Source organism: Saccostrea cucullata, unplaced genomic scaffold (genome assembly GCF_032062105.1).
Source record: "Saccostrea cucullata isolate Sc308-1 unplaced genomic scaffold, CSIRO_AGI_Scuc_v1 ctg6420, whole genome shotgun sequence".
NCBI lineage: Eukaryota > Metazoa > Mollusca > Bivalvia > Ostreida > Ostreidae > Saccostrea > Saccostrea cuccullata.
In genome coordinates this window covers 5,532-77,620 of record NW_026938467.1, presented here as the reverse complement: position 1 = coordinate 77,620, position 72,089 = coordinate 5,532, and the positions used below count along the sequence as shown (strand labels likewise).

The following is a 72,089-nucleotide window of genomic DNA, read 5'->3' as shown; positions in this document are numbered from 1 at the left end:
TAATCATGTTTTAATTGCGAAATATATGTTGTCATGAACCGCTGCTGTTCATGGGATGTTACAAATATATTTACACTTGATTTAATTTCTTTCTTAGATATTTGCATGTTTGTGCAACAGTGATCCATGAATAAAAGAACAGGAAATATATGTGTGAATTTTCTGCTTCTTTCTTGAAAAGCAACCAATGTTTTTTTTTTAGCCAATAACATAACCTACTGACAATCTAAATGCAGATGCCATATAGTTACAAAACAGAAGAATTGCTTTTCACAATCATTGTAATTTTTACATCATGTATACCAGTATATGTGCATTGTATCTTCAATATTAGTATTTCTAGCTATTATATGTATTTATGAGGTAATGCCAATGTTTTTGATAAAATGTTGTATACATGTATTTCCTTATACGTATAATTAAGTGCTGCGTATCATTTGTCCTGCTGAAAAATGTTATTTGATTTCAAGAGGAGATAACTTGTTACAGTTTTCTTGTTTTGTAATTATTAAGATATTTTAATAAATCACAATAGAAATTTGACAGGTGTTTATATAACAGGAATTTATAACAAGTACATGTTATCATCTTGAATACAAGAGTTTAAGTATGCTATCCTCTTTACTACTCAAATGGAATTTTCCCTTGTCAATTTACTTCTCAAAATTATGGAGCAAGCAAGAAGTACAAACAAGTCATACATGTATGTGTACAGTGAACAGGTGGCTTTGAATGATAAACGCTCCGTATCAGACGACATTAAGCACAACTGTTATGTGTACAGTCTTTTAGCTCACCTGAGCAGAAAGCTCAAGTTAGCTTTTCTGATCGAAATTTGTCCATTGTCTGTCGTTGTCGTTGGCGTTGCTGTAAACTTTTCACGATTTCATCTTCTTCTCAAGAACCACTGGGCCAATTTTAACCAAATATCCTCAGGTGAAGGGGATTCAAATTTGTACAAATGAAGGACCACACTCTTCCAAGTGGAGATAATTATGAATGGGTGAAAAATTAATGGCATATTTTAAAATTCTTCTCCAGAATGACTGGGCCAGGAAAGATGAAACTCCTGTTGAAGCATCCTCAGGTAGTGTAGATTCAAGTTTGTTCAAATAATGACCCTGGGGATAGGGTGGGGTCACAATGGGGGATCAAAGTTTAACAGGAATACATATGGATTTTTTTTTCAAATCTTCCTCTGAAAACAGCAAAGCCATGATTGGTCATAGTTATATGAAAGCATCCTCAGGTAGCATAGGTTCAAAGTTGTACAAATCATGACCCCTCTGTGTAGGGTGGGAAATCAGAGTTTAAAAATATTCTCAAAAACAGCAAAGCCAAGGTTGGTCATAGATATATGAAAGCATCTTCAGGTAGCATAGATTCAACTCAACTGTGGCCTTCAACTCGACCTTCAGATATATCGACGACGCATTGTCAATTAACAATGGTAATTTCCATTCCTTCGTCGATTCGATATATCCAGGAGAGCTTGAGATCGAAGATACCACAGAGTCTGACACATCTATTTCATACTTGGATATTTCATTTGAAAAAGACGTTGATGGTAACCTAACAACCAAGGTAAATTATAAACGTGACGACTTAATCTTTTCTGTCGTCAAATTCCCTTACTTAATCTTATGCAGCAATATACCTTCATCACCTGCATACGGAGTGTATATATCTCAGTTGATTCGATACGCAAGAGCATGCTCTACGTATGAGCGATTTCTTAAACGAGGTAAATTAAAGCAAGTTGATGAAACAAAAATATCAGCAGTCTCGTTTTAAGTCATCATTTCGTAAGTTCTATGGTCGATACAATGACCTTGTCAGAAAATACAATTTATCATTGAGTGAAATGCTGACTGACGTTTTTCATACCAATTGTTAGTCCATTATTTATTCCCTGAATTGACGACGGATTTTTCCGTTATTTCACGATCATGACAATGAGCACACGTCGGGTGTGACCGGTCAGCTGGGGATGCTTGCTCCTCCATGGCACCTGATCCCACATCTGATGTTTCGGAGGTCCGTGTTTGCTCGATCTGTTCTATTTTGTACTGTTTTATGGACTTTGATATTGAATACTGTTCGTTATCCCCATATCCTTCGTTCATCTGCTCATCCATATTTACTTTCAAATCACCCAAGAAATCAATACATATGATCCATACAAAGATGTGCACCCTATGGTAAAAACGATCTTGAATTAAATTCTAATATCTATTGAATTCTATAGATGACAGAAAGATCCAGATAATTACATATTAAATTTATTGTTAACTTTATTGATGAATCAACGTCAATGTTCAGAGATCCACATTAGTTAGACGTTTCAAATCGTAAAACATGTCGTGGAGAAAAAATCTACGTGAACGCTCACCAACACTCTCAATGCATTGTCAAAACCTTTATCATTCTTTCTTTGAAAAAAACCCCACCCTTTTGTCATGAACGCAATCGTAATAAGCTCCTTATTCCAAAAAAATGGGTACAGTAAACATTCTTTTTCTAAACACCAAATGAGTCGATCACGTGACGCCTTGCAATCACATTCTTCACAATCAAACAAACACTAGTTAAAATATTCAAACTTGCTTTGTTCGTCCGTCTGTCTGTCTGTTAATCTCTTTGTCTTTTTATCCGCAAAAACTCTAATTTAACTTTTCCAATAATTTTTGAATGGTTGAGGCTATGGTTTTTATATTTCACACGCGTATTCTTTGTCACAGGACCTTTCTTTTCGTTTGCCACCAAATTGCCTTTTGACGTTGGAGTCTGTTCCAGTTTTCCAAAATTTTAATTAACTTTAACCTTGACCATAACTTTTGAACAGTTGGGGCGTTATTCTTGTGACAATTAAGTTTAACATTTGCTATACATGTAAGTTGCCAAACGCAGGCATCAGTATCACAAACACATCTTGTTGGTACTTTAGATATTTTTATGCGTCCAGATCGATAGATCCGGGGAATATATTTTTTTTGTCCTGTCTGTCTTTCTGTCTGTTTGTCTGCAAACTTTAACCTTAGCCATAACTTTTGAACCATAAGAGACAGGGACTTAATATTTGGTATGCATACTCCACTAATAAAGCTCTTTCAAATGACACCAAAGTCAATGACCTTGTGACCTTTACTGTGAACTTTATGCTAAAAATAGCTTTTTTCTGCAAACTTTAACCTTCGCCGTCACTTTTGAACCATGAAAGATAGAGACTTTATGTTTAGTTTGAATACTCCACTAATAAAACTCTTTCCAATGATACCAACCTCATTGACCTTGTGACCTCAACTGTGACCTATATGCTAGAATAGCTTTTTTGTCTTCAAACTTTAACCTTCACCATACCTTTTGAACCATGATAGATAGAGACTTTATATTTGGTATGCTTACTTCACTCATAAGATTCTTTTAAATGACAACATGGTCGTGACATTGACTGTGACCTTTATGCTAAAAATAGCTTTTTTGAACGTTAACCATAACTTTTGAACCATGAGAGATAGAGACTTCATATTTGGTTTGCATACTCCACTAATCAGATTCTTTCAAATGACACCAATGTCAATGACCTTATGACCTTGACCTTTACGCTAAAAATAGCTTTTTCCGAACTTTGTGCCGCCGGGCGCATAGTGTTTCACAAACATATCTTGTTTGTATTGTGTTTTAGGAATTTCATCGGGCTAACCCGTTCATGAGTACTTGAATTCAGCCTTTCATTCCAATGGCTTCTTGGTCATGACTTGAAGGAAAACAAGTTATTAAAATTTATGAAATCAATTTATTCTGAAGAAACTGCAACTTTAAACAAGTAGCAATAAAAAAATAACAATACAGCCTGAAAAGCAAAGTTACTATCTATAGCATATAACTTTTTGATATTTTCTAATATTATGGTTCAGTTGCGTTAACTTTGAATATGAAATAAAATAATCTTCCAATATAATTAATATAACATAATTATACATACTGTATGCACAGGGTTATTTTCACCCCCTTTTGCACTTGCAAACAATATCCCCCGTTTTAAATTTGCCCAAACAAACTTCATAGTTGAGTCATTATCAAAAACCGCAGAAAAAAATATTGGAAAAATCAACAAATTTCTTGCATTTAGAATTAATTTTTTTTTATCGTTACTACAAAACACATATCTGAAGAACACAAAAACACTAAACTCCCACCTGGAAATTATTTGATTTCAGAGTAAGAAGAAATCAAAATACTGGTTCACCTAAAATTTTGTCCTTCCTGTTACAGACACAATAATGCAAGTTTTACTATTAAGAGGTGGAAAAATAATTATAAATTTAGTTAAGCCTAGTTTGTGAAAGCATGGCAAATAAAAAATCAGTTATATTTTTTCAATGAAACAGGAGCAAAATAATTTTTTCAATTATTTTAGAGACAATTTTCAAATCTGAACATCATTTTGGTCAATATTTTCACAATTTTACAGTCGTAAAAGTTAGTATAAAAAACCACATTCACACATTTGATAAGAAATGGCATTTTATGCATGCATGTAGATCCAATCTTGTTACAATTACATATAAACCACATATTTTCATAATTATAGTTCATGTAACAGGAAAGACAGGCCCGTAACAGTAAGACAGTACTTTGCAATAGACATGTCTCTCCTCTAACAGAATCCTAAATTCTAGTTTAGAAATGATTGGAAAGTAAATATTGAATCAGTTTCAGTCTGAAATCTGTTAATATATTATAAAAATATAGAGTAACTAAAGCAATTCCAGAAAAATATGACTTTGAAAGGTTTTTGGGGTTCTCAGTTAAAAAGTGTAACAGGAAAGAACAGAACATGCAACAGGAGAGAAATTTCTGTGTATCTACATCAAATTCCTTATTTTGTTAAACACATAATTTAATTAATCCTGAAAATTTATGCTGGTGTTCCCAAATAATGATTAAACTTTACGTTAAAGTTAAGATAGGAACAAATACAGTATGAAAATAATGAATATGTATGACTGTTACAGGAGAGACTTTTCCAAAATACACAGTATTGTAATAGTACAAAACAATGTTACATGTTAATTAGATAATAACATAGAATAATTGCTGAATTACAAGTAAAATGTAAAACAAAATAGGATTTACATTAAGAAAATTGCTTCCCTATGCAAATATTGGCGTGTACAACATAAAGGAAGGACACTGAAAGACACTAGAGTCTGAAAAAAAATATTTAACCTCCATTTAAAAGAAAAACAAGGATTTAGAGAGCCATCCTCCTTTTGCCTGTATATTTTCTTTTACCTTTCTTTAGAAGAAAACTTTCTTTTTTCACTGTTTTTCTAAATATAGAAACATAAATTATTACCTGGTAGTTCAAAAGAGTATATTTTTCTGGCAAGTTGTTTGATTAACTTGAGAATTTTCCACTGCAATTTGGAAATGGGTCCTAGCTAGGTCATCAAAATTGGGAGTTTAATTTCATTTTATCACTGATTGGGAAATTAAATCACATGGCAATTTTCAACAAAACAAAAACAAACAAACAAACAAACGAAAAGAAAAAAAAACCAGAAACACTCATGATGTTTAGTATAGCTTACCGTATTTGAGCCAAATGCTCAGATGAGCTTTTCTGATTGAGATTTGTGTTTTGTTTGTTGGTGTTAACTTAATTGTTACTGTTTTCTTAAACTTCTCACATTTTTTTATCTTGGTCATTTTAACTATATTTAGCACAGAATATCTTATGACTTCCAATAGATAATTAAGAAAGAATAAAATTCTTTGCCAGGTCATTTAAAAAAGACCAGAAAAGATAAAATTTAAATATAAAGCTTCATGACAGTGTAGATTAAAGTTTGTTCGAATCATGAACCCCTAAGGTAGGGTATGGCATTATGAATGATCAAAATATTACTGGCGTAAGTTGAGACACATATCAAGAAATCTCTTTTCAGGAACAGCAAACCCTTGATAAGGACGTTAAACAGTAATATAATCAATCAATCAATCGATCGGTCAAATATAAATAAAGGCATTTATACTTAGTGCACATTCTAATTTGTTCAAATCATGATCACTTGTGTAGGGTTTGGCATCTATTGATTAATTTAGAGTTATATTGGGGGTACAAATAATTATGAAAAATCTTTAAAAATCTTCTCATTACATGTAGCAAAGCCATGGTCAGTAATAATAGATAAACCATACAATTTTGACTGTTTTGTGGTGTATTGTAAATTATACCATGGTTTGGGTTTCATGACCCTGGGTTTAACCTCACGAGACGAATGACCCTCAGGAATTGGGCCTAAATTCCAACCTAAACAGGGCAGTAACAAATCCCTTAACCTGAGTGAAACTTTTTTTTAGAGATGGAAAAATATATACTGCCTATAGCTAAGAACCATAATTTATTGTGTTCTTCCTGTTAAACTGAATTAATAAATAAAAAATCATATATTGAATTTATATTATACTGTGCTAATAAGAAAAAAGTTCTCAAAAATTGTTTATTTTATAGCAATGCCTGGCTTTCCTGTTACAGAATCATATTTAGAAGTCCTTTAATATCAAAAATTATCTTTTCATAGTTGAAAAAAAATAAAAAATAAAATAATTACTACAAAGTAATAAAATGAAAATAATATTAAATCTGACAAATTAATAAAAGCCCATTTTTTGTCCTGATTTAGCAAAATTTGTCCGTACTGTTACAATATGCTATGTCTTTCCTGTTACAAAATCACATTTTATGTTTCAATTAACAATTAGAAACAATGAATCCTTACTCAAGGTGTATTTGTGTTACTTACTTCAATTTTAATAAAAATCATGCAATAAATTTCTTGGTTAATGATGAGATTTTATTTAATGTTAGTCTTTCCTGTTACAAAAATTGTCTTTACTGTTACAAATTAACATGTAACAGGATGGATATATAACAGGGTAGACAATTGCTCTATATTTGGTCATTTTTTTCCTTATTGCTTACCATACAAGCTGATGATGCAGTAAGTTTGAAGCAAAATGTTTACGTTATTTTGTAAAAGAAGTTAAAATTGTTTCACTCCATTGTTTAAGCTTTATTTCAATGTAACAGTACGGACGTCATTTTTTTCTACTGTATAAATCGTAGTTATATTTTGGACATTTTATTCAAACTTATCAAATTTTAAAAAAATTACATTAACAACCTAGTAACATGGAAATGTAACCAAGGCTAATGGTAAGTATGAAACCCAGAAAAGTTAATTCTAAATATTTCTATTTTCTTGATTTTCATTGGCGTAACAGGAGAGACAAAAACTTGTGGGACAAACCTTTTAGTCTTCATATTTACAAGATGAGCTTATTTAAGACAATTTTAGTGTTTTTATGACATTTATTATGAATAGTTTAAGGCATGCAAGAAAAAAAATGAAAAGAAAATGAACAACACATGCCATAAAACACTTGTTAATTCCATGGAAAGGAGTGTGTGACATCACAAAATGTGCTAATTTGAGCTATTATCAATGCATTTTTTCTTTAAATATATCACACAGCTATAAAATTAATATTCTGCCAACTACAGAATAATGTATTCTAAATAGTGATATGAAAATTTATATAACTTTTACTTCATATACTTTTTTATCGGCTTGTGACCAAAATTTTGGCGATTTTTGATAATGACTCAGTTAAGAAATAATGCTGTTTTATTTGCATTTCGGGGCGAAAATTTCCCTGTATACAATATACATATATAATGATTAAGCATGCGTACTTCAAAGGGAGTCAAGTTAAAAGTTTATAAAAATATATTGAAGAAACAACTACTGAGGTTATCAGAGCATGCAGTGCCATCATATTCCCCATAATCGTTTTCCTTTATTCGTTAAATCGTTTTCCTTTATTCGTTAAATCGTTTTCCTTTATTCTTCAAAAAGAAAACTAAAACTTGTCGACCTTCTTGGAACCATGTGACATTACCACATGTGATCAGCGTGTGATCAGTGTCTCATAACTCTAACAAAATTAACTTTTGCTGAATTCAGAATTCCACACTTTATACATTAGATTTTTCTTACAATCTCAAATGTGTTACAAAGTCAAATTTATCAAATTTATCATATTGTTATCTTTGAGCAACACTAACCACATTATGAAATATTAGATCAGTTGATACTGAATTTTTTTTTTGCTCAAAAGTGATCGAATACATAATTATTGCTGAATTCAAAGTTATGAACATCTGACCTTGCACTGAACAGAAAAGTCACACAATTAAAACTAATACTAAATAGAATGAAAGTATTACAAAAAACTGAAAAAAAAACAACAAAAATTCTATGTTAAATTCTATTTACAAAAATAAAACCAAGCGATGGAACAAGAAGTGCATGGGTCACAACGCTCACCCGAATATCTATATTGATCGCCAATTATAAACCTACCCTATCCCTAGGGGTCATGATTTTAACATACTTGAATCTACACTACCTAAAGATGATTTTATATAAAAAGGAGTTGAGAAGATTTTTAAGGCTTTGGTCATCCATTGTGATCCCATTCTACCCCCGGGGATCATGATTGATCTATTCTATATAATGGAGAGTTTCATTAAATCTGATTCAGTGAGGTTATTAAGAAGAATATTTTTAAAAGATTGATTTGGAATTTTCACTTATTCTTGATTATCTCCCTTTATAAGAGGACGTAGCCTTTCATTTGAAAAAAATCGGCTAAGATCAAGAATGCTTTTATGAAATTTATTTAAAATTGGCCCTTTGGTTCTTGAGAAAGAGTTGCAAAGTCAAAAATGTGAAAAGTTTATAGACAGGTAGACGACAAACAAAATTTGATCAGAAAAGCTAATTTGAGCTTTAGCTCGGGTGTGCTAAAACGTCGAATTTTTGTTGCACTAAATCGTGGTCGTTCACCAGTACTCAGCGTCACATTTTAACTGAAATATTTTTTGTTTTATTGAATTTTGGTTTACCCCAATCAGCTCTCTTAAGAGATAATAATTTTCCCCATAGTGTAATATTATATTATACCCTAATTAACAAATATCATGTCGCCAAGGACATGGTGAATTACAAACCACATTACTTCTACAAAAACACGATAAGAACGACGTGTGCTTTGAGGTGAATTGGCAAGGAAGTATGACAAGATAACAATATAGGTTGTGGATATATTTTAAGAATAATGGTAAGTTGCGCTGATAATATTTCCAGTAAAATATGCATAAATGTACCGTTGTATATACAATGTAGTAATAAACTTGATTAAATATTAAAAGAAGATGTCTTTTAATGAATATGGAATTTTTAATTTAAATTAAATAAAAGTGATGCACTCTAACTTTAAACATAGACTATACCTATAAAAAAATTTGTGATTTAATCAATACATTTAATTGATTCTCAAGTTCTGAATACAGTCTTTTGTATAAAATGCTAGGCCCATACATAAGGTGTGGAAATATTATGTTTACACAAAATGTCCTGGCAACTTAACTAATAAATTTTGCATTTTTCTATTGAAATTGAAAAAGAACATATAATTGAATACAGTATGAGCTATAACAGAGTACAAGCTAGTATTAAGTTTCAAAAACCCACTGCTCACTGATTTTCCTAAAGAAATGTATTTTATCATGTTTATAAGTAAAATACAAACAATTATTGCATAGCTTGTGGGTAAAAATTGAACAAAAAAGAAACTCCAACTTGACAAATCTATAAAGGAATAATAGACATTTACATGTATTTCATTTAAAGTTATCTCTCTTATCAGAGTATCAATGAACCTTAAAAGGAAGTAGCTAATGTCTTGAAATTGAATGTACATTTTCGGTTTACGAAAACACGGAGCAAAGACCCTTTATACCTAAAAAGTACACTTTGATGGTATACAATTCGCATCTTTCCGAGAAATACTTGAAGTCCATTACGTCAAGGTTCATGTCACAAACATGGTTTAACTAAGTGCACTAATTCATTGTAAGCCATGTAGCATATTGGTTAGTGCGTTAGTCTCAAAGCAGTATAATACTACGAATTTTTATTGCCAGAGCTCAAATCCAACGAATACCATCTTATATTTTTATAAAAAGATATATTTTTTCATGAAATATTTTCTCAAAAAAAAAAAAAAAAAAAAAAAAAAGTTTTGTTTCTAATACATTTAATAAATTTAAATAATGAGAACTTAATCGAAATACTCAATTTACAAATTGAATATGATTTCTTTATATCTGAGGCTACCTACACGCTGCACGCCCTGTTCCCCCATCCTCTTGATATTTTACAGGGTTTAAAAAAATAAGGGGGCAGGGTAATCCCATGATATCTAATTCTAGTCTCAAATTAACTGCAGGATTTTGAACAACGAATTAAATTTCCTTACTTCCTGTTATCAGCCTGCAAATAACTTAGTAATCTATAAGATGACTTTTTTTCTACATGAGTGTAATTGTCAACTCTTCTTCGACTTTTGTTGTATTATATTCCTTACAAAATTCTGTGAGCAAAGGCTACATTGTATTTATTTATGGCATCAGTCCACGAACATTTTGAAAATTCCTCGTACATGGGAATTGAAACCATTCTTTTAATACAACATAAAAATTCTAAATACAGAACCTGATACTTGCATGTTTGACATTTTCATTAATTTACATAAGGCACAGAAATATTTCCTTACTGTCCCTTAGACACATTTACATGTAAAAAACATTAAAAATCCAACCATTTCAAAATTGATACATTCAGAAAAAATATTGATTAACAGACAAGTAGTCTGGAAGAGAGTGGTGAAAATACATTTTTCAAATTATAAAATTTACTGTTAAGTTAGAATAGAAATTTTCATTGAAACGTATGTTGCCCCTGCTTCTACCTACTTTTAGTTGCAGTATGGTCAATATTTTGAAACCCTTCCGTTATAGAGTATTCAAATAATATTCTGTTGTACAAAAAATTCGGAATTCTTGACTTTCACCCTCACAAAATATTTTCTTTGACTTTGAATTTGAGTTTTTTTTTTGGCATGTCAAAATTTCTCATTCAAGTTTTTTTCTTATACCTTGTCAATTATCCCCCTCTCCTCCACTTAAAATAAAAAAGTTAAATGATGCTTGAACATATATCTACATTTTTTGTCACATTGGCAAGAATATAGATTTTACACAATCGTCATCTTTGGTAAACTTAAACATATATATACTTATAAAACTGAACGAGTATCCTCTTGTATTCAAATCAAGATTTGATTAACTTGTATTACCACTATATAAAGACGCTTTCGTGTAACCTTATTCAATGCAAAACTCATTCAAATTCTTTTTAACGACTTGATCGTCTTGCTTTTATGAGTAAACTCTTGACAAATACATTCTATCTACTAGTAGACCTGATATAAATGAGATCAAATTTTATTCTTTCTAGACAATCTAAAATTAAAAAGCAAATTAAAATAAACTGAAACGAAATGAATTTGAAGTTGAAAAAATTTTCCTACTGTGACTGTCCCTAGAAGACAATTTTCCCTTTTCAAAAAATTATTATAATAATTGTCATATTTGAATGTTCGATTTAAAAGTTCATTAAAATGAAGTCGGAATGCTTTTCAATAAATCTTTTTGTTCATTTTATTTTGAATTAAAAATCTTTGAGTGTCACACTCAGTGCTTCAAGGACAGACGCAATTGGAGTGGCAATTGATACATTCCCATCCCCACCAACAATCATACCTATACACTTTAAATCACTGGGATCCTTAAACTGGAACACCAGAGCCCCGGAGTCTCCATTTGTTGAGAAAGGTGTCGTCATTATTTTTTGTATTTCAAGTTGCGACTTATACATGGTAGAAAATCGTTCACCTGTGGGAGATATACTTCTTAATTTGACATGGGCTTCACCTCCATGCAATTCTCCAAGAGTTAATCCAGACATCATGCCGCATTTCAAAGTTCTTTGACTCAATCGATCTTGTGCTTCTTTCATAGAGCGTATTCCACCACAAGAAACCTGTGGAAGTCTTCCTCTTGAGAATCCTATAATTAAATGCAAATTTATGAGATAAAAGGTTTGAAAAGAAGTAAGATGTAAAAGAAGCTCTATTTGAAAACAATATTACAAATTATTTACACAAAATTGTTATCTTTAAAACACGTATTAACAGTATAGTATGTTTTTTTTTACCCCAGAAGAAAGTTTAAAAATATTATCCCATGTGCTGTTGTAGAATCCTGGACAGCTTTAACAATTTAAAAGACTTTTTAGTTACAACTTTGAAAGATAATCATTTTTAAATTGCAATGTAATCTCACTACTTGTGGGGTCTTTTATTTACTATGAACGTGCTTTTTAAAATTTAATTTGCCGTATATGTATATTCCGCTGAAATTTGTAATGTAAAGCGGATTTGAAATTTGTTTAATTAAGTCCCCAAAATAATAATCCATTACATCGGTGTTTTTTTTTAAACCAGATGATTTTCAAGAAAATGTTAATAATGATTCCATGATATTACAACCCAGTGATGAAAATTACATTTACAATATCTATCTAAAGAAACAAATATTCTGAGAGTATTGCAAAAGCAGTATATGTCCCCTACCGAATTTCCCTTTTCTCTTTAGGATACAAACTCGTTTTGAACATTAATTTAGTGCATCACGTACCCTATAATAATCCCGTTTATACAAAAGTAAAATGCAATAATTCAGTCAAAAATCAGTGAAGCAGATTGACATTCAAACTTTCTCTGTAACTTATCAAGACACAGTGACATTTTGAGAATCAGCTGGATATCGGCAAGCGTGTAGAAAATAAGTGCGGAAAACAAAGTCGAACAGACTGACAGAGAGACGGAGGGACAGCTAGACGGACAGACGAACAGACAGACGAACTGACAGACTCAGAGGAAACCTATAATCTCCTCCGGTTTAACCGGCAGGGGACTAATAAATACACAGATATTAGATATGTACTGAAATGCAAAAGAAATGCAACACCCTAATTTAGGGAGAAATGATTATGTAATGTAAAGAATTTTGTATCTTAAAATGGCTGCATTTCATTTCCAAAATTTTTTAGTAATTACCGGTATCAACTTTTCATTTCCGACATTTTCTTTTTTTTGTTTTCATTTCAGACATTTTTCAGATAGTAGGTTAAGTAACAGATTTGAAAACTTTACCTATGAAAATGTTAAAGGAAGACAAATAAAAAATAACCCATTGAAATCCAGTTTCCGAGTTTTTGTAATTTTATCAAATGAATGAAACAACTGTGAAAATGGAAAATGCAGGAAACTACCTAAAATAAAGTTCTAGTGATTGACTCAGTGTTTACTCTGCGCTGATGTAAAACAGAAAAAATAAAGTTCTGTACATGTGTAGAGCAGTATATAATAAATGCGGAGTAAAAACTCGATTAGAGTACATCAATTGTCTGGGATGGTGTGGTCACTCACATTTACTTTAGTGCACATTAAATGAGGTGAAAAAGTTAATTGTGCGAGGGCCGTTCAAAAATTACGCGGACTGTGCTATTATTTACTCTTACAGACGTCATATAGTTATTAAATTTCATAGAAATACGTATCTTATAGATTCGAATAGATTTTGGTCAAAATTTCCGTAGTTTAAAAAAATTCTACAAAAATTATCGGTATGTTGATATCGCTGATGGAGAGGTACGGAGCACGACAAAAAAATTGAAGCAAAAGCATGCTGAATCCAAAATTTAACACATTAATTTTCTATAATTAGCGATATTTTTCGACAATTTTCTCAAATGTATCTTTAAACTGTTATTCTATTATGTATTTAGATTTCTTGCATGATATTTGAAGTACTACCAGAAATAAAGTGATTTTTTCCGATGCGATTCCCGTGAAAACGACTGTGAAAATGACGGAAAACTTGACCAAGTATAGACAAGCCATAGTTTCCAAAATCATACAAGCAAAACATTCAGAAATCGTCCACAGTTTCTGGACCTACGACGGGAGAATTTTCATTAACTTTCAAAAGAAGGGGCAACGTTACAAAGTATGCTCATTCGAGGATATTGAAAATCTCCTTAATGGGTAAATGAATTATGAATAACTAAAACATGCGAGACATTCATCAAGACTGCCACTTACAATCCCAAGGGCACAAAATATCAATTTACGTATATATGCCTCTCATATTATATTATATGTAGCTATTAATATCAATTCTCTGTAATTATCAAACAACATCAAAACTGCTTGGCCACGCTACATTTTCAATTTCTTTGAAACTTTTTGTGTGTACTCACATTGTCATATCATTAATGGTTTGATAGTTTTTTATTTCAAAAAATGTTTCGTTGCCATGGTAACGGCACCTATTGTTTCCCCTGTAAATTCTTCCTAAAATTTGACTAAAAAACGTGATTTTGTAGGTTTTACTGAATAAAAATGAGCTTAAAAGAAACAAGAGAATGGGAAAATCTACTTTTGTTTCAAAACTACCATTATTCCTCTCTAGTATAACAACATAATTTTTTAAAAACTCCAATTCTACATAATTGCTTAACAACGCTTAGCTTTGGGGATTTTGGCATTTTTCCAAATAGAGAAAATTGCCATTTTAGACCCTTTTTCAAAGCGATTTTTTAATGCTTTGCACACTGATTTGAAATTCAGGAAACAGTGCATTGTATAGATGGTACATAAGTTAGTTTAAACACATTAAAATATTTATGGGACACCTAAAATTTTTTTTTTAAAAAGCTGATGAAAAATTACCAAAAATCTGCAAAATTTCCGTATTTCAAGGAACATATGCACATTTCATTAAGTTCATATAGAAAAGAAATGTTCCTTTCTACCTGTTTTGATGTCATTTACAGTAAATTTAGTCCATATCTAGGAGAAGTGTCATGTAAAAATATTCACATCCCATTTCCAAGAGCCTTAATACATGTAAATATGTTCTTAGATAGGAGAACTGTGAACACCTGCACAAAATGTCCCCCCCCCCTTTCCGTAAAATTGACAATTTTGAAGTACATGTAGACTAACCAGGGCATGTTTCAAGTTTCCTGAAACTATCTCCTTAGATTGAAACTAATATGAAATAAAATTTTCCCTATCCATTCTCTATTACTATGGAAACAGGAATGCAAGATTTGTTACCATGGAGACAGGAATACCAGATTTTCAACCAAAATGGCTGCGTTTAACATAACAATATTCCCAAAACTACACTTATTTACTCTTTTATAAAACGTGTAATGAGTTAAATGTGAATTTGAACTAAATTTTTTGGTATCTTAAATTTGCATCTTTATGATGTTGCAAAAATATAATACATTTTGTGATGCTATGTCAAATAATTGCAAAACCTTGTGGCTTTTACTTTTTCAAGATTTGGTCAAACTTGAAAAATTCTGAAATGAAACTAAAACAAGCAGGACATTCAAAATATTTTACTCATTTCAACTTGTTACTTTGTATAATTATTTATTAAATTCATGGGCAACTGCAAACCACAGATCTTTGAATATAGTCAAAAATTTACCCCCCCCCCCTTCTGATTTTTTCATTAAAACTTATGAAACACTGCTTTAAACTTGAGAAAAATTACATTGGTTTAAAAAAAAATCACATCCTCTTGGGTAAGTTATCTTGGATTTAAACATAAATATCCAACAATGGAAAACTTTAAACATAGTGTTTGGCATATAATTAATAATTAGGTTTGCAATGGATCTTTTGTATTCTGTAAATGCCCCCCCCCTCCCCCCATGAGACACTGTTCCCCACAAGTATCATTTTAAGGAAGTTCTTCCTTTCATTTTACTAGGTTCCTGTCAACATCTCATCACACCAACTATATCAACCTCCTTTTCTTTTTTTTCACATGTAAATATAAATTCTGAAAACAAGAGAACTTTTTGCTTTTTTATTTTTTATATATGCAACATTTAGAGTACATTTATTCTCAACTACGGTAAATATCATTAGATTTACATGACAAATTCTACTGTTTCTGCTGCTCTGAAAATCTTGACTCTGATTTTTCAATTTTAGAGTTTTAGTTGGTCAGGCATGTACCAGTAATTTAAAATTACTACATTTATGTAAATATAGCACTATTCACCCACTTGTTCTCCTTTGATTATGTCATTTGGTTTCTTTTTGTTCATGGTGATGAGTCGCTCTTTTGTACATATGTCACTTATGACTGAATCACGTAGATTTCCATTTTGTTTTATACTTTATTTTTTGTCTTTTTACCCCAATTTCCTTTTGTTTTTGTTTGTTTTTTCTCCATTTTTATGTGTTCACAGTCTTGTATGTATGCTCCACCCAATCTGCGATATTGGTCTCACAAATTATACTTTGCGGCTCTACAATCTATTTTTAAAGAAAAATGTATCAATATTTTTAACCAATGATAGGTAATTCTATCGAGCAATATCGAGCCGCTATTGGCAACTATTACTGCAATAGCAGATGTACGATCCAAAAGTGTTCTTTCCTTGTTTAGATGTTAAAAAACTATATTTATATTTGATAAATTCTAGCAAGAAATGGTTTAAACTACAATAAATGTGTGGTATTTTTCAAAATTTTCTGCATCTGCAATTTTGGTTTCAAATTATTTTTTTCTTGCATCTTTTGTCAGGGGACATTGAAATAAATAAGGGACCTACAGATGATCAAATACACACATTGGACTTCTTTCATTTAAACATCAGAAGTTTACGACATAAGATTGAATATGTAACAACCTTAATCACGGATTTTGATATTCTATGTTTCACGGAAACACACTTGGACTCAAATATTTGTAATAGTGACATTCTGATTGAAGGTTACGATACAATTTTTCGCAAAGATAGAAACTCTAATGGTGGAGGTATCATTATCTATGTTTCTTCATGTTTTCGTGTTATTCGTCGCATTGACCTTGAACCCATGTCAATCGAATGCGTCTGGATAGAAATAAGTGAAACTACCTGAAATATTTTGTTGTATATATCGTCCACCCAGTAGCGAAAAATCCTTTTGGGACAAATTTTTGTGGTTAGTTGAAAAAGTATCACATATTTCCAACAAATTTATAATTGTAGGTGACTTGAATGTTGATTTCCTTGACAATACTCGCACACTTCCCATTAAAGACATCATGCTGAATTATCACTTGACAAACACAATCAGCGAACCGACACGAACTACTTACACTTCGAATACTCTTATTGACCCAGTTTTCATCAGTTTCATTTTTAAGCTGTGTCAGTAAAGTGATGGAGCGTGTTGTATTTAAACACTTGTACAACTATTTTCACTCTAACAATATTTTTTGTAAATTCCAGGCTGGTTTCTTACCTGGTCACTCTACGGTATATCAGTTGTTAGAAACATATGATAACATAGTTAGAAATATTGATGAAGGCAAATCCTGCTGTATGACTTTTTGTGACTTATCTAAGGCCTTTGACCGTGTCTGGCACAAAGGACTCTTATTTAAATTAAACATATATGGTGTAAAGAAAGATATGTATAGTTGGTTAAAAAGCTATTTAGAGAACAGAACGCAAAGAGTGATATACAAAAACCTGGTATCCCCTACTGAATCCCTTTTTGCAGGTGTTCCACAAGGCTCTGTATTAGGTCCTTTGTTTTTTTTTAATTTATGTGAATGATGTAGCTGATAAGATGTCAATCTTCTCTAGACTTTTTGCTGACGATAACAGTTTGCAGTATGCATCTTAATGTGTCAAATCTATAGAAAGTCATCTGAATAAGGATCTTTTATCTCTTGAAGAATGGTCTAAAAATTTAATCCCTCTAAAACTAATGTTGTATTTTTTAACACAAGAAAAAAACAAAGAATTTCCAAAACTCCTTTTCCAAGATAGCCAATTAGAATGTGTTCAAACTCATAAGCATCTTGGGGTAACTTTTTCATACAATTTAAGTCGGTCATCTCACATTGAAATCTTGCTGTCTAATGCATACAACAAATTAGGTCTTTTAAAAAAACCTAAGTTTAAAATAAATCGAAAAAAGGCCTTTCACTTATGTATGCTTCATTTATCCATCCCCAACTTGAGTACCCTTCAGTTGTACATTGTGTATGTGGTGGTTGTCTACCCATCGATTCTGAAAAATTAGAGAAATTGCAGAAATTGCAACTACACGCAGCTCGGATTGTTACTGGACTAACTATGATTGCCTCTAGAGACTCTTTGTATTTTGAAACAGCCTGGGAACCACTCAGCGACAGACGCAAGATCCAAAGATTAAATACCATGTACAAAATTCACAATGATTTAGTACCAGATTACCTATCTGAGATTATACCAGATATGCGATGTAATGCTTCTGCATATACAACAAGAAACTCACAAAGTTATAGTATACCTGTATGTAAAGTGCAAACTTACAAATTATCATTTGTACCAAATGTAATAAATGAGTGGAATTCCTTACCGCTAAATACCAGACTTTCGAGCTCTTTGTCTGCTTTCAAAAGTAAAATTAAACAAAAAATAACAGAAGCTCCGCCTTATTTTAATTTTGGTAAAAGACGCAACAATATACTGCATACACGGCTTCGGCACAACTGTGTGCTAAACGCTGATCTTTATAGATGTAATATAATATCTAGTCCACTATGCTCCTGCGGTAAGGTAGAAGATACACATCAATATTTTTTCTCGTGCCCTAACTACAACGAGGCCAGGAAAGAGTTTTTCGATAAGTTCTTGAGATTTAATATTGTCCATATTGTTGACAGAAGGATATGGAAATAACGAACAGTATTCAATCTCAACGTCCATTAAACAATATACAAAATAAGAGCAGAGCAAACACGGACCTCCGAAACATCAGAGGTGGGATCAGGTGCCATGGAGGAGTGAGCATCCCCTGCCGACCGGTCACACCCGCCGTGTGCTCCTTGTCATAATCAGGAAATAACGGAAAAAATCCGTCGTCAATTCAGTGTATAAATAATGGACTAACAATTGGTATGAAAAACGTTAGTCAGCATTTCATTCAATGATAAATTGTATTTGCTGACAAGGTCATTGTATCTACCATAGAATTTACGAAATGATGACTTTTAACGAGACTGTTGATATTCTTGTTTCATCAACTTGCTTGTCAATAATTTACCTCGTTTAAGAAATTGTTCATACGTAGAGCATGCTCTTGCGTATCGAATCAACTGAGATATATATACTCCGTATGCAGGTGATGAAGGTATATTGCTGCATAAGTAAGGGAAGTTGACGATAGAAAAGTTAAAGTCATCACGTTTATCATATAGCTTGGTTGTTAGATTACCATTAGTGTCTTTTTCAAGTAAAATATCCAAGTATGAAGCAGAAGTGTCGGACTCTGTGGTATCTTTTATCTCAAGCTCACCAGGATATATCGTGTCGACGTAGGAATGGAAATTATCATTATTAATTGACAATTGACATTCAGACTTTACTCGGGGGGGGGGGATACATCACTCAGTATTGCTGAAAATGAATATCTATTTTCTATTGTACATTCTTATATTCAGCATTCCGATAGATTTAACTGATTGTACTCATTTTTAAGATTATTTGTATAAACAATAATGTAGCAGTATATGTACATGTATGTCCACAATGAGAGTTTATTTAATTTACTTGTAATCTATTTTGTTCAAACTGTTGAACACTTCTAATCCATCCTGTTATAATATCTCATGTAGGGAGAGGGCGATTTAAATTTTTAGAACTTGTGCCCAATCCCATTGTATATATTTAGTACAATAAAATATGTTCAAATCAGGTAAATTCCGGAAATGAAAACAAAATTATGTCGGAAATGAAATAAGAAAATGTCGGAAATGAAATAAAAAAAATGTCGGTAATGCTATGCAGATTTCCGGAAATGAAATGCAGCGCTTAAAATTATGGATACCTGCAATTTGGTAAATATCGGTAATTTAACGGTTGAATGATTTTCATACCATAACGGAAAGTCAAGTTTGAGTCTGCCTAACAGAAATATTATGTGGTTTTAAGGGTTTGTACTGATCATCTTAAGTAATACAGCAATATTACAAAAAATAAAATATCCTTTTGTTTCCCGTAACGATGCTACATGTAAGGCTTCTTGAAAATGGCTAAAGTACGCATTTCCATTGCTATAGCTGGATAATCTCAAATTAAAGTATAGGTGATGGAGAGTTGATGATGCAAAAATATACTACATTACGTCTCATCAGGATCTTACGTATCATATGCATAAACGATAGTCCTTGGACAGGACGTCCAAGGGTTACTACAATTCGCTAAGTTAGAGAAAATTCGACCAACTCGTCTGAAAAACAGGCATTTAAAAATGGCAAAGAATAAATTCCTTCGCTCAGAATTCGATATTGATTAACATATCGTATCGCAGAAATTAAGCTGCAGTTGTTGTTTCGGGAATTCTAGCACGTTGTAATTGAATGGCTGGAAGGAGGGTGTTTTAACAGTCATATGTTACTTAAAAACTTAAAAAAAGATAAGCATTTAACAATTTTATCAAATCTCTGATGTTCTGAAAAGTGAGTTTAGCCTTACCGTATTCTTTTTTGAAAATCATTAGATAGAAAATTGAAACATTTGTAGATTACTGCTTGTTGTGTTTCTTTTGCGTTTCAGTATATTTCACTTCATCCTTTGAAAAGTAAGTCTCAAAGAATTAGGAATTATTTGTAAGGAGCATATTTAGAAAAAAAATCAGATGTAATTAAGACGGAAACAAAGAATTCCATTTCTCTCATCTTAGTGGAAACTATTATTTTCTAAGTGACTGCCCAGCAGGCATTTCAACGTGGATTCAACGTTGAATCAACGTTGCACTTCAACGTTGACTCAACGTTGAATTTTGGTTGCATATGAAAGTTGAGGCAACGTTGAGACATAACGTTGTTTCAACGTCAATTTTCAACTTTGAATAAACGTTGAAAATGTGTTGAATTTTTGGTTGATTTATGGTTGATTTTTGGGTGCAAATGAAAGTTGAGGCAACGCATATAGTTAAGTCCCACGAATGAAAGAAATGAACAGGAGAATCCACCCTCTAAAGCAAAAGCCTATTGATAAAAGAAATAAAGATGTTAGAGCCATTTGTTCAATAAAAACAACGTACGTAACACGTTATTTCAAACGATAAAAATAAATATACATGAATGATTTAAAAAATCAGATAAAGGAATATATTCCGGTACTTGGATTAAATTAACATGATTAAAAGAATTATAGTTGACTTCATGTTAAAATTCGTATGAGTATGCTTATAAATAATTATTACTAAAGAAAAATGTTATAGACATACATATATCATAATAACAATTGCAGTAAATATAAAAATGAAACAGATTTTATGAGTTTGCACTTTAAGTCTGACAAAAGATAACGAACGCGAGCTCTACAGATAAAAGTAATTAAAGAGGCTGATCAATAGGAATTAAACTTTTAAATCGGACGGTCCCACGAAATAGATCATGGGAATGCAGCTGCCACTTGCTTGTTTATGAAAAGATGTATTTGGTTAGGGTGAATAAGGAACCAATGGTAATGAAGTGACCAGAGGTCAGATATTTGAATAAATTAGCTTCAACAAATAATATTTAAAGATTATGCAAAAGATTGGAAATTATTTTAAAAGTGCATTAGAAATTTTTAAAGTACTCAAGGTCACAATAATAGTCATTAAAATTCAAATTAAAATTTAAAGTTATTATTGCAAATTTCGAAGGAATTAAAAATATGGAGATGTAAATCGACAAAGGTACACCTAGTATAAAAATTCTGGCCGGGATAGACAGGACTTCAGTGGAAAGCTGAATCTTGACTGTCTTGGTTGCATTTTATACAGGTGAGATTATTTTGTAGACTTGCGCGCGTTTTGGTAAAAATTATTAAATTTTCACATGGCTTATTTTATTTACAAGTTAAACTTTTTATATTATAAGTAGTTATAGTTTTAATATGGTTTAGTTTTTATGTAAAATTATTGATTGTAATTATAAATATTACAAATAGAATGTTTAATTTAATAAAGAGTGGAAAGCTGAATCTTGACTGTCTTGGTTGCATTTTATACAGGTTGGGTAACATTTCCACTCCCCAACCATGGCCGCGGCTCTGGTCCACAAATTCAAAAGGAATTATAGAATATAAGAGATAGCGCAATTGAGCCATCCTGGTACCTCCACATGCCAAGCGATGTTACGCGAGTTTATGGTCCACAAAGAAGAAGAACAAATTATCTTTTTAATTTTTTTATAATAAATTTATTATAAAAAAATTAAAAAGATAATTTGTTCTTCTTCTTTGTGGACCATAAACTCGCGTAACATCGCTTGGCATGTGGAGGTACCAGGATGGCTCAATTGCGCTATCTCTTATATTCTATAATTCCTTTTGAATTTGTGGACCAGAGCCGCGGCCATGGTTGGGGAGTGGAAATGTTACCCAACCTGTATAAAATGCAACCAAGACAGTCAAGATTAAGCTTTCCACTCTTTATTAAATTAAACATTCTATTTGTAATATTTATAATTACAATCAATAATTTTACATAAAAACTAAACCATATTAAAACTATAACTACTTATAATATAAAAAGTTTAACTTGTAAATAAAATAAGCCATGTGAAAATTTAATAATTTTTACCAAAACGCGCGCAAGTCTACAAAATAATCTCACCTGTATAAAATGCAACCAAGACAGTCAAGATTCAGCTTTCCACTGAAGTCCTGTCTATCCCGGCCAGAATTTTTATACTAGGTGTACCTTTGTCGATTTACATCTCCATATTTTTAATTCCTTCGAAATTTGCAATAATAACTTTAAATTTTAATTTGAATTTTAATGACTATTATTGTGACCTTGAGTACTTTAAAAATTTCTAATGCACTTTTAAAATAATTTCCAATCTTTTGCATAATCTTTAAATATTATTTGTTGAAGCTAATTTATTCAAATATCTGACCTCTGGTCACTTCATTACCATTGGTTCCTTATTCACCCTAACCAAATACATCTTTTCATAAACAAGCAAGTGGCAGCTGCATTCCCATGATCTATTTCGTGGGACCGTCCGATTTAAAAGTTTAATTCCTATTGATCAGCCTCTTTAATTACTTTTATCTGTAGAGCTCGCGTTCGTTATCTTTTGTCAGACTTAAAGTGCAAACTCATAAAATCTGTTTCATTTTTATATTTACTGCAATTGTTATTATGATATATGTATGTCTATAACATTTTTCTTTAGTAATAATTATTTATAAGCATACTCATACGAATTTTAACATGAAGTCAACTATAATTCTTTTAATCATGTTAATAAAATCCAAGTACCGGAATATATTCCTTTGTCTGATTTTTTTAATCATTCATGTATATTTATTTTTATCGTTTAATAAATTTATTATAAAAAAATTAAAAAGATAATTTGTTCTTCTTCTTTGTGGACCATAAACTCGCGTAACATCGCTTGGCATGTGGAGGTACCAGGATGGCTCAATTGCGCTATCTCTTATATAACTACTTATAATATAAAAAGTTTAACTTGTAAATAAAATAAGCCATGTGAAAATTTAATAATTTTTACCAAAACGCGCGCAAGTCTACAAAATAATCTCACCTGTATAAAATGCAACCAAGACAGTCAAGATTCAGCTTTCCACTGAAGTCCTGTCTATCCCGGCCAGAATTTTTATACTAGGTGTACCTTTGTCGATTTACATCTCCATATTTTTAATTCCTTCGAAATTTGCAATAATAACTTTAAATTTTAATTTGAATTTTAATGACTATTATTGTGACCTTGAGTACTTTAAAAATTTCTAATGCACTTTTAAAATAATTTCCAATCTTTTGCATAATCTTTAAATATTATTTGTTGAAGCTAATTTATTCAAATATCTGACCTCTGGTCACTTCATTACCATTGGTTCCTTATTCACCCTAACCAAATACATCTTTTCATAAACAAGCAAGTGGCAGCTGCATTCCCATGATCTATTTCGTGGGACCGTCCGATTTAAAAGTTTAATTCCTATTGATCAGCCTCTTTAATTACTTTTATCTGTAGAGCTCGCGTTCGTTATCTTTTGTCAGACTTAAAGTGCAAACTCATAAAATCTGTTTCATTTTTATATTTACTGCAATTGTTATTATGATAAATCCCCCTACTGTCGAAAATCTTGTCCCCAAGATTTGTTTAAAGAGATTATGATAAGAAATAATCCGTCTTGCTGCGAATTTCACATAAAACCGAATGTTCAAAGTGATATTTATATTTGATATTATCGCGCCGACTTAAACTTTACTTGAAATTTTTTTTTTATATATATAATTACGTATTTTCAGATGGCTTTAACAAAGGAAATACATGGACACATATTACTAAATATTATGTTATCTAAATGCACACACAAAGGAAGAGAATTACAAAATACACTTTCTAAAAAAATAAACATATAAAGACACAAAAAATACGAAAAACACTATGTACAATTGTCTTGGTTTTTTCTCTCTCTCCCTCTGGGCAGTGGTGGCAGTTTTTGCCGAAAAAATACAGTAGTGATAAAAAAAATCGTAAAAAATCTTGATTAACAAAAACAAATGCTTTGCCACGTCATGGAATATATGTAAACACTCTCATTGTATGGATTGAAACACTTTTCACAACAATATTATTGTCGTTGGATATACCCCTTTTTCACAATTAACAAAAAATATGTTTTTGACAGTACCGCAAGGTCTACACTTTTCCATTTACATGCATAATAATCCTACATCTGACGCATACTCTGCTCTTTTGTCTGCTTTGGAAAAAAAACTTTAAAAGTTAAGTCTTTATGAAAGGAGGAATGATTCTCGTAATTATTTCGGAAGAATGGAAATAACTTTATCCCTTCCATTACGACCATTTTCCTTCAAATTTTTCTCACAAACCTCATGTTTGGTTGACTATTATAAAGTCCCGACTTAACCTTTAACCTAAATGAATGGTATGAGGGTTTCCCTTTACTATCTTTCAAGGCCCTTAAAATTACCATTTTAGGTTTTAATTAGATCCTCTCGCAAGAGTTTGTGACTTTACTTTCAACCTAAATGAATGGAAACAGGGTTTTCCTTTACTATCGTTCAAGGCCCTTCCCATTTAGGATCTATTTTTGTAACGTGCTTTACCTATACAAATGGTCAACGGGGTTTCCTTTACTTTTATGACCCTTCCCATTTATAGGTTTTTTTCTCTTGATTTTAAGAACACTTCATCGCATCTTATGCAAGTTGCTTTATATTTGCTTATAAGCGTCAACAATCTTATTATCAGGTAATTCATAAAACATTGCCCATGTAAAAAAAATTCTCAACAATATGACAACATTCTAAATACCGTCGTCGTAAAAAAAATTCTTGCAAAACAAACTTAAGGTAGACATGTTGAAAAACAATGCAATCCTACCTGTACTGTAATTTTTTTTTCAAAGTCTTACTCGTAGGACTGAAAAATTAATTTGTCCAACAACTGGATAATTCGTCTTCACATCGACACTTGGATTCGAAAGCAGGGGCTCCGGCACAGAATTATAGTCGTTATTTTTAAATACGTATATGAAATTGTTTCTTTCTTTTGGCCACCAAAGGACGGGCTGGTAAAAGTCTTATCGAATGTCCTTTTAGTACAAGAGTTTTTAGTTCGTTTCGTCTGTTTCAATGGACTCGCGGTCGGCACAAATTTGTTAAAACGTCTTAGTCCTAGTTGGTCCTGCCCAGGGAGCGTCAGGCCTCGTCGATCGTCTGACGGCTCTGGTCTGTGTCTCGCCTGTTTTCAAGTCCTCTGTTCGAAAATCCAGCGGGATTGTGCACTAATCCTCGTCTGGGGAGGGCGGCTTAGAGAACTGTTAAAGGCTATTTCCATTCTTCTGAATCTGACCCCATTTCTCCACCATTTATTATTAAAAAAATAAAAGGAAAATTGTTCTTTTTTTTCTTTGATTTCCATCAGCAGATTATTTTATTGGCTCGAACTCGCGTAAACTCGCTTGGCATGTGGAGGTACCAGGATGGCTCAATTTGTTATGCTCTTTTGTTATATTTTTTCCTTTTAAACTTGTTGACCAGAGCGGCCGTCATGGTTGGGGAGTGGAGATGTTACCCAACCTGTATAAAATGCAACCAAGACAGTCAAGATTCAGCTTTCCACTCTTTATTAAATTAAACATTCTATTTGTAATATTTATAATTACAATAATAATTTTACATAAAAACTAAACCATATTAAAACTATAACTACTTATAATATAAAAAGTTTAACTTGTAAATAAAATAAGCCATGTGAAAATTTAATAATTTTTACCAAAACGCGCGCAAGTCTACAAAATAATCTCACCTGTATAAAATGCAACCAAGACAGTCAAGATTCAGCTTTCCACTGAAGTCCTGTCTATCCCGGCCAGAATTTTTATACTAGGTGTACCTTTGTCGATTTACATCTCCATATTTTTAATTCCTTCGAAATTTGCAATAATAACTTTAAATTTTAATTTGAATTTTAATGACTATTATTGTGACCTTGAGTACTTTAAAAATTTCTAATGCACTTTTAAAATAATTTCCAATCTTTTGCATAATCTTTAAATATTATTTGTTGAAGCTAATTTATTCAAATATCTGACCTCTGGTCACTTCATTACCATTGGTTCCTTATTCACCCTAACCAAATACATCTTTTCATAAACAAGCAAGTGGCAGCTGCATTCCCATGATCTATTTCGTGGGACCGTCCGATTTAAAAGTTTAATTCCTATTGATCAGCCTCTTTAATTACTTTTATCTGTAGAGCTCGCGTTCGTTATCTTTTGTCAGACTTAAAGTGCAAACTCATTTCATTTTCATTTTTATATTTACTGCAATTGTTATTATGATACATATCCATAGTGTACTTACAAAATGTTGCACTCCTTTGTATAATTTTCACGGGCGAAGAATCTGATGCAATCAAGGCTGACTATACAATCAATTCCCTGCACCACTGTTTGATTGAACCTTATGACGAACTACAATTAGTTAAATTGTATAATATATTAGTATACTAGCTTATATTTCATAACCAAATGAATATCAACAAAACACATAATACACAAACCAAGGATGTGCATTTCACGCAGATTTCAAATATACTTATAAAACAAGAATTAAATGATGAACAGATACTAAAAAAAACTTAATTTCTTAAATTCATGAAAAGGAAATAATACTTACTGAGCAAAAGTTGATATTCCAGCCTTAATCATTGTGTATATAGCTTGAAAACACGTTAAATATGAACAGCATTGCAAGGAGACGCGCACTTCTTGTCCATCAGTTGAATTCAAATTTTGACCTAGATAAGCTGCAAACAGCTATACTCTGCCAGCAAGAATACTGTAGACGTACTTTTTTTCACGGGGTCATAATTCCGCGGAATCTCAATTTTTGTTTAATCCGCGTGTAGAAAATTACGCGGATTTCTTAAACTGTCACTATATGCCTTTCAGATATACATGTATTAAGTACGCTTGGACAAATTTCCGAGGAAAAGTTATGACCGCGTATATAGCGTAAATTAATACCACGCGGAAAAAAATACTTCTACAGTATTGCATAACAATGTTATCCTGACACTGAAACTGACCAACTAAGCGAGAGGCACTCCTTATCTGATATCTCGAAGGTTTTTGGGGAGTGGATCTTAAGTAAAGCAACTTCACCGGGGTTAAATGTCAGTGTGAAAATTCTTATGTGTTTATTTGATTTTTTTATATTTTGTGAAAAGAAAGATTATAGAATTAATACGCACAACAAAAGCACACTCTAATAAAATAAGACTTCTTAGATTCGCTCTGTATACGTATAATCTGCGCAAGAGTATACGGCACGGATCCATATGAGTCTAATTTTAAGAACATTAATTCGGAATAATTATTTTTATTAATTCTATAGTAAAATGGAATTACAGTGAGATGTTGGATAAAGATGTTATTATTTATTAAAAAGCTTATATTTAACATATTTTATAAATATGTCAAAAAATAGCATTCAAATTTTATAAAAAAAAAAAAAAAAATAATAACCTTTTTTGAAACATACACACTGTAATTATAATGAAGTGTTAAATGTAGATACCATGCTTCATATAAACTCATATTCAAAATTTTATAATGGTACTAGCTATTGGCACAACTCTTTTGAGTAAATCAATTTATAATGCATGTGTTTCATTTATTAAGTATAATTATTATATATATAATATTTACTAACAATGCATACAGCTGTGTGTATATTGCGAAAAATCGCATGGATTAGAAGTTAAAAACACTTTTACATTTTGAACTTAAAAACTAAAGTGCTCAATACTCGTTACTCGTTGTTTCAACGTTAAATTTTCCTAACTTTAATTTCCTAAAGTTGAAAATATGTTGCATCTTCCACGTTGTTTCAACGTTGAAATCAAGAGACAGTCAACTTTGCATTTTTAAACCTTGTTTAACTCTACAATATCAGAAAATACTCAACGTTGAAAACATGTTGAATCTTCAACGTTGTTTCAACGTTGAATATCGACGAGCATTCAACGTTGAAAATATGTTGCAGCTTCAACGTTGTTTCAACGTTGAAATATCGACGAACATTCAACGTTGAAAATATGTTGCATCCTCAACGTTGTTTCAACGTTGAAATATCGACGAACATTCAACGTTGAAAATATGTTGGAGCTTCAACGTTGTTTCAACGTTGAAAAAAGGTTGAGGATTCAACGTTGAAACCTCAACGTTGAAACAACGTTGAAGTATAGTTAATCAACGTTGCAACCTATATTCCACCTCCTTTCAACGTAGAAACAACGTTGCGTGCCTGCTGGATGTAGGTACATCGGTATTCGATATTATGAAACCTGTTTTCCCCCCCAAAAAACAAGGTATTGTTGTCTGAGAATTGAAAACTTAATAATTATAAATACAGCAAAACTCGTTCAGTACGAAACGGATATTGCGAATTTACGGGTCTAGCGAAGTTATCTTTGATCCCGAGCTATATAGATTTAATGAATTTATTATACGGTTAAGACGAATTACGGATATTTCATAGCTCCCAGTGACTTTGTTATAACCGAGTTTTGCCGAAGATTTATGAAGTGACATTTCCCAATAATTTATTTACATTTACAAAAAACTGATTTTGAAAGAGGGATAAAATAATACCAAGTGTTTTTAATCTCGCGGTCATCAGGTCTGCAAAGAGTGCTCTGTCTGGAACCCGTTCACTTAATTTGACAACTGTTGCATCGACACTGACTCCGTCTACGATTGTAGAGGAAGGAAAAGCTGATCTTAATGTAGTGCCACAGTGTTGTGATCCTTCTTTGGATACAGATGGCTGCACTACAGGCGATGGAAGATTGGTAGGAGGTGCCTGCATTTCGCCTGCAGTATGAAATACATGGGCACAAGTTAAAAATCCAACACCGCCATCGTTCAACTCAACGAATCCACCAAGAGTTCCCTCTCCAGCTCCGTCTGTGAGAAAAGTGTTATACTAGTACAAGTTAGTGTCTTTAAGTAAGAATACTTTAAGATTGATTGAATACTGTTTAACGTACCTCTGCAGAATATTTCACTGATATGGAGACATCGCCATTGCCGGTGAAGGGCTGCAAATTTAGGCCTATGCTCGGCACTCAGGGCCTTTGAGCAAGGAGGGATCTTTATCGTGCCACACCTGCTGTGACACGGGGCCTCGGTTTCTACGGTCTCATCCGAAGGACCGCCCCATTTAGTCGCCTAGCTTTTACGACAAGCAAGGGGGTACTGAGGACCTATTCTAACCCGGGTCCACACGGGGAAAGAATACTTTAAGAACAAAGAATGGTGTGTTTGAAATTTAAAAAAAAAAATAATACTGATACTTTTCTCCTGAACAAGTAAATAAAAAAAATCTGATACTCAGAACTTGTAATAAAGGTGCAATTGAATAATTATCTACATATGGATGATATTGAACAATTTTTTAATGTGTAAACGTCAGACATTAAATTGAAAAAAATATGTTTAGTGTTCTACAAATGCAAAAGAGTACCAAGAAATTTATCCATAATTATAGTTACATATAAAACCTTAGAGTCGGTCGGAGTTCATAAATAAAAAAGGAAAAAATACTAGAATACAGTTTTAAATATTGGTGTCTAAATATTTCACCTAAAGATCCTACCTCATATACAAAATTCATATTGATCGACACTTATCAAATAAATTTATGAAACACCTTGGATACTTTCTTTTAAAAGTCGGGGGTTCGAATCCACCTGGTACAAAACTTTTAAACATTTAAATTTCGCCTTTTCAAAGACTATTTAAATTTTTTTTATATAGATTTGTGAATTTTTCCTTCAATTATCTATCCTTTATAAAAGCATGCCCATTCTTGATATAAGAAACATTAAAGAGATATCAAATTGTAACAATCCAATGTACAGTTCTCAGTCAGGCGGAACGAACCTCAGTATAAGCACACTTTCTCCGAGGACAAGAATAACACATTGTGTGTTACTCAATACAGGTATTCTTGGCAGCATTGAGCTGCAATGAATTTGAATTGTATATATTCCTCATAATTTAATCACATTGATTTTGTCTACATATTTCAGTAAATGCACTCCCTATGATTTCATTTAGGCCTATATTATTTGCACACATTACTGTAGATTCCTTATTATACACGAGGAATTAATTTCCGCGTAATTTCGCGAGAAGCGTCACTCGCGAAAAAATATTACTCGCGTTTATTTATATGGTGCTAAAATCTATATAAATTCTGCTGATCAAACGTCTATTCGCGATTTATAATTCTCGCGATTTGACGTTAAAGACCCAGTTCGCCATAAAAAGTACTCGCGAAAAATAAGGAATCTACAGTAATGACATGTTTTATTATATCCACGGATAAATGACCAAGACATAAAGAATAGAATTTCAGAGACAGAAGACATTACCTTTATGAACCATGAGAAGTAAAGACAAATATCAATTAGTACATATGGAGATAACAAACTCAGAAAATCAATGAAAAGGTTTCTTCTACCTCTACTCACGGAAATAAAAATTTAGGAAAAAACAAATTATTATATGTATTTAGCCTAATGCCATTAATCGGAACGGAAATCGACAAGCTTTTTGTAGAGAAAAAAAAAGCCCGGTCCTATAGGTCAGATCCTTATCTATAATGAAGTGATACTTTATGAAACCCAAAAGAGATGAGAAAAGAGATGCTCTTACCAGTATTCCGTGATATGCTTGCACCCATTCGTAAGGGATCAAGCAGATCCTTCGAGTTTGCATAAATATCGAAGTTGACATGCAAATAAAAGAATCCTTCTCGTATATCCGTAGGGAATCCACCCATTTCTGCTGGAAATTCTTCTTCACCGAGGGGTACAATGCCTTTGTAAGAACAATATAAAGCTATGCAGGGTTCACAAATCTCGACTTCGTTCTCTTCATTCTTTGGTAACTTCCTTTTCATTCGAAATTGTGATGTACGGACCATTTCCAAGTTTGAGTGTTTCTCAAACAGTTCGTTTTCTTTTTCTTTCAGAAAGTTGGCTATTTCTTTTATCGTACCAATGGAATGCCCTCGGTGTGTCTTCTCTTCTTCAGAGAGTGAAGTTTCTCCCCAACATTTATAAACAACAGTAAATTTTTCTCCGTCATATCGGTATTTTTCATTTTCAATGGTTTTCCTGCTCTCAATAACGGAAACAATGACAATTTCCCCCTTTTCTAATTTTCCTCTACTTGTGCAGACTTTTCCTAGATATAGATGTCTTATATTTATCGATCTATGCTCCTGATGAAACCAAGTTTCAAAATTTCGTAACATGTCGTCTTTTTTTAAGGAAATATCTAAATAAAAATAAACAAATTAAAATATTTAAAAAATCAATATATATAATAAAATCTTTCAAATATCTGAAAATCAATATATTAATTATATTCGCATAATTAGGAACAACAAAAAGATATTATCATTGATTGATGATCGAAGAGATGTCTACTGTCTACTGTTTCGGATTCATGTATTATTCATTTGTTGTTAAATTTGTCAGCTGTTTGTGCAGCATTTGACCGCATGTGCATTGTTGTGTATGATGTCACGTTATTCTGTTTTCTTATTTATTGGACTACGCTTGTTTTTGATGGCTTGTCTATCATTATAAACCTGGATTTACAGACGTACGTCATGGAGACGCAGTAACAGCCGACATTTTCACGACACTTTAACTTTAACTCACGATACTTACTTTTGCAGCAATATACCTTCATCACCTGCATGCGGCGTTTATATATCTTAGTTGATTCGATACGCAAGAGCATGTTCTACGTATGAGCAACTTCTAAAACGAGGTAAATTATTGACAAACAAGTTGATGAAACAAGAATATCAGCATTCTCGTGTTATTCCGTGCTCTCTGGTCACTACAGTAAGACCTCTAATACCTATTGAAAAGTACAATTCAAGATGCCGATAAAAATTGCTTAGGAATCGCAATAGCAACAACAGGAGCCTTTAAAAACGCGAGTAACATTCCTCAAATTCCACTGCCAGAAAAACCTGGAATGGATCATACAGGCGACACGGGACCTCGGTTTATACGGTCTCATCCGAATGACCGTGTCCACCTCCCACAGTGGGTTTCGAACCTGCGATGTAAGGATCAACACCTTACTTTGCAACTCTAGAGCAGACGCTCTAACCACTGCGCCACGCGGGCGATCACATGAATACGAACCTTTGTAAATGATTGAGATAGCATTGACAGGAAGTTATTATGAAAAACACCTACATAATCATATATACAGGTTAGAGATTTTGGACGGTGAAAGAAATGCTACCTAACACGTGATTGAACATGAAGAGAAGAAACGTTATGTATTTGACTAATGAAATAAAGGTGATAAAAATCTCATATCAAGACTTGAAATTGGAGGGACGGATGTACTTTGGTTAGAGATTTTCATTTGGTGCTAAACGCACCTAGTTGTAAACAAATAGAATTTGATAGTGAAAGTGCTGCGAAAGGGTAGTTATTTTTTCTGTCATGCGTTGTTTTGCAAGATATCGAACTGTCATAATAAGAAAGTCATTCATCCAAAATACAATATCATATAAGTAGATTTATCGAGGTTCCAATTTAGTCATTATTAGGGTGCTGAAATCGCTTAGATTGAATATCGCTAAAAAATCAATTGCGTATTATTTGCAAAAGCTTCTTTAGTTAGCATTTTAAAATCGTTAAATAACTTCTTGCAAAAATTAAAATACCAGTTATAAAGTAGGAATAGCCAAATTGGCGTCTCGCTAAAATTCCACTTATACGGCATATGAAAAAAATAGGGTGAATTACTTTCTCTTCTGACTTGAAATAAAACCGTGGGTAGGTTCTTTGGATTAATTTTGTTGGGACAGAGAACGAAATGGTTATGAACTTCATATTGCTGGAAGATGCCACTATTATTTTGTCTTTTGATGTTGTCAATCATAATCCTTTTCAGTGTAGACAATAATATAATTTCCAACAAAGCAATCTTTTCCTCCATTCTTTTTGGGAGTTAATTATATCAACTTTCTTTGTGCATTTTTTCTATTAGACTAACTTTTAAATGTTCCGTAGACCAGAGTTCTCCATACTAATTAAGCCTTGTGTCAGAATTTACGCTACTAGAAGCACCATAATTTCGGGCTATTCTCGCGTCCAAATTCGCAACTGAATCACTATTCATTATCCTTGTAATTACAAAAGAATACATACATAAACACACTTTTTTGTAAATTCGCAAATTCGTTACACAAATGGTATTGTCGTACATATTGAAAAAGTAAAAACATATTCTGAAAAGCATAGAAAATTTTGGTCGAAAAAGTCGAACTACTTAAAGACATTTTTGAAAATAAATTTTGCCGTTATTATTTGTGTGTAAGTTTTCTTGATTGAAATACCGAATTATAAAAAAAGAGACTTCAGAATAGTAAATTACTTTTAAGAGTTCCTTTTTAAGCATTTTATTTACACCAATTAAATGACAATGTTATGCTTGACTTACAGTGCTAACATTATTCTAGAGCCGTGCCTCTACAGAAAAGACGTTTGAATATTTTTTTTAAATAATACAATCTATTTATATGCAACTACCAATTAACCGTTACATGGAAGCTTGAAAATCATTTGTCTTTGTTCTTTCATGCGTTGAGTCCGGCGAAGGTCTAAGAGATAATTAATTATGCAAGGTGAAGCCCTAGTAATTAAGAGCTCTAACTTTTAGAATTGAAGGACGGTATAATTTTTTGATAGAAATTTCAGTTGGAAAGAATTTATATGTTTGGATTTTCTAATTATCACAGATCTTACTGTGTCGGCTAAATTTTCATTGTGTCGCATGCATTAAAATTGAATCGATATCGTGTCGGAGAAAATTTTACTGTGTCGAGAGCAACACAATAAAACTGCTCATGGGGAAATCTACTTAAAGAAAGTAGAAAAAAAATATGATCCACTAATTGATATGACAAAACCAAACTTAACGACTTCAAGGAGACAAGGCTTAAAAAAAAACAACAAAAAATAAGCCTTTAACGCTTTCCGGCAATGGTCGCGGAAAATTGACTTAATGTTTTGGATAGAAAAGTATTGACACGTATCATATACTAGGTATATGTTGTATTTAGTATTACCTTTTTCCTTTAGCCTGTCCAAGACTGATTCTTTGATTTTGCATACGATATTAAAATAACGTTTGCCAGTGTGTTTTTCCAATGTTTGACAGAAACCTCTTATATCTTCCATATGTTGATCAAATTCTTCTTTTGAGACAGAGGTCAAGCTCGAAAGAAGTGCAATAATCGCACTTAAATTCTTCATGTCATCGCCAATCGATTCCAGTTTGGTTGAACAAAAAATCTTTGGATATATATCTAATGCCATTGTACATAATGATGAAATGTCGAAGTCTGTATAGCCATTACTTACAGCACTTTCAAAAATCTCTTTTTCGTTGGGATTTAAACATTGAAAAGCATCAGATGATTTCCTTATCTTCTCCAAAACCTTTGGGTGTGCCTCCTTTTCTAAGACATTTCTGTAGGCCGGTACCAATTCCTCACTGATTACTTTCCGGAGTATTTCAAACCAAGTACTACCTAAGTCTGAATCGGAAGCCATTCTAGTTGTTTCTTGCGGTTTGACTCTAATCCAGGTTCTAAAAATGATAATGCAAAGTTATATTAATTTGTATGACAGACCTTTATTTTTTATTCTTAATGCTTTCAAATGTGGGGCGTTAGTGTAGGCATCATTGCACTGATTTGTTTTTAAAAAGGATATAGTAGCAATGGAGAGTGCCATGTATTGAATTTAGGTATCAGTTTAACAAAGTACTCTCACTAATTGAATATTGCTATTAAGTTTTCAATCCCTGAAAAATATACTAGTTCATCATGATGCAAAATTTTTTGATACTTCTTCTAAAAATAATAGGATAGGAGGAATTTTATGAATCTGAAAAAAACGGATGTGTGGTAAGAGATTAATCTGTCCGCTTCAAAATACTTTGTCGCAATACGGGCTTTGTCTCTTACGAAAGCCGGATAGGCTCATTTCTGAGAAGATAAAAAAAAATTAACTCGTTATAACGAGTTAATTATCTCGTTATAACGAGTTAGTATCTCGTTATAACGAGTTAATTATCTCGTTATAACGACTTAGTTATCTCGTTATAACGAGTTAGTTATCTCGTTATAACGACTTAATTATCTCGTTATAACGAGTTAGTTATCTCATTATAACGAGTTAGTTATCTCGTTATAACGAGTTAGTTATCTCGTTATAACGAGTTAGTTATCTCGTTATAACGACTTAGTTATCTCGTTATAACGACTTAGTTATCTCGTTATAACGAGTTAGTTATCTCGTTATAACGACTTAGTTATCTCGTTATAACGACTTAGTTATCTCGTTATAACGAGTTAGTTATCTCGTTATAACGAGTTAATTATCTCGTTATAACGAGAAAATTAACTCGTTATAACGAGAAAATTTTCTCGTTATAACGAGTTACTTTTTCTCGTTATAACGAGTTAATTTGCTCGTTATAACGAGTTAAAAACTCTAAAGTTGATATATGTAAGTAATAGGAAGTATTGCATATAAAATCGAGTCGATCAAGTTTGTTTAAAGTGTGTATGATAAATATTTCATTGAAAAACAGCAAAATAGTTTTTTTTCTCTCGAGGGGTTGTGTCTGTGATTGTAGTTCGTTTAATTATAAACGATGCAGTTGATTTGTATTGTTTTACTCAAAAAAACCAAAGACAAATACGTGTACGTGTATACGGAACCTTATGACTGCCTCGTGATGTTGTGTTATGAGTGGACAGTAGCCCCCGAATTTTACGCGGGCCCAAGACCTAATTGCTGATGTCTCCATACCCCCTTCTTCAAAACATTTCTGACTCTAAAAATGATATATATCACACTGTAAGTGTATATAAGATATGTTGCGTAACTAACGCCTACCTTAGCTTGCCATTATAATGCATTAATTAAGAAATTAGATATTGATTATGGAAGCTATAAGGTCATCCAAACGTTAAACATATATATAAAAAAAATAGTGTGTTTTATCGGAGAAAGTTGTTATACTTAAATTGCAAAACTTTGAAGCAACTACATTTGGCCATATATTTTTAATAGTGGGTACTTAGAGACGTTCACGTATAAATGTGTAAATGTGTTCGATTAAAAGATTGCCATTTTTATCAAATTGTGATTATTGACAGCAAGATACTTGCAGTTCGAACAGGATTAATATTATTAAAACCATATTGCAAATTATATTTGCATCTCTTTATCAATTTTAAAGTAAAGTACGACTGATAATTATCAACTAAACTTCAATGGCATTAAAACTACAGCCATTTTTAATTCCTTTATTGCTGTTAATTTGGAAATAAAAGGGCAACTTATTATTTCGTTATAACGAGAAAACTAATTCGTTATAACGAGATAACTAAGTCGTTATAACGAGATAACTAAGTCGTTATAACGAGATAACTATCTCGTTATAACGAGATAATTAGCTCGTTATAACGAGATCATTAACTCGTTATAAAGAGATAATTAATTCGTTATAACGAGATAACTAACTCGTTATAACGAGATAATTAGCTCGTTATAACGAGATCATTAACTCGTTATAACGAGATAATTAATTCGTTATAACGAGATAACTACCTCGTTATAACGAGATAACTAAATCGTTATAACGAGATAACTAAGTCGTTATAACGAGATCACTAATTCGTTATAACGAGATAATTAATTCGTTATAACGAGATAACTAACTCGTTATAACGAGATCATTAACTCGTTATAACGAGATAACAAACTCGTTATAACGAGATACTAACTCGTTATAACGAGATAAGTAATTCGTAATAACGAGATAAAACTAAGTCGTTGTAACGACATAATTAACTCGTTATAACGAGATAATTAACTTGTTATAACGAGATACTAAGTCGTTATAACGAGATTACTTAGTCGTTATAACGAGATAATTTACTCGTTATAACGAGTTAAATATTTTTTTATCTTTTCAGAAATGAGCCTATCCGGCTTTCGTAGTCTCTGACTGTTTTGCCTTTTGGCATATGATTTTTATGAGAGGGCCACTATTGTCAAAGAAAACTTTCTTCACGGTTCGTTAGTGTTTAGCTAATCTGGTACGTATTAGCATTCCTTGATATCCAGATTTTGCTAAAATTATTATGTTTAGGTTTAAAAATATCACGGTTCTATAAACAGTTCATGAATTAAAGGAGGTTTTGGTTTATTTTGGAATTAATTTTAATAAATTTTTTGTTCAGTTGCTTGTCCTTTAAAGTCCCTCTAGAGCTTTTTCACTTATATGTAGATGTAGACCAATTTATATATATATATATATATAGAGAGAGAGAGAGAGAGAGAGAGAGAGAGAGAGAGAGAGAGAGAGAGAGAGAGAGAGAGAGAGAGAGAGAGAGAGAGAGAGAGATAATGTCAGTTACGGGGACCCTGTATAAAACCATGTTTCGGGGTCTCAGGTTCCTGAGATGATCAGTTTTATAAAAAACTTAACCAAAATGGAGACCGCCAAACAATACGTAGAATTGAACCGCTTACGAAAAAATTTGCTGTTGAGACAACCGGTCTCATTTTCAATCTTCAGGAGTTTGTCCATACAATGCTAAATTACACAAAATCAACATTCTTATTGTGACGTCATAAAGCGCCAATACCCAGCTAACACAAAAACATTTTTAAAATGTTTTTAAAACATTTTCAAAATGTTGCGAAAACATTTTTAAAAATGTTTTAATCACGTGATTTTGTATGTTTTTTTAAACGTTTTTAAAACATTTTAGTGAAATATTTCAGAAAAATGTTGTCAGAACATTTTCTTAAAATGTTGCAAAAACATTTTCAATAATGTTTTAATCACGTGAATTTGTATGGTTTTTTAAACGTTTTTAAAACATTTTAGTGAAATATTTCAGCAAATGTTTCTGGAACATTTTCTTAAAATGTTACGAAAACATTTTTGAACAATGTTATAATCACGTGATTTTGTATGGTTTTTTAAATGTTTTTAAAACATTTTACAAAATATTTCAACAAATGTTATCATAACATTGTTATAAAATGTAACAAAAACATTTTCAAAAATGTTTTTTTTCACGTTTAATTTGTTTGGTTTTTAAAACGTTTTCAAAAGTATTTTTACTGAAAATTTACTTTTCTCATTAAATAATAATATATTTATATTTTAAAAGAAATAAACACAAATTATATTTAATTTTTGAACCTTTAATACAAACCCATATTCAATATGTTAATCACATTTAAATTCCATTCTCGGTACAAGTGTTTATTTATTTTCTTTCGAGTCAAAACGGCATCTAATCCATTCACTGAATTTTAAAAGAACAGAATCACAGAAATCCTATGTTCACAGTATAGGTCGAACAGAGCGGCGGATCTATAAGACTTAGTTAGCATCACATACACTAAAATGGCTGATAAGGAATCCGCCCCTCGGAAAGAATAGCACAACCTGTAAAGATATGAAAAATTGTGTTTGTATCAGAGTTCTACATCTAATGTATCTTAAGATGATCAATGCAAATATACAAAAAATATTTTAAATAATTATATCAAATTTAAGTTCTTTCCTCATTTACATTGAAAAAAGCAGAAAAATAATTACTATGACAATATTATTGAAGTGTAATAGTATTTACGTACACCTTTGCCTTCACCAAAGGCGGGTCTTTTGAATGTGGGAATTTGAAAATACGGATGATGCAATCAACACCATGCTGTAAAGAAATTTCATTTTTAAATCAACATATTGTTTGATGATTTTAAACATTAAAACATTTCACAAAGACAACGAATACTTGAATCAAGGATATAACTGTGTTGACTTAGGAATGAAATATTCAAATCAATTACATGTGTATAACCTTAACGCTTTGTCATTGCTTAATGCTACATACATTTGTACAGTATAAAAGTCAATTTTAAATGATCTTTTAAAGTCTATGATAAAGGAATAATTCTTACCATTCAAAGTTAATAAATCCCGAGGTTATTATTGTGGTTTTATGGTGCAAAGTCTTCTCATTCAAATCGGCACGGAGTAAGCGCGCACATCTTGTTTACCAGAATTCAAAATTTGGCCTAGATAAGCTGCAATCCACTATACTCTATAACGCGCTGCCCAGCAGGAAAATTGCATAACAAGTTATCATGGCACTGAAACTGACCAGTGTGCCAATCCCTATCTAATGCCTCAGAGTAAAATCCTGGGAGTGGATCACAGATTTGATGAAGAACATTTAAAAAAAAACATTAAGAGTTTTATCAAATGCTTATGACTTTTTACATTTATTTATATCTTAAATTCTGTGTTTGCCTATCCTTTCATTTATTGATTTTTTTTTATTTGTTTTAATTAAAGGACTTTATATATGTCTGTTTAATCATTAAGCCAAAACTAGAAATCATTATAAAATACCGAAAAAATCTTTCAATTAAAAAATTATTACAATTCCTCATTTCAACACTATTCTTTCTATATATTCTTTTTTTTCTTCATAAACTAAATTTAAGTAAAATCGAAATCATACATTATTTGAATGTTTTAAGAACATTTTGAAAATAACATTAAAAAATGTTGCAGCAATGAAAAATGAAGTCTTTTAAAAAGGAAAACACATTAAATTGAATGTTCTAAAATTATTCTCACAACATACTCTTAAAGTTAATAAATGAATTATATTGTGCCGCAATTACATAAATGTTTCAGAAACATTTTGAAAATGTTTCAAAAAATGTTACAAAAACTATAATTAAAATGTTTCAATTGTAGTGAAAATAATTATTTTAATTAATAAACATTTATTTTCAATGCCTAGGCCGAAAAATATCCGGAATTTAATGTTTATAACTAACAGCGATATTAAGAATGTTTTAAAAATATTTTTAAAATGTTCCTTACAATTTTTTTCAGAAACGTATAGGCAATGTTTCCGTTTTACAAAAAAAAGAATGTTTCATTTCATGTTTTAAGAACGTTTTTAAAACGTTTTACAAGGTCTTTAATATTTGGAAGCTATACATACCCTTGGAATAATTTTAAGAAAAATGTTCCTTAAATGAATTAAGAATGTTTCAAAAACATTTTGACAACGTTCCTTCCAAATGTTTCAGAAACGTATTCATGCAATGTTTCAGATTTATGGAAAAGGAATGTTTCATATCATGTTTTTAGAACGTTTTTAAAACGTAATATAAAAATCTTTGATATTTGAAAGCTAAACATACCTTTTGAAACATTTTTAAAACGTTTCAAAAATATTTTAGAAAAATGTTCCAAAAGGATTTAATCATAAGCTTCTTGAAAACATTTCAAAAATGTTTTTAAAATGTTATCAAGAAAATGTTTTAAAAATGTTTTTAAAATGTTTACTCTGAAATGTTTCGAAAAAACCTTTTTATAACACCAATAAAATGTTTTGAAAATGTTTTGTGCTACCTGGGTACTTAATCGCGCTTCCGCAAAGTCTTTTATGACGTTATGAAAATACGTAAGTAAGTTATTACGTGAAATTTGATTTTTAATACAAATAGTACAGTTATATAACGCGGGAAAAATATATTTCTTAAACGAAATACTGTAGACGTACTTTTTTCCGCGGGGTCATAATTCCGCGGAATCCTAATTTCTGTTTAATCCGCGGGTAGAAAATTACGCGGATTTTCTTGACTGTCACTATATATGCCTTATATTTATATTAAGTACGCTTGGACAAATTTCCGCGGATTATCTGTGACCGCGTACATAGCGTAAATTAATACCACGCGGAAAAAAGTACTTCTACAGTATTATCATGTTGCATTAAAAACAGGTTTATGTCGTTTTATAAAGTGTTTTTCTTTAGTTTCACGTTCTTTTTCTGTAGTATCCCTTCGGAATTTGTAGAAAGGAAAAACAGTAAAATAGGGGGTTTTATTTTTGGGAAAGTTTCTAATGTGTTCGCTTACAGCGGTACACTGGTAATTTGGTTCTCTAATTTGTTGTCGGTGTACGGTCGTAGTAGTAGTAGTAGTAGTAGTATTTATTTGTTATTATGTCATCATACATAGAACAAATACACATAATTATACATGATCTTATGAAAGATAAAAGTTGGCAATCAAGATTTTATAAATAAATAATTTAACATGACTAGATAGATACCAGGATAAGCCATTAAAGCTCGAGAGCTTATTTCCAGTGGGGTCCTATCTTGAATAACTTTAAAGAATAAATAACAATACATTGTAATGAATATTCCATCATTAAAGCACTATGATACTTTTGGCACAATAATTTTAGCAGACACATCTAAATTAGGTTTAAGTATGACAACATTGACATTATCAATAAAATATAAAATATATTTTATAAACTAGTACTGAAACATATCACTTTTCATGTTCTAAAATGCCTTTTTGTAAAATAAAACTCTTTACGTGTTTCTTAAAAGTACTCTTTCCTTTTGTACACTTAATAGAGGCTGGTAACTTTGGTAACATACAGTTTCAATAATATATCCAATAGGTTACTTATCCTGTGAATTTTAAATGTTGGTCCCGCAACTATGGATCTAATTTTCAGCTGGACTTGCAACACTAATATATGTTGATGCGGGAATTTTACATTTATCTTTAATTGTCTGACTTTTATGTATCTTTTGTGTAACTAAGCATTGTATCGTCAAACTCCTGAAGATTGAAAATGAAACCGGTTGAGTTTATTTCGTTGTTGTTATTTTTTTTTTATTTTTTAAGACAAACTCTTTCTGTTCATTGCTAAGGAGAAGGGTGTATTCACGTGTACCTAGGTAAGATAAGTACAGTGATTTTGGATTGTCCTTTTATGTATTTAAAGACATTTGTGTAATGAAATGAATTCCACCGAAGAGAAATAATTACGTTCAAAGCAGAAAAAAATGTCAGCAGTATTAACATAATCTACATGTGTAGCACCTTTTCTTGATGTACAAAATTATTATGAAATCATAGTTAAGTTTTGCATTTTTAAACATGGATAAATCACACATATGCAAATTCAATATTATATTTTATTTTTGGGAAAGTTTCTAATGTGTTCGCTTACGGCGGTACACTGGTAATTTGGTTCTCTAATTTGTTGTCGGTGTACGGTCGTAGTAGTAGTAGTAGTAGTATTTATTTGTTATTATGTCATCATACATAGAACAAATACACATAATTATACATGATCTTATGAAAGATGAAAGTTGGTAATCAAGATTTTATAAATAAATAATTTAACATGACTAGAAAGATACCAGGATAACCCATTAAAGCTCGAGAGCTAATTTCCAATGGGGTCCTTTCTTGAATAACTTTAAAGAATAAATAACAATAAATTGTAATAATGAATATTCCATCATTAAAGCACTATAATGCTTTTGGCACAATAATTTTAGCATACACATCTAAATTAGGTTTAAGTATGACAACATTGACATTATCAATAAAATATATTTCATAAACTAGTACTGAAACATATCACTATTCATGTTCTAAAATGCCTTTTTGTAAAATAAAACTCTTTACGTGTTTCTTAAAAGTACTCTTTCCTTTTGTACACTTAATAGAGGCTGGTAACTTTGGTAACATACAGTTTCAATAATATATCCAATAGGTTACTTATCCTGTGAATTTTAAATGTTGGTCCCGCTACTATGGATCTAATTTTCAGCTGGACTTGCAACACTAATATATGTTGATCCGGGAATTTTACATTTATCTTTAATTGTCTGACTTTTATGTATCTTTTGTGTAACTAAGCATTGTATCGTCAAACTCCTGAAGATTGAAAATGAAACCGGTTGAGTTTATTTCGTTGTTGTTATTTTTTTTTATTTTTTAAGACAAACTCTTTCTGTTCATTGATAAGAAGACGGATGTATTCACGTGTACCTAGGTAAGATAAGTACAGTGATTTTGGATTGTCCTTTTATGTATTTAAAGACATTTGTGTAATGAAATGAATTCCACCGAAGAGAAATAATTACGTTCAAAGCAGAAAAAAATGTCAGCAGTATTAACATAATCTACATGTGTAGCACCTTTTCTTGATGTACAAAATTATTATGAAATCATAGTTAAGTTTTGCATTTTTAAACATGGATAAATCACACATATGCAAATTCAATATAAACTTACACTACTTTAAAACATAAAAGTTTACCAGACCTTGTCTGCAAGAGTAAAATCACTATATTTCCCAAAGCCTTATCCTGGAGGAAGTTCAGCTGTTTTATGAATGCTTAGTCAGAACGACTCGGATATACAATAAGGCAGCCAATCAAAAAATAATTTTAAAGCATGACGTTAATCCATGCATGTAGTTAAGAACAATTTTAATTTGTTGGATTGTAGTGCATTTGTTATGAAAAGAAAATATGACACACTGGTAATACACTGGGCGGAAACAAATGGTCAATTTGTTCTACTTGTGTACATTTGTAGATTCCAGAATAGATTAGAACTTTGATCACCAGTCCAGTAAATTTGCTTTGATCACAAGATCATGTTAATTGTTAATATGATATAATGCATTGATATAAACTTGACATTAATACAAACTAGATATTTTACGAAATAATCAAGTTATTCCAGCACAGTTAGAGCTTTGTCACACAAAACAAAAAAAAAGGTTTATTCAGTTCAAGAATACAAGAAAAAGAGACAACCACAATAAAAAAAAATAACGTTTTGAAGTCTTAAGAATAACTTAGTTTCAAAGGTGAATATTGCCTTTCACAGCAAAATATTTTGATTCCTTTCATAATGGTATTGAATTTTAAATTATGTTGCACTTGAATTGATTTCGTCAGTCCTCAGTTTTGTTAGTACTCCTCCCTCCAAAAGAAATCAATTGCAGATTAACATCTGATTTTGTATTGAAATTAGCATTATATTGAAGTGAATTAATTGACTTTTGTTTTAAAACGAGAACATATATTTTCTCGCATTTTATTATTATCTCATTTATTGCATGATCATGAAGGAAATAAAATCAAAATATTAACCAAGGTTTTTGTAAGAATATGATTTTCTAAAAATAATTTTTCATTTTACCAAACATTTATGCTGAAGATAAGACTTTTGATTTAGTCGAGCTATGACTTTCATATTTCACATGTGTATTCCTTGTGACAAGACCTTTCTTTGGGTACCACCAAATTTGACCTCGTAATCTTGGAATTTGATACATACAAAAATTCCAAACTTTTTCTTTGGCCATATCTTCTGAACAGTAGATACCAGAGTGTTTATACTTCATATATGTCGTCCCTGTTGAAAGACTTTCCAATTACAATTTTGATCTTTTTACCTTGACCTTGGAGATTTCCGTACTTATGAACAAACATATTCCTGGCATTAATTTTTGAAAAGAAAGACTGGTGCTTTTATACTTTACGTGAGAAGATTTTATAGGATATCAAGAATTTTGACCCTTAGACCTTGGCCTTGGAGTTTGACCTACTTTTAAAATACAACCCTGACCACAATACTTTGAAAGATTATGACTAAAGCTTTCATGTTTCACATGTTCAATCCTTGTGACAAGACCTTTGATTTGATATCAACAATCTTGGCCCTTTAACCTTGGAGTTTTACCAATTTTTACACAAAATATCCTAACTTTTACTTTGGACCTTTTTTTTTTTTTACTTTTGGCTTCTAGGAATTTTATATTTCAAACATTAATTCTTGGGGGCAAGACCTTTCATTTGAAACCAACAATTTTGAATTTGACCTTGGAAGTTTTCGTACTTACGAAAAACTTTAACCTTGACCACAACTTTTGAACGGTAAGTGTTAGGGCTTTCGTACTTCAGAAATGTAATCCTTATGAGAAGCCCTTTCATTGGATATCAACATCGTTGACCTTGACCTTGGAGTTTGACATATTTTTTTTATATTTGAAACCAACAATTTTGAATTTGACCTTGGAAGTTTTCGTACTTACGAAAAACTTTAACCTTGACCACAACTTTTGAACGGTAAGTGTTAGGGCTTTCGTACTTCAGAAATGTAATCCTTATGAGAAGCCCTTTCATTGGATATCAACATCGTTGACCTTGACCTTGGAGTTTGACATATTTTTCGAACTTTAACCTCGGCCATTTCTTTTCAACAGTAAGGACTAGAGCTTTCATGCTTCACATATGTAATCCTTGTGTCAAGATCTTTCATTGCACTCTTTGACCTTGACCTTTTTACAAACTTGAACCTTGGCCAAACCTTTGAAAGATAAGGGCCAGCGCTTTCATACTTCCAATATGTTATCTTTAAGACAAGGCCTTTCTTTAGAAACCATGAACCTAAACCCTTTCACCTTGACCCCGGAGTTTGTACTTCCTTTAAAAACGTTAACCTTTGTCATAATCTTTGAATAGGTGGTCATAGGAATCAAAATATCGACTTTAAAATTTTAAGATTATTAATTTAGACAATATGTACCTTTAACATGAGATATTAGATACATATTAGAGCTATGTCTCGTATGAAAGGTCGATTATGTTCATTTTATTGCAAATAGAATGTGACCTTTATTTGTGCAATAAACCATGGGAGCTTAGAAAATGCCTTGAGCTGTATAATATTGATGTAGATATTGGGGTAAGACACAGTAGAGACAAAAAAAGACTGTAGACGCAAAGATTTGCTAGAAATGCGTGTTACAAACAAAGAATAGCTAATGACAGAACATTTACTGATTGTCAAGGAAACTAAACATGTCATAATTATGCAGGATCTAGTATTGAAGATTATTTTATTGTTTCAGAGGAACTTTTAGAAGGTTTTTTATATGTTTATGTGCCAAATTTTATACCACTTTTAGATTGTTATTTAAGATTATCTTTGAAATTATTATCCTCTTTTGAACGTGGGAATGTTTGTGAAAATATTATACAAATGTCTGTTAGATGTAGGAAAATTTTTCATCAGAAAAATTTCAAAATTCCTGTTCTCATCCTACTATTCAAAAAGATATAGACCAATTAATTCCAGACGCAATGAATAGAAACAAATATTAATTTTAATCACATTTATTGTAAAACAATGATTACATTTTGTGGCAAGTGTTTGTCACAATCTATTTATACAGTACATAGATGTAAATACCCCGGCGGAATCCAGGGACTCACTACCTGCCGACTGACTGGCGCGATAGAGCCTGGCGCGAAAGCGCACCCACAGGTGACTGTGGTGGGAACAGACCTCTTGGAACTCACAAGAGTGAATGCCACATTGAATGAATGAATTCAAGTTCTGACCCAGGTCCTCACTCTATACTTGTCTCCTCTGGAATACAACAACAACATGGGGATAACACCCCCAGGGGTAGCAGGGTACCGTAGACCCCCAACACCTGCCCTTGGTACCTCAAGGATCAAGCCGGTCTCTCAGGCACGGTGAGGTAACCCCCAAATCTTCCCCAGTACTGAGGATAGATAACCCAGAGTTTTGAGCCAGACATGGTAGAAATCATCATTCGTGGTAATCCCCGAACTCCGCCAAATGAACTTGTCTATACAAGTTCCAATAACGCGTAAGGTGTATATATGAAAGTTTTAGTTCAGCATTTCACCCACCTGACCTTTAAATATCTAAATAAATATCTAAATATCTAGTGATCTAAAACAGCATTTGTACAATGGTCAAAATAAATTTGCTCTTCCTGAATTTGACTTGCACTACCATACGATAATAATCTATTCATATAAAGGGGGAAGACAAATACTGAGTAGATCATGCAAGCCCTATGCCCAGCTTTAAATCTGTCTTATATATTGATTTTATTCCCACAGGCAACTGGTTGCTACAATTCACCGGCACATCCCTTACATTTACTAGCCATGGGTGACAGACAATGGGGTATGTCATCACCCGAATAATGCATTATTAGTTAGGGGATTACCATTGAAATGTACCCAAAATTGGCCTTGGCTGTATCAAGTTCAGACTATGATCCTTAATGATTTTTTCATCCAACTAGCTTAATGATGCCAATGTGACATTGCTGGAAAGGTGTGGACCAATTATCGAAACTTGTGTTTCTGTTATTGACCTGAGATGCACGAGGACCCCAAAGCTCAAAATGAAGCCACTGTCAAAATGGAATCTGCAATGTAATTTGTTGTAACTACTAATGAGCTCTTAAATAACTTAGCTTAACTAGAATAGTAAGATAATTGATATTACGTACATGTTTCTAACCAAAAGCCTGACTTAAGCAGAATAAATTGACTGATAGCTTGTCAGTATGAAAGGTACCCCTCGCCTCCAGATGTTGAACATTTCACTGGAAGTGAGCAAACTGTATCACCCCAGACTTAATCATATATTATAGTGTGTGTGTGTTTTTTTTTTTTATCTTTTAACTGTGAATACCGTTTATAAACTTTTATCTTCAGTAATAATTTAATACGTTCCCTTTCCACCGCATTGAAATTTACTTTTCTGTACTTTTATGTCTTTTAATCAGCTGCGCTTCTCAAAGTACACAAAAATTTGGGGGCGAGTATCGAGAGATGGATAGATAGATACATACCTATAATATTTTGTATAAATGTTGACTTTTATCAAAAGTGACGAGCTCATGGACAGTCGTCTTTTACGGAGCTCCGATATTTCTGACCATAAATATACCTTCAAGTAGATTTGTGTATATATTTCTGTTTCTATGTGTTGTGTGTATATAATTCTTTGATTTGGATTACATTTCGATTCAATTCTACTGTGATTATGAACTTTTTGATGCGAGTATAGAACATAAACAAGTAAGTTTACTCGCCCCATTGTATTACCGCAGTGAGTATCTACTCACTACATGTTTGTATATAGGTGTGTGTAAAGGCTTAGACGTTTGTATTTACGAAATGGAGAAACCGGTGTATCTTAAAAACAGTGAACTTCTTGAGAGTTCAGACAAATCTGTGAGAATTATAGATTATGAACTTTTGCAAGCAGTGAGCGCGGTTGTAGGAGATAGCGTCAAGTGTTTACAGTTAGACAGGGACCTATGGAGAATATATCTTCATAACAAAGAAAGTAGACAAAAACTCCTACAGCAAGGGTTTGAATATAAAAACCAAACAGTGTCTGTGTACGACACTAACCCCTACACGTCTGGAGCACTATCTCCTAAAGATCAGGTGTTAAAAGTCATAGTTTCAGGGATTCCGCTTTCGGTCCAAGATACTGAAATAACAAACATGCTTAAGAAATTTAACGTAGAATTCAAAAGTGAACTTCGTTATGAAAAGATTCGAAACCCAGAAACTGGAAAAATGACAAGCGTCCTGAATGGAAATCGCTTCATATATATTTCCCCACTCCCCGATGGCAAAGCACTTCCCCGAACAAGCTACTGCGCGGGTTTAAAATGCAGAATTCACCACTTTGGTCAATTCTCGGCAAAACAAGAATTAAAATGTCGAAAATGCTGGCAATCTGGCCATTATACAAGGAACTGTCAAAATGAGACATGCTGTAAAGTCTGTAAAAAGCCGGGTCATGAACCCGGGGATACTCAGTGCGAATTCTATCAGGAGCAAACAAATGTTATCGCTTTTCAAGGTTACAAGAGCATTCTCTCAAATTTCCATATGAGTGAAATCAAAGTTTACGGAGAAAATCACAAGTCAGCAGAACACGCGTTTCAAATGACTAAAGCAATTCGAAACGGCGATCTTGTGGCCGCCGAAAAAATTCGTTCTGCGACGACTGCACTGGATGCAAAGCGCATCGGCGATTATATCTCCAAAAACGAATCGTGGGAAAAAGAACAAATCGAAGTTATGTCAACAATTATAGATGCTAAAGCCTCTCAAGTTAAACCCTTTCAAGAAGCCCTACAAAAAAGTGGCCCGAAATCTATCATTGCGGAAGCTACGTACGATGATTTCTGGGGGACTGGTATCAACGTTTCAGCTACTGTGAAAACAAATCCTGAAGCTTGGCCTGGAAAAAACATGCTTGGCAGTATAATCAAGGATGTAGCAAAAAACTACCGTCGAAAACCAAGAAGTTGGTCCCTCCCGAGGCAACCAAATAACAAAGCTGCGCGGGTGTCACAGAAGGAAATCACCGATTTCGTTAGCCAGCTAAAGGAAGGACCATCCAAGAGATCTCGAGAAAATGTCAACGATGACACAGACACTAGTGAGCAAGGTTAATATCCTTTTTTTTTTCTCAGACTCTCTCTATGATGAACGTTTTTTTTTCACATTTACGTATTATTTTGCTTTGAACAAATATTACTATGCCTAACCCATTATTAAGTGTTTTCTCCTTAAATGCGAGGGGATTGAATACATACGAAAAAAGAATAGTTTTATATGATTGGCTTCAAGATTTAGACATAGATATTGTATTATTACAAGAAACTCATTATATAGAATCGAGAGAGTATCAATATAATGCCAGATGGATGGGCTCAAGTTTTCACTGTTTTTCGAGCTCAGCGTTTAGTAGAGGTGTCTCTATATTAATCAGAAAAAATTTTCCTCATGAATTGATAAACTATCACAGGTCTTCTGACGGAAGGAAAATTTTGATAAATCTTAAAATTAATGATATAACTTTTTCAATAGCAAACCTCTATGCACCAAATAATGTATCGGATAGAAAAGAATTTTATATCACAACTAAGTCTTGGGTAAGAAAAAATGCTAAGAATCTTGAGAACTTGATTGTATGTGGAGATTTAAATTGTAATATTGACAATTATAATCAGAATACCGATTCAAGCAAAACGCAATTAAACTCTTTAATAAAACAATTAAAACTGATAGACGGCTGGAAAAAAATGCATGAAAATAAATCTGGTTTTACTTGGTGCAATGCAAACAATATTCCAAGTAGCAGAATAGACTATATTTTATTTGCAGAAAAGTTTCCATTATCAATAGATTGCTTTTCTTTAAAAAATTGTCCTAAAGTAAATAACAATAGAATGAGTGATCATTTAGGACTAAAAATGGACTTTATCCTTAAGAAAAACAAGAGAGGTTGTGGATACTGGAAAATGAATGCTTCATATTTAGTAAAGGAAGATTTTTGTAAACAATTAAAAGATATTTTAAAAAATAAAGAACTTGAATTTAGAAATATAAAATGTGCACAAGAAAGATGGGAGATGGTTAAACTTACTGTTAAAGAGTTTTCTATAACCTACTCCAAAACCAAAAGTAAGAATACTAAACAGAGAGTAAAAGAAATTGAAAACAGAATTACAAATATTGAAAATAGACCTTTTAATGAAATTAATAATCAAGAAAAATATAAGCTAGAAAGAGAATTACAACAAATATATGATAAAAAATTAGAAGGAGCATACATTAGATCTAGAGCAAACTGGATTAAATGTGGAGAGAAATGCTCTTCTTACTTCTTAAAACTAGAAAATAAGCACCAACAAAGTAATGTTATTGAAAAAATTGACCAAGATAACCAAACCTTTTTTAGTAGTAATGATATCTTGGGGTAATTATGTAAATTCTATGAAAAACTATACACATCACAAAACCCTAAATCTGGAGACATAAGAAATTATTTAAGGAATACTAAATTAAAAACAAAATTAGGCACAGAACAACAAAAAATATGTGAGGAATTTCCTACTCTATTAGAATGTGAAGAGGCTATTAAAAATATGGATAACAATAAATCACCTGGTTTAGATGGCATACCAGTCGAATTTTACAAAATATTTTGGAATGAAATAAAAGATTACTTTTATGATTCACTATTAAAATCTTTTGAATATGGTGAACTACCATCATCTCAGAAATTAGCTGTTATAAGTTTGATTTACAAAAAGGGTGAAAAAAGTAATTTGAAAAACTACAGACCCATAAGTCTCACAAACTGTGATTATAAAATACTTGCTTTTGTCTTGGCTAGAAGACTACAAAGGGTTATCTCAAAATTAATAAATAAAGACCAGTCAGCATATATAAAAGGTAGATATATAGGAAATAATGCACGTCTAATTCAAGATATCTTTGACTATTGTGAAAATCAAAAGGAGAATGGCTTATTATTATTTTTAGATTTTGAAAAAGCTTTTGATACTGTTGAATGGGAATTTATGATACAAGTATTAGAAGAATTTAATTTTGGTCCAAAATTTATTAAATGGATTTCAATTTTATACAATAAGCCTACTTTTAGAGTAAAGAATAATGGTTTTATTTCAAAAACTTGTAGAATGACAAGAGGCATCAGACAAGGCTGTCCCATTTCTGCATTGTTATTCATACTTGCCACTGAAATCTTGTCAACCAGAATAAATACATCAGAACAGGTTAAAGGGTTTCAAGTAAATGATCAATGTGAAATTAAAATGTTACAACATGCTGATGATTCAACGAATCCCCTAAAAGACTTAGTGTCTGTAAAACATGTGATAGAAATTATAAATAATTTCTCTATCCTTGCTGGTCCTAAACTAAACTTGCATAAATCTGAATGTATACTCCTAGGACCTTTAAAAGACACATGTAAAAATGTACATGGAATAAATGTAACAAATGATCCAGTAAAAACACTTGGAATTTATATAGGACATAACAAGAACCTCTGTGAGGAAAAAAATTGGAATGAAAAAATAAACAAGATTGTTGACACTGTAAAAGCATGGGAAAAAAGAAAATTAACTATTTTTGGAAAGAAAGAAATTGTTAATAATCTCGTTATTTCAAAATTTCAATATGTAGCAAGTATTCTGCCAAATCCACCTGAAGAATATTTCAAGCAAATCAATAGAATAATCTATAACTTTATATGGAATGCTAAAGATAGAATAAAAAGGAATACCCTGATAGGAAAAGAGGAGGAGGGTGGTATTAATATCTCTGATGTTGAAGCAAAATTTCTCTCTGCGAAAGCTTCTTGGATTCCAAGAATTCTCAAATCTAACAATAGTTTAGTGTCTTTTATCCAAAATATTCTTAGCAAAGAGAATTTAACTCTTGACTATTTACTCAAAACAAATGTGCAAGATATTACACATTATCATGATTTAAACTTGCTACCTTGTTTCTACAAACAGGCTTTTTGTGCATTCAATAAATGCAAAAAACAAAAAGATGTGGAAAAAATGTCAACTGACGAGTTTTTGTCTTTACCTATTTGGAAAAATACATTATTTATGCATAAAAACAAACCAATATTTCTATCAAACTGGATAAAATCAAGTGTTTTATATACAAAAGATCTTTTTGATATAAATGGAAGACGACAAGATATTTCATACTTTTTAGAAAAAATTCAAGATAAAAGAAACATATTCTGTGAATATTTAATAGTGAAATCTGTGTTTAATAAGTACTCAAAAATCTTTGAATGTAAAAAAGCTCAGTATGTCAATATTAAAGATTATCATTTTGTTTTATTTTATGGGGATATTTATTGCAATGTGGAGAGTCAGAAATCATCCTTTTTCTACAACATATTGAGAGAAAAGAAATTTCACCAACCTATAACTGTAAAATATTGGACAGACCTATTTGATATACCTAGATCAATATGGCCAAAAATTTTTAATATGAAAATTATTAAAATGTTTGATAAACAAATTGCTGATTTTAATTATAAACTATTACATAAATTGCTGAATAATAATTTGAATGTTAGTAAATGGAATGCTGATGTGCACAGATTTTGTAACAAGTGTGGAGAAATTGAAAACATAGAACATCTATTATATAAATGCAATGATTCTGCAAACATATGGGGAAAAGTCAGCAAATCATTAAACTTTAATATTGGGTGGAAGAATATAGTAATTGGGTTCTATGAAGAAACGCAGTTATCTGAAATGTTGAACATACTCATTTCTTATATAGCGTTGAAAATATTTAAATATAAAATGAAATGTCGTGTAAATTGTGAACCATGTCTTACAGAAAATTTGATGAAATTTGTTAAGAACAATTTATTTATGCATTGTAATATTATAAAAATGTCATATAAAAATTTAAAGCTAGCTGAAATGTTTCTAAATGTTGAGAGAGATTTGTAATGTTAAGATAAAAGAGTATATTTTCATTCTGTAAGATATCTAATGTTAATAATATATTTATTTTTTGAAATCCAATGCTTCTTGGGTAGCCTGGTCGAAGAAGCATGTAAACAAATGTCAAATACGGACTTTTGGAGGAGAATTGGGACCCCCAGGGTTTACAAGGATTTCATAAACACAAAAGATCTTCATACATATTACCAGTATTTTTTTTTATTTATTTATTTTTTATTTTACTCTTTCGTTACTGAATCATGTGTAAAAATCGATAACTCACATGTTTATGTCCTAGCTTATAACCGGAAATTGTATGTGCTTTGTAAATTTTGAATCAATACCGGACAAGAAAGCAAAATACGAGAATGAAACGCATCTGTTTTTTTTTTCCTTTTTCAATGTTATATTAGTTAAAATTATATTATTTACATGAATGTTCATATAAATAAACCATGACATTCAAAGAGTCATGATATGCAATACTGTAATTTGAAACGCTAGATATTTCATCTATTATATTTATTTTTAATATGAAATGTTTTTCAATGAAATATGTATAACAACAATGATGAATAATCATGATTTTTCTTTTTCATTACTCTTTCTAGATTGTGTAAACTTTTGTATATTGAACATTGAATATAAATATACCGATCCAGGGAGCTCCTGGCACCCCAGGTGACGTATTAACAGAGGGCTTCTGAGGAAGTTTTACCTCAAACTTTGTTGTTTGTTTTTGGAAATAAATCTATTATAAAAAAAAAAAAAAAAAAAAAAAGAAGAAGACTTTTATCAAAACCAAACGTGTCATTCTTATCTATTCGAACATGATAAGGCAATCCTCTAAAGTTCGCTCATTGTGAAAAGAAAATGTCCCGAAAACCCAAGATATACCACCTGTACATATCTACATATATATACAGTGCATATACACACATATACATATATATACACATACATATATACACATACACATATACATACATATCTGTAAATAACTGTAATGTATTGAAAGCCAATGACCTCTTCTTTGGAAAAAGAGTAAAAGGGGGGTTGGGTGGTTGTGGCCATTTTGACTATTTTGATCTCCTCGGGAAGAAGAGCTCCATCTAAAGATATGCCAAAATGATCAAATTTTAATGCTAAAATTTATGAGATTTTCCTTGCCAAATGATAGTTGACAGCTTAAGATATTATATTACACCCTAGCCTCCTTAAACTATTAAAATGAATAAGGCAGTCAGCTCCTTCGGTTATGAAAATCGGCAATTAATTGAACATCTCAAAATTTTTTATCTCGATCGAAAATTAATGTGTATTTAATTGTACCTATGATATTTCTTCGAACTTAAATGTATCGTCATAGCTACCGGTAATCATGTCATAGAAAGAAAAATTATCCAATTTCAAGATATGATTTTAGACAATGCAAATGAAAACCATAAGCTATATGTGCAATTTTACATTGTAAATTAATGGAAAAAATGTTTTAAGTACTAAGAATAAACATTTATAGGTATCCTGGCATTTGGGGGAAATGCATGACATGTTATTTATACTTTATGGTATTTAGTTCTTATTAAGGTCTTCCGTTTCCAACGGAAGACCTTCTACTGATTCTGTTGGTAAAGATTATTAAGGTCTTCCGTCTTCAGCGGAAGACCTTCTTGTTATTCGTTTGTTTCTTTTCCACTGTTTTTAGGGTCTTCCGTCTTCAGCGGAAGACCCTTCTATTATTCTTCGGTTTCTTTTTTACCTTTATTAGGGTCTTCCGTCTTCAGCGGAAGACCCTTCTATTATTCTTCGGTTTCTTTTTTACCTTTATTATTATTATTTTTATTCTTTTTTCTTCTTACAAAATTTGTGCAGAAGATTTCTCGGAGATGTCTCGTTCGATTTGCTTTAAATTTTCACAGTTGATGCGTTGTCATCTGAAGTTAATTCCGGCAAATTATTTTTTGGAAATTAACTTCCGGTCGGGAGTTATCGCCCTTTGATCAAAATTTAGAGGACCCCCTTGTCTGTGATGGAACTCAAGAACGGCTGAAGCTAGAAAGCTGAAATTTTTAGTGATGATAGAGGACATGTTGCCACGTTGCAACATGGTCAGGATATTTTCCGGAAGTGCCTAGTATGGAAGCTCGGTAGGGGTCAAAATTCAGGACACGTTTAATGAGTGATTTTTTGAGACAATTTCTATCATATCTTTTAAAATATAAATATTTTGTTAAAATATACTGAACAACATTTGTGCAAAATATCATGATCTTCAACATGATATCAAGAAAAATGTGCTGACTCATCAAATTAAGGGCTGAAAGGGGCCAACAGTTTTTATTCGATAACTCTTTTAAAGTCAATATTTTGTTACACATTACTGAAGCAAAGATCTTTATCTCAACCGTTTACAACTATATATTATGATTTTTATGTCGTATGATACATAATTAGGGGCCACAAGGGGCCAGAATGCTAAATATTTGATGCTTTATATCTCGAAAGGGAAAAATATTTTGATAAGCAATATTGAACAAAAGTTGTTCAAAATAATGTTCTGAACAATATGCAACCTTTTATTTTTTGCTAAACGTCCCCATTAAGGACTTGAAGGGTTGGCCCCTAATTATATCTTTTGCTTATAGCTCAAAAACGAAAAAGAATTTCTGAACAGTTGTTGAACAAAAAATGTTCAAAATCTTAAGATCTTTATGATTAAATCCCGAAAAAGGGGCTGAAGAATCGAATTAGGGGCCAAAAGGGGCCAGAAGTCTTCAATCGATAACTCTTTATCAGTTAATATTTTGTAATACATTACTGAAGCAAATATCTTTATCTCAACCGTCTACAACTATATATTATGGTTTTTATGTTGTATGGTACATAATTAGGGGCCACAAGGGGCCAGAATGCTAAATCTTTGACGCTTTATATCTCGAAAGGGAGAAATATTTTGATAAGCAATATTGAACAAAAGTTGTTCAAAATAATGTTCTGAACAATATGCAACCTTTCATTTTTTGCTAAACGTCCCCATTAAGGACTTGAAGGGTTGGCCCCTAATTATATCTTTTGCTTATAGCTCAAAAACGAAAAAGAATTTCTGAACAGTTGTTGAACAAAAAATGTTCAAAATCTTAAGATCTTTAAGATGAGATCCCGAAAAAGGGGCTGAAGAATCGAATTAGGGGCCAAAAGGGGCCAAAAGTCTTCAATCGATAACTCTTTATCTGTTAATATTTTGTAATACATTACTGCAGCAAATATCTTTATCTCAACCGTCTACAACTTTATATTATGTTTTTTTTTTTGTTGTATGGTACATAATTAGGGGCCACAAGGGGCCAGAATGCTAAATCTTTGACGCTTTATATCTCGAAAGGGAGAAATATTTTGATAAGCAATATTGAACAAAAGATGTTCAAAATAATGTTCTGAACAATATGCAACCTTTCATTTTTTGCTAAACGTCCCCATTAAGGACTTAAAGGGTTGGCCCCTAATTATATCTTTTGCTTATAGCTCAAAAACGAAAAAGAATTTCTGAACAGTTGTTGAACAAAAAATGTTCAAAATCTTAAGATCTTTAAGATGATATGAACAAAGAGGGCCGATTCCTAAAATAAAGGGCCGTTAGTGGCAAAAGGCCGTTTTTTTAAAGTCTTTAATGTTCAATGTCTTTTTACAGATTGTAGTAAATCATTATTTTAGAATGAAAATCGCAATCAAAATCTTATCTCATCTCATCAAGAATTGGACGGAAGACCCACTCGTTGCTCGCAACGAGATCTCATCTAGTTATTATTATTATTATTATTATTTTTATTCTTTTTTCTTCTTACAAAATTTGTGCAGAAGATTTCTCGGAGATGGCTCGTTCGATTTGCTTGAAATTTTCACGGTAGATGCGTTATCATCTGAAGTTAATTCCGGCAAATTATTTTTTGGAAATTCACTTCCGGTCGGGAGTTATCGCCCTTTGATCAAAATTTGGAGGACCTCCTTGTCTGTGATGGAACTCAAAAACGGCTCAAGCTAGAAAGCTGAAATTTTTAGTGATGATAGAGGACATGTTCCCATATTGCACCTGGGTCAGGATATTTTCCGGAAGTGCCTAGTATGGAAGCTCGGTAGGGGTCAAAATTTAGGACACGTTTTATGAGTGTTTTTTTGAGACATTTTGTATCATATCATTTAAAATATGAATATTTTGTAAAAACATACTGAACAACATTTGTGCAAAATATCAAGATCTTTAATATGATATCAAGAAAAATGTGCTGACTCATCAAATTAAGGGCTGAAAGGGGCCAACAGTTTTTATTCAATAACGCTTTTAAAGTCAATATTTTGTTATACATTACTGAAGCAAAAATGTTAATCTCAGCCATTTACAACTTTATATAATAATTTTTATGTCATATGGTACATAATTAGGGGCCACAAGGGGCCATAATGCTAAATCCTTGATGCTTTATATCTCGAAATAGAGAAATATTTTGATAAGCAATATTGAACAAAAGATGTTCAAAATAATGTTCTGAGCAATATGCAACCTTTCATTTTTTGCTAAACAGCCCCATTAAGGAGTTGAAGGGTTGGCCCCTAAATATTTCTTTTGCTAATAGCTCAAAAACGAAAAGGAATTTCTAAACAGTTGTTGAACACAAAATGTTCAAAATCTTAAGAGCTTTAAGATGAGATCCTGAAAAAGGGGCTGGGCACTCAAATTAGGGGCCAAGAGGGGCCACAAGTCTTCAATCGATAAGTCTTTATCAGTTAATATTTTGTAATACATTACTGAAGCAAAAATGTTTATCTCAACCATCCACATCTAAATATTATGATTTTATGTCGTATGGTACATATTTAGGGGCCACAAGGGGCCAGAATGCTAAATCTTTGATGCTTTATATCTCGAAATGGAGAAATATTTTGATAAGCAATATTGAACAAAAGATGTTCAAAATAATGTTTTGAACAATATGCTACCTTTCATTTTTTGCTAAAGGGCCCCATTAAGGAGTTGAAGGGTTGGCCCCTAAATATTTCTTTTGCTAATAGCTCAAAAACGAAAAGGAATTTCTAAACAGTTGTTGAACACAAAATGTTCAAAATCTTAAGAGCTTTAAGATGAGATCCTGAAAAAGGGGCTGCGCACACAAATTAGGGGCCAAGAGGGGCCAAAAATCTTCCATCGATAACTCTTTATCAGTTAATATTTTGTTATACATTACTGAAGCAAAGATGTTCATCTCAACCATCTACATCTAAATATTATGATTTTTATGTCGTATAGTTCATAATTAGGGGCCACAAGGGGCCAGAATGCTAAATCTTTGATGCTTTATATCTCGAAATGGAGAAATATTTTGATAAGCAATATTGAACAAAAGATGTTCAAAATAATGTTCTGAACAATATGCAACCTGTCATTTTTTGCTTAACGGCCCCATTAAGGAGTTGAAGGTTGGCCCCTAATTATATCTTTTGCTTATAGCTCAAAAACAAATAAGAATTTCTGAACAGTTGTTGAACAAAAAATGTTCAAAATCTTAAGATCTTTAAGATGAGATCCCGAAAAAGGGGCTGGGCACTCGTATTAGGGGCCAAGAGGGGCCAAAAGTCTTCAATCGATAACTCTTTATCAGCTTATATTTTGTAATACATTACTGAAGCAAAGATCTTTATCTCAACCATCTACAACTATATATTGTAGTTTTTATGTCGTATGGTACATGATTAGGGGCCACAAGGGGCCAGAATGCTAAATCTTTGATGCTTTATATCTCGAAGGGGAGAAACATTTTGATAAGTAATATTGAACAAAAGTTGTTCAAAATAATGTTTTTAACAATATGCAACCTTTCTTTTTTTGCTTAACGTCCCCGTTAAGGAGTTGAAAGGTTGGCCCCTAATTATATCTTTTGCTTATAGCTCAAAAACGAAAAAGAATTTCTGAACAGTTGTTGAACAAAAAATGTTCAAAATCTTAAGATTTTTAAGATGATATGAATAAAGAGGGCGGATTCCTAAAATTAGGGACCGTTAGGGGCAAAATACCGATTTTTAAAAGTCTCAAATGTTCAATGTCTTTTTACAGATTGTGGTAAATCATTATTTTAGAATAAAAATTGCAATCAAAATCTTATCTCATCTCATCAAGAATTGGACGGAAGACCCACTCGTTGCTCGCAACGAGATCTCATCTAGTTCTTATTATTTTTTTTCTTACCGATTTTGTGCACGCGATTTCTCAAAAACGGCTTGATAGATTTTTATGAAACTTTCAGGTCTTATAGAACATTAAAAAATCTCGATACCCTTTTTTTTATTTTGATGACGTCACTTCCGGTTCGGAGATTTTCGCAGTTTTGTGATATTTAAGGGTCAGTTTGTCCGTCGCTCTTCTTAAAAGCCACTCATCACAGGAAGATGAAACCTTTTCAGGAAGATAGAGCAACATATGTAGATTTGCATTGTGTTGTTAACTTTCACCGGAAGTACTGCACGTTAACGCTCGGTATGGACTGAAAAAAGTCATATTAAGCGTTTCAAAATTTCTAACACTTTTTCTATTATATCATTTTACTTGTAAATATTTTGTTAAAACATATAGAATAAAAGTTGTGAAGAATTTAGAGATCTTTTAAATGATTTTGAAAAAAGGGCTGACCCCTAAAATAAGGCATCTAGAGGGGCCAAAAAGTTTTAATTGATATCTCAAAAAGTATTGAGAATTTGTAATACGTCAAAGAAGCAAAGTTGTTCAAAATGTCAAGCTAAATCTATTTGTGTCGTCAAAATACGTCCGGCGACGTCACTTCCGGTCAAACCGGAAGTAGTCAAAAACGCGTATTTTTGCCGTTCTTGTCAAGTTTTTGGGTAACATATGTCTCTGGGAGCATAAAAATTAATTTTCCGTCCGTCGTCTTCACTTCCGGTTAAACCGGAAGTAGCAAAAATTTGCATATTTTTGCATTAATTAACATAGCTTTAGAGGATTCAAGCCATTTTTAGGCGTTATTTTTCATTTTTGTTAAAAATGACAGCTACTTCCGGTCAAACAGGACGGAAGACCTACTCGTTGCTTTGCAACGAGCTCGGCTCTAGTTATTCTTTTTTTTTTTCTGCTTCCTAGACCGCAATTTTGAGGCCTCATATCTCTCTCATTTCTCAACGGATTTCGCTCAAATTTTCAGACATTATAGAAGTTTATAAACTCTATCAGAATAATGACTAAAATTTTAAAAAGTCACTTCCGGTTTTGAGTTATTTCCCTTTAAACGAAAAATCATAGGCTTTCGTTTCCGGATAAAGGCTCAGAGACCACAAAAGCTGAAGCAGAAATTTTACTTGTTTTGGATAACAGATGGATTGAAGTTGTGCACATCCATTTTTGTTTTTCGATTTCTGCATTCAAAATGGCGCTATATAGGGGTCAAAAAATAGAACGCCTAAAAGAGCGAAAATTTACACATATTTTCCTTTTTATCTTGAAAACTAAAAATATTTTGTTAAGACATGTTGAATAAATGTTGTGCATAATTGCAAGAGCTTTCATTTGATATCATTAAAAAGGGGCTGGCCCCTAAAATTAGGGATCTAGTGCCCTTGAAAGTTTTTGCTATATATCTCACAAACGATTAATATTTCGAGTGACTTTTGATAATAAAGTTGTGATTTAACATCTTACTGATCTTATGAAATTGTTATTTTGTTCTAGTCTTGATTAAAATTTGTACAGGTAATTCATTTCGCTCAGCTTGTAAATGAGAGTTTCTCATGCGTGTATATAAAACAAACTTACTTTAAATAAAAATCATGGCTACATTGGATGCTAATATTCTTTAGAATAAAGTTCTTGAAGTGTTTTATGCTTTTTTCCCAAATTGTCATGCCTGTTTACAAAGCGCACGCCTTTACATTCAGCTTGTTTGTTTACAATTATATAACGCGCCTCCCTCGATAACGTGGGTTAAAGTCGGTCACCGGGAATCAATCGGCGGGTAATCCAGCGACCCACAATTAAACACAAATAAAAACACAAAATGGTTAAATTCATTTTTTTAAATGTATTAAATTGTTGCCTAATACCATCTCTGTCCTATGAAACTATTAATTTGTTCGAGTCTTGCGTATTATAGGAAAGAAAGCTACATGTACACGGTTCTCATCTTGCTATTGAAGGAAAACTCTTTAGTCTTTATGCGTAGAATTGCAGTAAACTTGCCATAAGTAATAAATATTTTACAACGCTGTATCATATCTCTTTTTTTAAAATTAGGTTTTAAACGTGTTCCTTGGTTCCCGTGCAGAGTATTCAATGGCATCATTTTCATTTTATTAATCAAGATCTTTCCACGAGAAAGAGTTATAGAAAAAGCACAAACTAGTATCTTTTCTTCGTTTAAATATGAACACAAACAATATGAACGAAAACGATAAACGCCCGGATCTAATAAAAAGAACTTTTAAAGAGTCAAATAATACAAAAATTATTTACCGCGCGATTCTCACATTCACCTGGAACCCAGATTTTAAGCGTGTGTACCATTGCGTAATCTTACGATTACACGTGTCCAAGAAAATCTAAAGCTACACACCGAGGCGAACCATTGACCGCGTAGTCATAGACAAAATAATTGGTGTATTAAAACTATTTTACAATTAATGGAAAATTATTTCTGTCGGATATTTGAAATTAATATGCTGGCTTATCTTTGTTTTAAATTTGATCGTGATACATGTTTCTAGCTATCTAGGCTTTGTGTTTGTTTACAATTACGCGACCAATCATTCTTTCCATCGCTTGTTGACATTAATTTACACAGCGTGGTCAAATGTTAAATCTAATTTTACAAATTTACGGAAAGCATTATTTTCTGTAAGTAAATCGAATTTTTCAAAAATATTTAAAAATATCTTAGGTTAGACTTTAGAACAAAACGCTGGGGTATTTATTTTATATGTACATTAATCAATCTTCAATTTTTATAGTTCGTTAGTTCAATGTGTAATTTTACTTTTCATTTTGACGATTCATAGTGTAAGGACTGGCGATCTGCGGTTACTTAACTTCAACCAATATTGATTTAAATGCACAAGCCTATATTTCTTTGTGCTTTTAACACAAATAAATCTGTTTACAACACAAATTTTCCCAATTGAAACACATTTATTTGTCACAGCACTTAATAGGGCCTTTGAGCAGGGAGGGATCTTTTTTGTGCCAGCACCTAAACCGACACAGGAATTTGTTTTATACGGTCTCATCGGAAGAACAGGTCCCCACGTCCCAGAGTGGGATTCGAAACCACGACGTAAGGAGCTGATCCTTACCTCGCGACTATAGAGCAGTCTCTCTAATCACTGCGTTATGCAGGCAACCTTGGGGGATATGAAATGAAAACAATGAAGAAAACGGTCAGTTAAAAAAAGGGGGGTCGTTTTGAAATATTATTCTTATGAATATGACCTTATGACCTTCAGGGCAAGTATAAGAAACCATATTTATGAAAGCTTCCTGATATAAAAAAGATTACTTTTTTTCAAATCATGACTAGAGTTTTCCCTTGCAAAGTGATTGTGTATTTTGGGGGTAGTGGGGATGGGACTGGAATGAAACGGTCTGTTTAACTGTCCATATTTCTGTCTGTCCCTGAAAGTTTTTCCCAGAATGCCAGCTAGGCTATAACATAAAGAAACCAGAAGCTTGTACTCGATACAAAGATTTCAAATGATCCTAGGAAGTGTCATTGTATTTATTCAAGGCAATATTACGGGAAATTCAAGATCACTTGAGAAAGAATTAATGTTTTGTTGCATTCATTTATATGTAATCGAGAATATCTGTAAGCTCATAATTGAGATTGCTTGTGATGAAAAAGGTTTTTTTTATGAATTTGACTCAGAAAATAGTATTTTTTCATTCTGACTATATTTGTTTAAGTTCATACTTGATCAAATTGCTTAGAGTCCGCCGGTTTTCAGATGACTTTAATAAGGTCATTTCAATAAATTCAGGGTCAATGACAGAAAAGTTATAAAACACCTGTCAGAGTTATGAATTTCTAAAAGTTGTTCCAGATTGAGGGTTTGTCTTGACAAAGAGCCAAGGTTATTCTGTTAAAATCAAGGTCACTGACAGAAGAAATATGTTCTCTTCCAGGTTATGAACTAGTAAGTGAAAATCATAGGAGGCTCTTACTTGAAACATAGATTACTTATGATTGGAGGTTGTGTCATGTCACCCTGATCAAAGGTCTTTCTGGCAAATCAAGGTCATTGAGAGAGAAAAAATGTTTAAGCATAACTTTGTAATTAAGACTCACTGGAGGATCATGGTGAGAAGAAAAGGTTATTTACATAAGAAAGTGCAGTAACCTTGACCCAAGGTCGGTACTTCCTGTCCACCGCTCCAACGGAAGACCTACTCGTTGCTTTGCAACGAGCTCGGCTCTAGTATTATTATTATGTTTATTCACCAATCAAGGGCCCTCGGGGGGGGGGGGGGGGGGGGGGGGCATGAACAAATTATTACAATATAATTACTGATTACAATTCTATATTATAGGTGTATAATATATTTTCTTCAATTATTATATAACACATAGTCACATACCTGGTGTACAAAACATATGCTTTCCTTAAGAAAATTATCTATATATTGTACATAACTTTTCTTTTATTTTAGTTGTGTTACTTAATTGGTGTTAGGCATTCTAGACACCTATCTTTGGGATTATTATATAGCGCAGTTGACGTATCTTGAGATAAACACATAAGCAAAGCTAGTCTCCATACTATCCCTTAGAGTCAAACCTGAGGTGAGTTCCGCTGTCTTGTCTTTAGATATCTGTATGCCACGTTCAACACAAACCTAATGAAAAATATCTATCACATGCTTACAAATAGTGTCTCCCAATTTTCCTGTAAAATAAAAAATCTTCATGTATATAATCAACAACATTTTGCATAATTTTTTTCAAACTTAGTCCGACCTTGCAAGGATTTGTTAAATTGATATTGGGGGGGGGGGTTGGTTGGTTTAATATACAACAACAGAATGCACTCTAGATAAAACCAGACCCAGTAGGTGATTAATCAAAACTGCTTCATCTCCTTTACTTCATTTCACTGTACATGTATCCAGGTCGGGGACTTGCATCCAAATAGTAAAAGCCAATAATTTATAAGTGAAATTACTCCCTTTGTCGGCACAAGGTCTACTCATGACAATTTCAGGTGATTGTGGTCATAACTTCTCCGAGAGAGAACCTTGCTGGGGAGGGGGGTGTATCCATGCCCTTTTGGCATAAGCTTTAAATGCAACACTACAATCTAATTTCCCATGAAATGACCATCGAGATATAATTGTTCGGATTGTAGCCGTGGTGATAGTAACATTACCCATATAACTCAAACTCAATCCCCCCCCCATTGACAATTTATTTATTTTTTATTTTTATTAATGCCCCCAGTTCGGATACGGAGTGATCCGGAGTATTTCCACCAAAGCAAAAACTAGCACACACTAGCATGAATAATATATAGCGTTTATATATCAAAAGGATCATTGCGAATTTATATGGACAGATAAGAAAGGAAACTTGTGGAATATCTTGCTGAACATTCTCTGAACCAGCCTTATATATTTTAAGATGAGCTTATGCTCGAATGTTACATTTTACGATATTTAACGAAGCGGACTCTTCTCAATCAATTTCAACTGAAAATAGTCACTTTAAATAGCTAGTGAAATATACTCCAATTAATTTTTTTTTATTTGACAATCTACAATTCGAGGTTCACTTCTTGGCAGCCTTGTACTTTTGGCTGATGATTTTCACTATTGAATATTGATTGTTCGAATCATTCGATTGTCACTACTGTAAACAATGCCATGCCCCAGAAATATATATAGAACTTTCTGGACTCCCCCACAAAAGAGCAGTAGTAAGGTAGAGCGAGGTACTCTCATTACGTACACGCATTATCATCATAGCCACACAGCGAGCCACCTACATGCACCCCGAACCCAATCCAGAGACCCAAGCCACGCAAACACTGACATTCCGTATATTAATTACTCCATTTTTTTTAATTGTTGCCAAATTACAATTGCATGTATACATATCCGTCAAACTGTGATATACATATAACCTCACCCCATGAAATCTGCCACTGGCGCTTCTTTTATCTATGGATGATTGGGTAAATCCCGATCCTGCCGAACAGCCTTGCTACTCCCAATTTCGGTTGCTCGATCTCCAGAGCCGACCCATCTACAATCCGGAGCGGCGTGTGTGTCATCTTCATATCCCCCTATTGACTGCTATCTCGGCCATCCTTTCACTTGGTATCCTTATACGCTTTGATGTATCAGTCTAAATTGTTCTTGGTTTGTGTAACATTACGGCCCGATGGCAGCGGATATTTGTGATATTGTTATAACATGAAATTTTGCAACATGTCTACCCTTCTAGCTTTTTCGGTAGATTATGACAATCAGCGTCATAAGGTGCTTGATAATATTACGTCATCTATTTAAAACCCATAGTCTCGATAATGTTTAACTACTACAATTAGAATACACGAGTTATCGCCCTTGCACTGGTATTAAATGCATTTATCAAAATATGGTGATAAATGCAATTATTGGATAAACCTATCGAACATAATGAAAGAACCATAAGCGATGCCACAAATTCTATTCACAATATCATTGATTCAGTAGCAAAATTATCCCATGCACCCAAAAAATCACATGAGAGAAACAAAGCAGTGAATAAAAAAATGGTTCGACCACGACCTCAAAAAGAAACATTAGTATTAAACGAAAAAGTTTTACTCCTTTCAAGATATGCCCAAAACCCAATCATAAAAGGTTCCTACTATAAAATCAATAAAGAATAGGCTTACAGTGTAACTAAGAAAATGAAAAAAAGGGAATCATACTTGACAGGTTATACTAACTTAACGAAAATAACCCCAAAGAGTATTGGAATTTAGTAAATTCCCTTCGAGAACTAGAGGACAAGAAATACAGATTTGAAAAATCCCTTGATGGTGTCACTTGGCTAGATTATTTTCACTCCTTAACAAAGTTACCAGATAAAATTTAAAAATAGCATTGCAACTATTGAAAATAATATCCTAATATTATATAAATATTGCATGTAGTTGAGTGTAACATTGAAAATTTTCACCCCAAGAAATCCATTGTCAACCGAGGCGCAGCCGAGGTTGACAATGGTTTTCGAGGGGTGAAAATTTTCAATGTTACACTCAACAACATGTAATAGTAAGATCATATGAAGAGAAATCTTCGTCATGAAGAATGGGCGGAGCGAAGCGGAGCCCATTCTTCGTGACGAAGATTTCTCTTCATATGATCTTACTAACTTAGAACAGAACCTCAGCCAATAAAATGAACGGATTAAAAATAAACTCCTCCCACAGCTGTGTCATATATAAGGCTCATTGACCGCTCTTTGTACATATCGAGCACGCAATCAATATCGAACACACGCGCTTTTAGAATGGACTCCCAACCCATTCAAGATAGCACTGGATTATATGAAATAGTTTGATTTACTGGGGAAATGGTATGGTGAAGATATTAAAGTACTGAACTAATGAATACCCATGTAACAAGAATCGGTTTATCTATACTAGTATTTTTGAAAAATGATTGTGTTAAGATGACAAGGCCCTAGTCAGCAGGAGTGGGTATGGCTGTCTAATTTCAAATAAAAATTTGATGAAAATTGTGATTAAATCTGTCCAAAGACAAGGTTCGTCTCTGATATACATGACGATGGTTGTATTTTCTGTATGTACCGAAATGTGAAAAAAATAATATTCAAAAAGGCGACAATAGATTACAGTGGGAAAAAAAAAATCTAGCAAGGCTTAGAAAGTTTAAATATCATTGTAAACAGCACGTGGGTTTTGAATAGTTTCTTTTTGTGTGCTGAACAAAGTCTGATAAAGACACACCCATATAACTATCAAGTGAACCAATCAGACACCGTTGAATTTTTCAGAAATAGAAGAATTCTTCACCATGAAGAATCAATTCTTTGCGAGAAATGGAAGCAATTGATTGGCTGAATAAGTAGGTTATGTTCTAAGCATTATTTATTATATTATACTGAATGTTTTATACAAATACATATTACAGTGAACCGTGCGCGCATAAATTCCGCGCAGTCGCTATTTTTTGTAATACCACTCGTCGTCAAGCAATGTTGACTGTTGCTACGCAGGAGGGCGTGGCTTCATTATTCAGAGGGTTGTAGTGTTTTTTATCAAATGTTTCTCGACGAATCAGATTCAAGTAATTTACATGAAAGTATAATATTAGAAAATAATAAACTATGAGGGTTGTCCGTAAGCTTCGTGGACAAGTTTTAATTTAAATAAAAATGGTGTCATTGATATTTGTTATATAAATATTTATAATACTTTACTAAATGTGAATTACAAATGTCAGTCGAATGGACCGATGATCGAATAATGCAAAAAACAACGTTGGAATATTATATAAGTGCAAGAAAAGGGAGTGATAATGGAATTTTCATTTTAAAATTGAAAAGGGTCCTTCCTCAAAACTATACAGCTGCATGTATAGTGTACGTCCTAGATGAATAAGAGCTAAAACACAGTCACAGTATATCAGAATTTTCCGCATTGAATATAAATTATGGAAAATACAGTAGTTACATACCTCGGTAATTATTTCTCAATCACTGAATTTTTTGTTATTGTACGTAGTAACTAATTACGCAACGCTATACGGACCATGAAATTATCAATTTGATCTTCTGTCACGATATTGATAAACTCTGTAATTTCAAATACTTTTAGGAACAAACAACATTTGCATAATCGTGGTAAGTTTTAAAGTTAGATAATTATTAAAACAATAATCTTACATAAAAGACATTTTCTTATATAAAACTTAGGAATCATTTCCAAGAAACAGTATTTAAAATTTCATTGGGAGGTGTGGGATAGTGTGTGTTTACAATTCCCCATTTCCAATTTATTTCAATTTTCCAATTTATTTAATTAATAAGCTTTCAACACTGTGTTAAATAAAATATAATAAATGCTCCGTATAGTTCACTATCGTTCGAATAATGCAATCGAATGTTTGACTAAGGAAAATTAAATATTTATCTAAATTTATTATATATAAAAAATATTTACTCTAAATTGCATTGTTTTCACAGGAATAATATCATATCTATATTTTAAGGATATTCTAAACTGATGATCATAAGTATATATCTGTACATGAATCTACTCCACATGACTTCCTATGAATGTCAGTCCTTCACCTTTGGCTAGCAGGGTGGCTTTGTTCTCCAGAACTGTCCCAGGAGTTACGTAATTCAAAACATTTCTTCTTTCAGGATTTGAATTCTGAATAATCTGGGCTGTAGTTTTGTTCAGGAACAGATTATAATTAAAATGTTCAAATGATTTATAATTCACAATCATTAAGACCAGAGCTATGCACAAGTGATTTCTAAAATTGTGAATTTCTAATTCAATTTGATATACTGTTTTATACTTTTCATTTCAGCATATTTCTGTTGCAAAATTAAAATTACCAGAAAAACAAAATTTGATAAAATATCAAAATGGTATAGACTACAGATAGGATTTCACACACAAAAAAATTGTTGTCTATTTCAAATAATGTGTACATTGTACTTGAAAACTCTGTGGGAAAAGTAAGTTATTTATTAATTTTGTTCTAAATCCATATTCAATCTATATTAAGAATACAATTTTCTAAACAATGGTCTTGAAAACTCCCCCTTCTACTATGTCTACCTTTGACTCACATCCACTTTTACATGAAAACATTTCAATTCAAGGCTTTTAATTTTTGTTTACATGGATACATGCAAAGTATAAAATGACTTCATATATGGTTACTGTTGTGAGATGTGTTGTATTTGTATTGTTTCATCTTGTATATTATTAGTAACATTAAGTTTCTTGAACATTCCAGAGTGGTCATTATGTTTGGTCATTTTTTCTAAGAACATTCTTGAACTTTATTCATGTCCAGAACTTTCCAGGAATATCATGTATTTACAATTTCTAGAATATTCTAGATTTATGATACTGTATAAATACCCTGTCAATTCGATGCATAAATAATTGTGGATACATTGTCGTATAAGCATCATTGAGGTATTACTGGGATATAATTTCACTGGGACATTGTGTGCAGCAACGGACACTCTGATGTATGTATTTTTAGATTTTTGCTAAGTTTGTACTTAATGATTTGTATATTACTGTAAATAAATTATTGTTAAGTTTAAACTGTGTGATTGATCTTTGCTGGCATTTAGGGTTATTCTGACCCATAACAGAATTGGGGGCTCGTCCTGGATCAAGAATTTCTTGCACTTTTGCAGTTCATTGTCAGAATTTTGTTAATTAAATTGTTAAATTTGACTATAAGCCAGCAAAAATCAACATGGTATTTTCGGTCACAAACTTTCTTAGTTCGCCAAGTGTTCAGGTTTGATACGTTAAAAAAGGATGACTTGATCGCATTAGGTTTGCATTTTGGGTTAGATGTTAAATCCTCTCAGAGAAAGCAAGACATTAGAATTAAGGTTGCAAACAAACTAGTAGAAGAAAACATCTTTGAAAAATACGATCTTCCAGAATATACAGATAGATCAGAGTTAGGTTCTTACAAAATGACAGACTATCAGTTTCAATTAGAGTTAGAGAAAATGCGATTTGAAAGAGAAGAGCGAGAAAGAGATAGAGAAAGAGAAGAACGAGAGCGTGAACGAAAATTTGAATTAGACAAATTAGCAGCAGAAAGAGAAGAGCGAGAAAGAGAGCGTGAAATGAACTTTGAATTAGAGAAATTAAAATTACAAAACCAACCAGAACCGTCATTTGTCAAGAATGAATTTGACGCAGCAAAAAATATCAGATTAGTTCCAAAATTTCAAGAGAAATCTGTAGACAAATATTTTCCCCAAATTTTCGAAAAGGTCGCAGAGAATCTTAAATGGCCACAACACGTTTGGTCAACAATGTTACAAAGTGTACTGGTAGGCAAAGCAGCTGAGGTATACTCTGCACTAGGGGTAGCTGAGAGTTCAGACTATGAGAAGGTCAAAGCAGCAATATTAAAAGCATATGAATTAGTACCTGAAGCATATAGACAAAAATTCAGAAAGTATAGGAAGTTTGATAATCAAACATTTGTTGAATTTTCACGAGAGAAAGAAGATTTATTCGATCACTGGTTTAGATCTAAGAAACTTGATAAAACCTTTGCTAATTTGCGCCAAGTCATCCTGGTAGAAGAGTTTAAGGAATGTGTTTCTCAAGATTTGAAAACACATTTAGAAGATAAGAATGTGAAAACTCTTGAAGAGGCAGCATTCATATCTGATACTTATGCTCTATCTCATAAAAAGAATTTTGTATCAAGATCTCAGACTAGCAGCAATTCTACCAATTCAGACACATATAAAAAGAGTGGTTCAGGGTCTCAGTCTTTCCCAAGTTCCCAGTCTCCATCCCAAGGTGGTTCTAAGTCCGGTCCAGGACGTTTTGAAGGATCTTCTGGAGAGGGTCGCTTCCTACTTGTAGTTATTGTAAGAAAAAAGGTCATCTGATCAGTGAATGCTTTAAACTTAAGAGAAAAAAAGACTTTGATAAAACTCAACCACATGCTTGTGCGGCAGTTAGGTGATAGAGAAGCCTTAGTTTCTATTTGTTCTGACACTCCTGATGTCCAGGGTTCACAGTCCAGTTCTATTGATTCTATGGAGGATTATAAGCCCTTTATGTCTCAGGGATTTGTTTCACTCGGTGACTCTAGCGAAATAAAACCTGTCCAGATTTTGAAAGATACTAAGTTGTGCTACACAGACGTTATTGTTCAAGGGCGTGCTTCCTTTGTCTGAGCAGACTTCTACTGGTGGGTCAGTTTTATTACAGGGTGTGGAGCTACGCGTCATTGATGTTCCCTGCATAGAATTAGTTTGAAGTCAGATTTGAGTTACTGACCCTGTTATCGTAGGTGTTCGACCTACTCTTCCCGTTCCAGGCATTTCTTTGTTGCTACAGAACGATTTAGCTGGTGGAACGGTACCAGATCCTATAGTTTGTGAGAAATCACTCCAGATGTCATGTGCGATGATGAAGATGATGACATTTATCCAGCCTGTGCTGTTACTAGAGCGATGGCAGAAGACGAGAAATCAAGGCAGACTGATGCTCAAGCCTTTGACGAGACGAATTCCTCTGTTGATA

The 72,089-nt window shown here is 32.3% G+C and overlaps 1 long non-coding RNA gene across 1 annotated transcript; it reads right to left on the bottom strand.

Annotated features, from left to right (window-relative positions):
* Nucleotides 1–39,025: 39,025 nt before the first annotated feature.
* On the bottom strand, nt 39,026–39,858 carry LOC134250355 (uncharacterized). The gene is made up of 3 exons (XR_009988496.1): nt 39,722–39,858; nt 39,401–39,474; nt 39,026–39,209 (listed from the first exon to the last, which is right to left on the bottom strand). It is a non-coding gene; the product is annotated as an uncharacterized LOC134250355 (long non-coding RNA).
* Between the last annotated feature and the right edge of the window lie 32,231 nt (nt 39,859–72,089).